A 72089-nucleotide genomic window follows, 5' to 3' on the forward strand; every position below is an offset into this window, starting at 1 on the left:
ATTGGGGAAACGAAACGACATGTCTCGAACCGTGTTCACGAACACAAGGCAAATTTGAAACACGGCAGAACCAATACCTCTGCAGTGGCTGATCATTGTTTAAAACGCAGTGGGCTCGCACAATGTTTTTTTCCGAGACCAAGGTACTCTGCAAACCTTCGGGTTACCATCAAATATTTGTCCATGAAGCCATCCAAATATATAAACAGACAATTTCTACTGAGAAGATGGGTATAAGCTGAGCAATCATTGGAAGGACGTTATTAACCAAGCAAAGTCGTAACTTGCTGTGGTGCTTCCATTCTTCCCTGCCGTTTGGCTGTTATCTCCAACTCTCTGAGTTGCATTGCCCTGTTAGGTGCCTCTGCATTAACAGGCTGGGGTCTCACTAACATGGCCACCTCTGCTCCCTTAGCCTCGATGTATCGATGGTTCTGGCTGTGTGATGGGCGTTGTGTCTCACTGACGCGACCACCATTGCGGTGGTTCTCTTGCATGGACGCACTTGCCTCAGCGCAGTTGGAAGCGCCGCAGCTTGTTACACAAAGACGTGACATTAACTTACTAATCCCCCTAATCTCTCTGCCTAATCTCTCCCACCAACATAGTGCTAAACTCCCATTAACACTGCTGTTGTGCGCATATGCGGGGATGATACTCTTATGCGGCGACGGAAGCTCATTTTATGCTAATCTCTCTCCCTAATCTCTCTCTCCCTAATCTCCACCATTAACACAACTGACGTGCTTGCGTCCGAGGATGGAATTCCTTTCCAGCTCAGACCCCGCTTGCTTGTCCATCGCCACATATTTAACCTCTTGTTGTAACAGCTCTCTCGCTGGTTCAGCAGTTCCACTGCTGGATTATTTTTTCCACCTGAGGATGACTGCTTGTGTTGCGATCGAAACGTCGTGATATATAATTTTTATTTTATTTTTCTACCTACGTGACTTTACCGAAAGACCAAAGAGTATGCAAGTTACTTGTTTCATGGAGTTAAAGTGATTTGTGATTGCGGGCTACCGAGGCAAATTTAATTTTCTCAAAGGCTGTAAAGCCTCCTCATTCTCGGGTGTGAGATGCTGCAATGGGAGTGGGCCTGTTGCTTTTTCTCAGCTAGCCAGAACATTCCTGTCTCTAAAGAGGTCTGGATTGCATACCCAATGCAGCCTTTACAGCTGCATGAGCCACAGTCCTAAACCTCACCCATTTTCCCTGGGTATCAGGAGGCAGGGGACTATGCTGACCCCAGCTCCAAGCGATGTTGAAATTTGCACTTACAACCTTCATCAGCTAGCTGAGACCAGGCTACTGCAGTGGAAGGGCAGGCACATCATCTTACAGACAATAAACAGTCATTGGACAGATCGGCTCCACGGTAGTTCCTGGAGTCAAGGACATGGGCCACATCCGTTGTCAGTATATAATCTAGCAGATGTTTGTGTTTTTTGGACCCAGCGTGCATCCATGATGTTGTGTGGATGTACAGATGCAGGAACAGTGCTGGATATGATCTGGCCATGCCTTCTAATCACTCCAAATCATGTGCCAGCATCATGACCCACTCAGGTATTAAAGTCACCCAACAAGATGACCCTATCCAGAGGGGTCCCTTTAGCTAGCACCTGTGACAGGTCATAGAATGCTTTTAATGCATCGGCCTTGTCTGTATCCCTCCACCAATGTTTATCTTCAGTGGGTGCGTAAGCCACCACTACCATTTCTCACCTCCAATGGGAAGGCGAACCCACAGAAGCTGCATACACTTCACCACCACACTCCCATGCCCCCCTTTCATTATTTTGTTCAGAAGAGCCACTACCTGTTTGGCAGTTGATTTCAGCCAGAACCAGTCCACCGGACCTCCTGAATACCAGAGATCCAAACGGTACTGGTTGAGCTCCCAACAGAGAAGTGGGAGCCTCTCCTCCACAGGGAGTATCCGGACATTGAACGTGGCCACTCACAGAGGCTTTTTGCCTATTCTGGAGGAATCCCGAGGGTGCGGGTTCAGTCTCCTGGCTCTAACAAATGGGGTTTGGCCAAGAGACGTCATAGACGCCTGTCCTGCCAAGCCTCTGGCAGAAGCTTAGTTTCCTATTTAAAACGTGGTTGTGTTAATTTAATTTAAGGTGGAGGGGTCACCAGCCTCTCACACCCATCTAGAGACCCCGTTGGCCGCTGTGGTGGCTACAAGCGCCATGAGGGGAACAACCGATTGGAATCGGCTTTCCTCCAATGGCATTGTTCACAGCCACATAGCGTTACCGACCGTTAATCACTGGGGAGGTGGAGGTGCACACAACACCACCTCAGAGGCACACCCCACAGGACCACACAAGAGGTGCACAGCACACACCGCCATTCCCACAAAGGCGCACACCACACAGATACACATAGACGCACACTCCGTCCACCCATACACTCCAACTCCAGGTATGTCATATGACATTTATTAGAATCGTAATAAAATCAGGGGGGTTACACAGGGGTCTCAGAGGGGTCACGGATGGGTCACAGCGGAAGTTCTGTCCCCCCACTCTGCCCCCCGCATTTGGAATTTATACGTCGAGCGTCAGTCCTAATGGAGGAGTTACTGCTAGGAGCAAGGGGGACTCGCAAGTCCCGTGGCTCCGTGCCAGGATAGGTGGCGCCAGGGCGTGGGGTGTGTGTTGGGTGTGCGCCGAATGTTCAGTGTGTGCTCACCAATTCCCGTGATCCCTAACGGTGCACGTGTCTATGTTAAATGCCTGTTCCCTGCGTGTATGTGCGCGCGTTAATATTAACTGTGTGCGTGTACGATGTGAGTTAACTGTTTGTGTAAACCGTGTTCACTGCACGAGCATGCGAGCGCCTTCATTCCAAGTCGTGTATTAACTGTGTGCACGTCTGTGTGTGTGGGCACGTCTGTTTGTGTGTGTGTATGTGTCAGCTCTGTCTCTGCACGCGAGAGCCGTCACTCCGAGTCGCTGGCACCGCGGTCGCTCTCCACCGCCTCCTGCACCTCCACGCTGAACCGGTACTCCTGGTCGCAGCCCATGTAGGCATCGCTCATGAAGTAGAGCGTGTAGTGGTGCGTCCCGGGGGCTGGCGCCACAAAGTCCAGCTTCACCTGCACCGGGGTCACACAAGGTCACACGGGGATCATGTGGGGTCACGTTTTATTTTATTTTAATTCGCCGACTCGGTTGAGCTAATTGTGAAATCCGGCCAGCTGAAGTCCGGCTAGCCGAGATTTACAGGAGTGTGCAAGTGTGACTGAGTGAGCAGTATCAGCTTGAGAAGAAACGGGTGGCACAGGCAGATATGGCGGTCGACTTGCTAATGACTGGCACCAGCTGTGTGTCAAGATCGGCCTAGGTGGAGGAGGCTGATGAAGGATGTTACTGGACAGTGTCAGGCTAGGTGCACTCTTCGGTTACTGGGCAGTTGGATGCAGTCACCCTCTCGAAACAATGGAGGGTGGAGGAGCAACGTTCACAACAATGAACAGATCGTCGGGCAGCTAAAAGAGAGTGAGAGTTGGCACAGTGGGGATAATAGGTGGTGCATTCTGCCAGTCATCTCAGTAAACTCATGGCATCTGGGTCTGGTTTCGTGACCTTTCAGTGAGCCTTCGACACTTCATGTCACCTTAACGTGGACCTATCCTGGCACAGGCACCATGGTGGCATAGTTTTCTTTTAATGTCGAATGGCGGCGGCGGCTGCTGTTGTTGTGGTGTTAGTACCTTGGCTTTTTGCTGCAGCGTGAGCCTCTTAATTGAGATGAGGCTGTTGGTCTTAGGGTCGCCGATGACAACCCACCAGCCCTCCTCCCTCTTCTACACGCAGACACAGAGACACACATACACCATCACACACATACACACAGACAACGATACAAAGACGCAATGACACATACATAGATATACAGACACACATGATGACACAGACACTCTGATACTCAGATACACACATATATGAACAGACAAGTTCAGACATTACATTCACAGACACAAACAGTGATACACATAAAATAGCACATAGACAGAAATAGACACGTATACATACACAACGACTCACACAGATACACACACGTAGACAGAGAAACACGTGCACAAAGAAACCTCTGTTGCTCATCTGCCAAATGTTGTGGGCTATGAGGTGGTATGAGATGTGGTGAGGTGTGACAAGGTTTCAGGAGGGGCGATGTGTCACGTGGAGCAGTGAGGAAGTGAGATGAGATAGGATGTAAAGGTGTTGTGTGTCACGTGGAGCTATGAGGAGGTGCGGAGTAGTGCTGTGAGCGGTGAGGATGAGGAGCGATGAGGGAGTGCGAGAAGGGAGTGCGAGGAGGGACGGAGAGGAGGGAGTGTGAGGAGGGAGTGTGGGGAGGGAGTGCGAGGAGGGAGTGTGGGCCCCGTGCCTGTGGGAAGAATGGCGCGATGACGGGCCCCGTCACCTCGTCCTCCCGCTCCAGCTGCACCATGACCACCACGGCCGAGCCACTGTCACAGGACACATCACATGACGTCACACCCCACATCACATGATACATCCCACGACATCACGTGACACACTGACAGTGTCAATGTGACTCCACGACACATGCTCCCCCGAGAACTCACGTCCCCGTAACTCCCCCGTGTACCCATTTCTCCATGTGCTGCCCTGTGTATCCATGCCTCTTAGTGTCCCTGTGTCTCCTGGGTGTCCCCATGTCCCCCCGTGCCTCCTACGTGTCTCCAGGGTGTCCCCATGCCTCTTTGTCTCCCTGTGTCCAACAATGATGCCGAGCTGTCCAATCTTTATAAATTCACTTACATTTAACTTTATATATCGTCTATTTACACGTTACTCCGATAGTCGCTGCCTACATCCGTTTAATGTTTCTGTAACTTAATATTGTAATTGTGCTATGATCAGTCTAAAAATAATCTTCCCTAGGCAACTTAGACTTCAGAGAATTTATTAATTAACATTTATTTGTTTGTGCAATAGTGTAAACTTCTCAAATGACATAGTTTATTACCAATTGTGGTTGGCTCCATTGCTGTATTTTATTTATTTGGCTTCTATCATTTTTGCACACAGATGACTCTTGCAAATGAGGTTCCTGGTCTCTTGAGTCCTCACCCCAGTTACACAACATAACCTTCCACTGATCCCCTTGTTTCCCTGTCCCGTGCCTGTGTCTCACGTCCCCACATATCTGTGTCCTGCGTCTAGGCGTCTCCCTGTACCCGTGTATCCCGGTCCGTGTATTTCCATTTCTCTTCCCGTCCCAGTGTCTCCATTTGTCCTCCTGTACCAGTGTCTCTCGTAGTCCATGTGTCTCTGCATATCCCCGTGTTTCTACGTCTCTGCGCCTGCGTGCCCCCTCATGCCCAACCCTGTGCCCCAACGTGCCTGTGCACGTTGTCCTTGTCGCTGAGCTCGTAGGAGAGCTCGATGTTCGGGTAGCGGTTACAGAAGCGTGCCACGTCAGCCATCTTCGAATCATCCAGCTGCAGCAGCGCGGAGCGCGCGGCGTCCTCCATCTCCAGCACGTCGAAGACGCTCTCCACTCCCTGCAAGCCACGTCCAGCATCACCCCGTCACACCACACACACCTCCGCGTTATACAGACTCCACACCCTGCAGCCCACACACTACACACCCACCCTGGGACTTGTCGAGTTCGTGAGATTCACCTGGTGGGTAAGTCTGGGCGAGCCAATTTTGAGTCTCCTGTGAGTGTGGGTGAGTGTGGGTGAGTGTGGGTGAGGCCCGTTCACCTGCTCGGTGCAGCGCTTGACATGGTCGGCTGTGAAGTGTGGCAGCTGCTTGAGGTACGAGTCCTTGGACCACATGGCCTGCGTGCACATCTGCGCCAGCTCCATCGCGGCCAGTGCCGGGCTGAGCCAGCCATTGCTCGACAGCACATCCACGCATGCCTGGATCAGGCGGATAGCCTGCAGACGCACGTGCCAACAAAGAGACGCGCAGATACAGGGAAAGAGATGCACGCAAGAATATCAATAATGTTACATGCAAGTTCACACATGCCTGGGTCAGGCGGATATCCAGAAGACGCACATGCCGAAACACGCGGAAACATATGGATTATAACACGGAGATAACAACAGCTACCACTCACCACTCAGTGGCGGTGATATCACCACAACACTTGTGCCAGACCAGGTGCACTCCGAGGCTACGTGATGTGTTAAGGCTCGCTGACAGGAAGGTCACAGAAGAGACCAAGGATATTATGAGTGAACTGACTGAGATGACTGCCAGATGCACCACCTGTGCCCCCTACTCTGCCAACTTGCTGCATTTTAGGCACCCAGCGCTCCTCTACCCTCTGTTGTTGTTAGAGGGCGACTGCCTCCAATTTACCAGGAGCATCCTTCATGATCCTCCTCCACAGAAGCCAATCATGACATCGCTGGTACCAGTCTTCGGCAAGTCTGCTCAGCTCCACATCTTCCTGTACCACATCAGACCATCTCTTCTCCAGCTCATGTCCCAAACATTTAGACCCCTCTACCTGGTCAAACAGAAGCTGCTTCGGCATGTGGTGGCTGGCCATGTGGGCTACATGACCCAGCCTTGCCTGCAAGAGCTCACGGATGGGAATATGTCCAGATAATTTGAAGATTTGTGAGCTCCTCACACAATCCTGCCTAGTAAAACCCAGGATGGATCGTAGGCAGGCCAGCCTAAATCTTTCTCGCCGGCAAAGATGTTCCATTAGGGGGGGGTCCACGTTTTGCAAGCATAGAGAAGGGAGGGCATGACAGTGGCTGAGAAGACCCGAAGCTTCATGGAGCAAAAAACCAGGCAGTTTCCACGCAGCGTTATGCATCCGATGAACAGATAATACTGCCCGACTGATTCGAAGTGAGCCCTCTGCTCTCAAACCAGAACTGGTAATAAGTATACTGCTCAGATATGGGAAACTCTCCACTCTCTAAACTGCCACATCACCAATGGGGAGTTGAAGGGGTGAAGAGTTTGATGGCACAAAATTGTTGTGGTGGGGCTGATGGTAAGGACCAAACTCTTAGTGGCACACTCCAGGTTCAGCAGCAGTGCCTCCAGCTCCTTCTCTGAGTGAGCAGCAACCACCAGATTATCAGTGTACATAACATGGTTGACCAACAGGGAGCCATCCCTCAACAGCACCCGGGCATCGATCAACCTGTCACTCTATCTGTACCAGATGGAAATACCTCTGGTACAGCTATGGAAAGCCTCTCGAACTACGTGGTCAAATATTATGGTAAATAATGTGGGAGCCAGAGGACATACATCCCTGTGGCACTCCAAGGTGAACAAGGAATTGCTCTGACTCCCAGCCACCCAGCTTAAACCGGGCTTGGCCACTAAGGTCCTTAATGATTGTGACCATAGAGTCAGGGACTCCAAAAGCACGAAGAACAACCCAGAGCCCTGACCATTTGATGGCCATGACCATGTCAATAAAGCAGATAAATAGGTCTTTTTGGAATGTCCTAAAGCTCTACTGTAGAAGATGGATAGAGAATATGGCATCTGTGCAGGAATACCCTGGTCTGAAACTACATTGGGGCTCCGCAAACCTCTCCTTAGCATGCCTGGCAAGGCCATGTTGAATAATCCTTGCCATGACCTTTCCCGGCACATGGAGGAGGGTGTTGTCTCTGGAATCTTACAATCTGTGTGGTGCCTCTTCTTAAAGAGGGGGACCACCAGGGCATTCTTGGGTGGAGATCGGATCACTCTGCTTTCCCTAAATAATGGTGATGGAATTAAAGAGTGATCTGTGATAATGGGATATTGAGGCAGATTCCATCTGCTCAGTAACCCGTGCGTATCACTCATCCTTGCAGTGCCACACAGCTCTCCGAACCTCCCAGCGAAGGCTGCGGTAAGCCTCCTCATTCTCCGACAAGGGATGTTGTAGATGACGAGAGTGGGCCTGTTGTTTTCTCTCAGCCAGCTGGAACACGGCCTCTGTCAGCTGAATGGGGTTTTAGGTAGAACCTACCACTGGAGTGGAAGAATGGCATGTGCATCTTACAGATGACAAACCGATGGTCAGAGGGCAGTTCTGCTCCACGGTAGGTCATGGTGTCAAGAACATAGGCTCGATTCTGCTGTTCCGTCACAATATAGTCCAGCAGATGTTCTCTCTTAGAACCGGCATTCATTGATGATTTTGTGTGGATGTGCTGATGTCAGAACAGTATGTTGGTAATTACAATCCCATGGGCTGCACAGAGGTCTAACAGCCTCCTACCGCTGTTATTGAGCTGATCTGGCCCATGCCTTCCAATCACTCCGCCCAGGTGATCCACGCGGTTATTAAAGCCACCCAACAGTGTGAGTCTATCCTGAGAGGCCACTTTACCTAGCACCTGGGACAGGAGGTTATAGAAGGCATCTTGACTCATTGGCCATGTCTGCATCCCTCCACTGATGTCCATTTTCGTTTGGAGCATAAGCAACCAACACCATGTTTCCTCATCTCTTGTTGATGGGGAGGCAAACCCACAGCAGGCTGGGACTCACAGCTTCCCACACCTCGCCTCCACACTCCGACACCAATGTCACTCCCTGTTTTTTGGCAATTCCCTGCCTTGAGTGGAGGACTGTCCACCCTGGAGCCAGAACCAGTTCACTGGACCTCCTGTATTTCACAGAGGTCCAGGCAGTACCAGTCCATCTCCCGACAGAGGAATGGCAGCCCCTCCTCCATAGCGAGAGTTTGAACATTCCACGTTGCCAACCGCAGTAGTCTCCTGTTCCTGGAGGGACCCTGACAGGTGGGGTTTAGTCTGGCTATGTTAAATGGGGTTTGACCAGAAGGTATCATGAATGCCTGTCCCCTGGGGCCTCAAGCAAGAGTTTAGTTGGGTGTTTCCACCCTGGTATTTGGTAGAAAAAGTGCCAGATGGAGGGGTTACCAGCCCCTCGCACACACTAACCCAGGGGTCGGCAACCTAAATAACAAGATAAGCAATTTTTTCAAAAATTCTTTTAAAAAACCCTCAATATTTCAAGACACGCAATGTATGGGAATACAAGACGGTGGTCCTTAATAAATTACGTCACGAAAAGTCCTTAAAGAGTCACATGTGGCTCCGGAGCCGCAGGTTGCCAACCCCTGCACTAACCTACATATACATACAAGTAGGCACACACGCTTACCTGCGTAAACGCATACGGGCACCTGCGTACATACAAACAAAGACAAAGATCCCTCCCATATAGCCCTGACAGACTGTAGGCCATGAGTGCGACTCGAACCCGGGCCACCGGATTTATAGCGCAGCACGCTAACTGCTACACTATCGCACGTACACACACGCGCACGTACACACACACGCGTGCGCACACCTGTGTGAGGATGTCCTCAGTGTCTGACTGTAGCTCCGCGTTGAGTTGCATGCGTGAGAGGTGCGCTTGCAGCAGGAGGTTCGCCTTGGCATGGGGGTCGTTAAACTTGGGGTTCGTCAGCTTGTTCGGCACCTTCTGCGCCAGCTGCTCTCCCACACACACGCACACACGTGCACGGGCAGGTGAGCACGCGCACACACACAGGCAGATATACACACAGACACACAGCTGCGGCTATTGTGATTATCATGGGTGTAGCAATTTTGGTTAGAAAAGTTGTTATTATGAGTGTGGTTGTCGCAGTTGTGGTTATTCTGACTGGTTACCGCTTGTATGGTTACCGCCTGTATGGTTACCGCGGGTGTGGTCACCGCGTGTGGCACACCTGACGCAGCAGGACGTCCTCGTGGTGGCGGATGGGAATGGCCGCGTACTCGGACGCGTTGGAGACGATGTCGATGAGGCCGCGGATCTTCGTCTTCGCATTTAGAGACATGCTGAACAGCTCTGAGGGCACATACACAGAGACATGCTGAACAGGTACAGAGACAAAGATTCCCGTATAGCCTTAGCAGACTGTTGGGGCAAGTGCTGTTAGTGAGCACCTATGAAGGCCGGCACGGCACACAAGGGGGTGGGAGGCCAGCACCACGCAAAGCCGCCTTTGTCTCCCAAGTGGTTCAGATAATCGTCACTGGGTGATGGCTGAGCAGCAATCGAACACAGGTCGCCAGGTTCATAGCGCAGCACGATAACCGCTACACTACCACTCCCCTATACACACACACACAGACATGCTGAACAAGTACACACACACATGCTGAACAGTTCTGAGGGCGCACACTCAGAGACATACTGAACAAGTACACACACACAGAGCATGGTGAACAGGTACACACAAACAAAGATACATGTTGGTGGTGTAGTTGATGTCGTCGTGAGCAAGAGGTACCGATGGTGTAGTTGATGGAGTAGTAAGTGGGTGCGTAGTACTGATGGGTGTAGTTGATGGAATAGTGAGTGAGCAGTACCGATGGCGGTGTAGATGATTTAGTAGTGAGCGAGCTAGCGGTACTGATGGTGGTGTAGTTGATATAGTAGTGTGAGTGAGCGGTAGCAATGGTGGTGTAGTTGATGTAGTAGTGTGAGTCAGTGGTACGGATGATGGTGTAGTTGCAGTAGTGTGAGGGAGCAAGCGGTACCGATGGTGGTGTCGTTGATGTAGTAGTGAGTGAGCAGTATTGATGGTGGTGTAGCTGTAGTTGTGAGTGAGTGAACGGTATCGATGGTGGTATAGTTGTGAGTGAGCAGTACTGATGGTGGTGTAGTTGTAGTCGTGATTGTGAGTGAGTGAGCGGTACCAATGGTGGTGTAGGTGATGTAGTAGTGAGTGAGCGAACAGTACCGATGATCATGTAGTTGATGTTGTAGTGAGCAAGCGGTACCGATAGTCGTGTCGTCGATGTAGGAGTGAGCAGTACCAATGGTGGTGCAGTTGCTGTAATAGTGAGTGAACGGTCCCGATGGTGGTGTAGTTGATGTAGTGGTGAGTGAGCGGTACCGATGGTGGTGTAGTTGATGTAGTGGTGAGTGAGCGGTACCGATGGTGGTGTAGTTGATGTAGTAGTGAGTGAACGGTCCCGATGGTGGTGTAGTTGATGTAGTGGTGAGTGAGCGGTACCGATGGTGGTGTAGTTGATGTAGTGGTGAGTGAGCGGTACCGATGGTGGTGTAGTTGATGTAGTAGTGAGTGAACGGTCCCGATGGTGGTGTAGTTGATGTAGTGGTGAGTGAGCGGTACCGATGGTGGTGTAGTTGATGTAGTAGTAGGCTGCGATCATGCCCAGGTTGAGCGGCGCTACGTCCATCTCGTCCTCCAGGCTGATGCACTTGCTGTGCTCCAGGTCACCCAGGGTGCTCTCCACCAGCTCCGACAGGTGGTCCGACAGGTGCCGGTGGGATACACCTACAAAGACCCCCCCATTTAGCGTTAACAGACTGTAGGAACAAGTGCTGTTAGTCAGCACCTATTAAGGCTGGCACGGGACACGATGGGGTGGGTGGCCAGCACCACGCCAGGCCGCCCTTGTCTCCTTAGTGGCAAAGGTTTTACACATCACACTCGGTACTCATTTGAGGCTGAGTGGACCTAGGGAAGCCCAAGACTGGTTAAGATAATCATCACTGGTGTTGGCCGGTGCGGGAATCGAACACAGGTCGCCGGGTTCGTAGCGCATTATAGCGCTAACCACTTTCCATATTGGTCTCTCCACATAATACACGAATTATATTACACATCCTATTATCCACACGGCTTTATGGGAGTAAGTACAGCAGCATTAACAGTGCCGGACGAGATGGCCGACGGTGTGGCCGGTAGGCGGCCCCTGTGTCCGTGTGGCCATGTGTCCCTGTGTCTCTGTCTGGCCCATGTGTCAACGTGTCTGTGTATGTACTGGATGTTGAACTTCTTTCCCACCGTACGTAACCATTCATGTTAATCGGAGGTATCTGTGTGTCCCTGTAGCGGAGCGTCCCTGTATCTGTCTGTGTGCCCCTGTATCTGTCTGTGTGTGTCCTTTTGTCCCCGTAGCAGTATATCCGTGTGTCCCTGTGTCCGTGTGTCTCTGTGTGTCTGTGTCCCTATGTGTCCATGCATGTCCCTGTGTCTGTGTGTCCCTGTATCTTTGTGTGTGTGTCCCTGTGGCGGCATGTCTCTGTGTCCACGTGTCTGCGTGTTCGGCCGTGAGCGCACCCTGCAGGTTGTAGTAGTTGGGGTTCTGGGTCATGCGGCGGTACAGGAATGTCCAGGTGAGGTAGTCCACAGCGTCCTGCTTGTTCTCGATGGTTTTGGTCACCACCTCGGCGTTGAAGTGGTCGTGGAGGCAGTGGTCCAGGTGCGACTCCACGGGCAGAGGCTCGTAGAGGAATTTCTTGAAAAAGTCCTACATGGCGCCACCGTCACACACACCGTTATCACCCGCCATAACCAACGGTTGCACGTCATCGCGGGTTGCCATGGCGGGGTTGCTGTGGCGCGTTGCCGTGGAGGGGTTGCCGTGGTGACTCACCTTCTTGGAGCCCTGGCACAGGATGACGCATTTGCCGTCGTCGTCGACGAGGGGGCGGTTGGCGCGGCCGACCATCTGCAGCACGTCGAATATTGGGTAGTCCACGTAGCTACCATCACATATCGCATCACAAACCGCATCACAAACCGCATCACGAACTGCATCACGCACCGCATCACGCACATCATACACCACATCACACACGCATCATGTACCATGTAACGTACCACACACAAATATCACCCATTTAACCTGAGTCGACCTAAAGGAGAGCCCGGTACCAGTTCAGATAATCGTCACTGGTGTTGGCAGCGAGTGGAAATCGAACTTGGGTCGCTAGGTTCGTAGCACTGTGCGCTAACTGCGACACTATCCCTACCCCAACACATCCACACCATGTTATACCAGACACATACACAACAGAGATGCGACACATATACCACATTACATATCACATACCGCACACCACAGGTAGTGAGGTGAGCATTTATGTACTGGGGGGTGAGCTGGCTGGAGTGAGGGGTGCCTGATGGTACTTGCTCTAGAATCTTACAATTGTAGTGAGGGTGAGTGATTGTGAGTGAGGGTGAGCAAGTGATGGTGAGGCCGAGTTCTTACACGTGGATATTGCCATTTTATAGTGAGGGTGAGTGATGGTGAGCGAGGGATGGTGAGGCTGAGTACTCATGCGTGGATCTTGCCATTGTAGTGAAGGTGAATGATTGTGAGTGAGGGTGAGCGAGGGTGAGTGATTGTGAGGGTGAGTGATGGTGAGCGTGGGATGGTGAGGGTGAGTACTCACGCGTGGATCTTGCCGTTGTAGTGCTGCGTATCCATGACGACCACGAGGTGCGCCGCCACCTTCATTCCCCAGCAGAGCGAGCGCGACGCCACCACCACCTGCACCGCCCCTGCACCACCACAATCACTGTAGCACAACCACTGTAGCACAACTATAGCCACCACCTGCACCACCACAATCACCATCACCACCACTATAGCCACCACTACTGCAGCCACCACCACTTGCACCGCTCCTGGACCACTACGTCCACTATAGCCACCACCACCATCACCTGCACTACCACAAACACGACCACCACTATAGCCACCACTACTATAGAGACCATCTGCACCGCCTCTGCACCACCACCACGATAGCCACCACCACCACAGCCAACACAACGATAGCCACCACCTCCTGCTCCACCCACTGTAGCCACCACCACCACTGCAGTCACTACTATAGTCACATCCACCTGCACTGCCCCTGCACCACCACCACCACTATCGAGCCACCACGACCACCACCTCTGCTTTACCACAACCACCACTGTAGCCATCACCACCACCACTAATATAGCCACCACCTGCACCACCCCTGCAACGCCACAACCACCACTAGAGCCACCACCACCTGCACAACGATAACGACAACTGTAACCACAACTACTACAACCACAACCACTATAACTTGCACTGATACGATGTTGCATGTGCTGCGAAAATCCCATGCATGTGCTGCATGTATGTGCTGCACAGGTGTGTGCAAGTGCTGCATGTGTGTGCATGTGCTGCATGTATGTGCTGCACAGGTATGCTGCATGTATGTGCTGCACAGGTGTGTGCAAGTGCTGCATGTGTGTGCTGGCAAGTGTGTGCATGTATGTGCTGCGCAGGTGTGTGCAAGTGCTGCATGTGTGTGTGCTGCACAAGTGTGTGCATGTGCTGCATGTGTGTGCTGCGCGGGTGTGTGCATGTGCTGCCTGTGTGCGGCGTGTGTGTGTGTGTGCTGCGTGTATGTATCATGAAGTACGATCCCTATATGATGGGGGGAGGTGGCACCACGGCGGGGAACTGCGGGAATGGGACTCCCGACTTGTGGTGCTGAGTGCGAGCGCTGTCAGCGCCACCGAGTGGATGGAACCCCGCTTCTGCAGCTTGTGGGTGCAAGGTGGAGTGTGGCGGGCAGTTAACGGACAGCCACGAGGCTGTCAGTTGGGGCAATTTAGGGAATAGGACAGTAGCTATAAAAAAGGGGTCAGATAGCAATTGGGGGCAGTTAAGTCTGGAGATGAAAGGGAGTGACGAGATTGTGAGAGCTCCATAGGAAGTTATAGGATAAATAAGTATAGGAGTGTAAACAACAAGTTGCCAATTATTACAATGTGAAGTAATATATTTTACTTATTGCGATACCCATTCTGGGTACAAAATATACACAATTGTTAGCGTCTTCTCTTATTGTTTATATATAGCAATATTTAGGAGGCGTTACATGTGTCCTGCATGTGTGGGTCCTGCGTGTGCGCTGTGCATGTGCGTGTGTGCTGCGCATGTGCTGTGCTGCATACGTGCTGCGTGTGCTGAGTGCGCTGCGTACTTTGTGTATGTATGTGCTGCGTGTGTGCTGCGTGTGTATGCGCTAAATGTGTGTGCTGTGTGTACGTGCAGTATATGTGCTGCGTGCGTGGCATATGCGCTGCGTGTGTGCTGCGTGTACCCGAGTGGAAGAGCTGCTCCACGGTGCGCCGCTCTGTCTCCGTGAGCCCCTCGTGCAGGTAGCCTACGCCGTTGGCAAGCGTCTCGCGCAGCGTGCTATCCGACAGTTGCTCCAGGAATGGGGCCAGGTCCTCCTCGGCACAGTGCAGGAAGCTGGGGATGGGTGCGCAGGGTCACATGGGGTCATGCGAGCGGGGTCACGCGAGCGGGGTCACGCGAGCGGGGTTACGTGCGCGAGGTCGGACGCGCGGGGACGCCCGTGGGGAAACGCGGCGGGCCGCGGGTCGCGTTTCGGCGTACACCGTACCGGTGCGGCTGGATCTCGGCGGCGCAGTAGGTGAGGATGTCGATGGCGGTGAGGCGCGTCTGCTTGCGCGAGGGCACGAATACGAGCGCGGGTTTATGCGGGGAGTGCTTGAGGATGGCATGGTACGCGGGCCGCCCCATCGCCATCAGCCGCGTCTGCGTGTGGCTGATATTGAACCCCTGCACACGGGGAGACAACGGGAGGAGCAGAGAGACACGGGGAGGAGCAGAGAGACACGGGGAGGAGCGGGGAGACACGGGGTGGAGCGAGGAGACACGGGGAGGAGCGGGGAGACACGGGGAGGAGCGGGGAGACACGGGGTGGAGTGGGGAGACACGGGGAGGAGCAGAAAGACAACGGGAGGAGCGGGGAGACACGGGGAGGAGCGGGGAGACACGGGGAGTGGGGAAACACGGGGTGGCGAGTGTAAATGTTTATTTATGAGCCAATGAAACGGATTCCCGTGCTGCCGACACGAGCGCCGTGTCGTCCGCAGCAGAAGCACTTGATGACAACTCTCTCCGTGCAACCCCTCCCCACCTGGATGTGTAGCTCGAGGGGCACGGGGCGGACATTTGGGTGGAAGTTGAAGGTGCCGGTGGCCGAGCAGCCGAGCCACTGGGCCACGTCCTTGGCGTTGGAAAGCGACGCACTGAGCGCCACCACGCGGATCGGACGCTCGATCTGGGACGAGATGTAGCGCATCCGCGAGCAGATCACCTCCAGCACGGGCTGCATGCGGACACACGGGGAGACAAGGGGACAACACAACATGAGAACACAGGGGAGGCACGGGGACACACGGGAAGATACACGGGGAGACACAAGGACTGCATGCGCGGAGACACCGCCACACACCATCGCACACACGTCATCGCACACATGCGCGAGCGCACACTGTGGCCCCACGCACCCCGTTGTGAGCGCCGATGAGGTGCGTCTCGTCGACGATGAAGAGGTTGATCCCCTGCACTCCCTTGCGCTGCTTCCAGCGCCGGGAGAGCACGTCCCAGTGCTCAGGCGTGCTTACGATCACCTGGCCCCGCGCCAGCAGCTTTAGGTCCGCAGCCGTCTCGCCTAACGCAAACACAGCCACACAGAGTCATGCACTCACGCACAGTCACGCACACAGTCACGCACACACAAAGACCCCTGTATACCCTGAGCAGACTGTTGGGGAAAGTGCTGTTAGCGAGCACCTATAAAGGCCAGGACGGAGCACTAGGGGGTGGGTGGCCAGCACCACGCCCGGCCGCCTTTGTCTCCCTAGTGGCGCTGTTTACACACTGCACCAGGTGCTCTTTTCAGGCTGAGTCGACCTAGGTGAGGCCCAGGACCGGTTAAGATAATTGTCACTCGTGTTGGCCGTGAGCGAAAATCGAACTCGGGTCGCCAGGTTCGCAGAGCAGCACGCCAACCGCTCCACAATCAAATACACAATTATATGTACACTCCTACATAAACCATATATAAACACACATACACACATTTGGGCAGTATTAGAGATGTGGAGGAGGTGGTGCATGTTGTGCTGGATGTTGTGGGGGAGGTTGTGGTGGTGGATGGTGTGGTGGAGGTGGGTGTGGTGGAGGTGCGTGTGGTGGAGGTGGTGGAACTTATGGTGGAGGTTGTGGTGGAGGGTGTGGTGGAGGTTGTGGTGGTGGAGATGCAACTGTGGTGGTAGAGGAGGGTGTGGTTGAGGTGGTGATTATTGTGGTGGTGGTGCAGGTGATTGTGGAGGTGGTAGTGGAGGTGGTGGTGCAGCTGTGGTGGTGGTGGTTGACACCTGTGAGCAGAACGACGCGGCGCCCCAATGCTCCTTGGAAACGGTCGACCCACTCGCTGTACACCTACACACAAAGACAAAGACCCTCCGCTTAGCCTTAACAGACTGTTGAAGTGCTGTTGGCGAGTAGCACCTATGAAGGCCGGCACGGCGCATGAAAGGGTGGGTGGCCAGCATCACTCCCGGCCGCCTTTGTGAGCGGGAATCGAACCCAAGTCGCCGGGTTCGTCACGCAGTGCGTTAACCACTGCACCACCGCTCCCAACACCGAGCATAAACACAAATAATCCCTGTATAGCCTTTAACAAACCGTTTGGGCAAGTGCTGTTAGCGAGCACCTATGAAGGCTAGAACAGCACAAGAGGGGGATGGGTAGCCAGCACGCGTGATTGTCTCTCGAGTGGCAATGTTTACACATCACACGTGTGCACATACACACATACGCACTGTGACCCAGAATGTGTGTGCGTGTGAGTCCGTGTTACCTGCTGCGCCAGGGCCTCCAGTGGGGTGACGTACACGCAGCGCCCCTCCGGGTTGTGCATGAACAGCCGTAGGATGGCGAATTCCGCACAGATAGTTTTGCCGCTGCCGGCCGGCGCACCGATGAAGACATTGTCGTCGCTGTTGTACACGGCGTTGAACACTGCACACACATACAGGCAAAGGTCCCTCGTGTAGCCTCAACTAACTTGCAGGCCAAGTACCGTTGGCGAGTAACACCTACGAAGGCTGCGTGTGCGCGCGGTGCGGCCGGAACCGCAAGCACGCACACATGCACGTACGTTACATCGCTGTGCAGCTTTGTAGGTGCATGCGTCAGTCTGCAGGGGTTTGTGTGTTAGAGTCTATAGGGGTTTGTAGGAGTCTATAGGAGTCTAATGGAATACAGGAGTCTAGAGGAGTGTATACTGGACTAGAGGGGTGTATACTGGACTACAGGAGCGTATAGCGGTCTACAGGAGTGTATAGCGGACTACGGGAGCATATAGCGGGTTATACGGGAGCGTATAGCGGTCTGTGGGAGCGTATTGCGGGTTCTACGGGAGCGTACAGCGGGGTCTACGGGAGCGTATAGCGGGGTCTACGGGAGTGTATAGCGGGGTCTACGGGAGTGTATAGCGGTCTACGGGAGCGTATGGCGGACTACGGGAGCGTACAGCGGTATGTGGGAACGTATAGCGGTCTACGGGAGCGTATAGCGGTCTACGGGAGCGTACAGCGGTCTACGGGAGCGTATAGCGGTCTACGGGAGCGTATAGCGGTCTGTGGGAGCGTATTGCGGGTTCTACGGGAGCGTATAGCGGACTACAGGAGCGTATAGCGGTCTACGGGAGCGTATAGCGGACTACAGGAGCGTATAGCGGTCTACGGGAGCGTATAGCGGACTACAGGAGCGTATAGCGGACTACAGGAGCGTATAGCGGGGTCTACGGGAGCGTATAGCGGTCTGTGGGAGCGTACAGCGGACTACAGGAGCATATAGTATTCTAGAGGAGTGTATAGCGGACTACAGGAGTCCTGTGGGGGTGCACACCCTGTGTCTGGATGGGGTTGAAGAAGGGGAACGCGCTCTGGTAGAGGCGCTCATACTGGGGGCTGCGCAGCGCTGACACGGGCAACGGCTGCAGATCCAGCAGCTCGGTGGGGGGAGGGTACTTCTCCGGGAGCAGCAGGTGCCGGAACGAGACGGCCAGCTGCGTCTCTGACACTATGCAGGGAGACGCAGGGGGAGACATGCAGGGAGAAACAAAAATGAGGAAACAAAGCCATAGACAGATGTGTTATTGTAAACACGTGTGTGTGTACACGTGCGTTTATGGGTACTAACAGCACTTGCCCCAATGGTCTGTTAAGGCTATACAGGGGATCTTTGTCTTTGTACATAAGTGACAGAGTGAGTATCCGTGAGTGTGAGCGAGTAAGTGTAAATGACTGAGTGAGTGTGAGCGAGTGTGAGTGAGTGAATGTCAGCGAGTGTGAGCATGAGTAAGCAAGTAAGCGGACACACCACTAACTGAACTAGTGGTCAGATAGCAGTATGTGTCAGTGTGCATGTACACGTGTGAGTGAGCGATTGTGAGTGAGCGTGAGTAATTGAGTGTGAGTGAGCGAGCGGAGGCACCGCTCACGAATCCAGTGGTTAGACAGCAGAGTATGAGCGAGCGTGAATATGAGTGGGTGTGAGTGTGAGCGAGCGAGTGGAGGAGCCGCTCACTGATCCATCGGTCGGACAGCACGCGGATGAAGTACTGTGGTGGCAGCGGCTCAAAAACGGGCACAAAGAAGGAGACGAGGTGCTCGTCTTCGCAGAACTTGGCCTTAAGCAGGAAGTACTCGTGGTGCAACACCACCTCCGAGTCCACGTCCTCCACTAGGATCCAAAACGCCTCGCTCTGCCCGTGCACCTGGCTCACCGTCACAGTCACCATCAACATCGTCACCATCAACTTCGTCACCATCAACGTCGTTATCATGAACATCACCATCAACGTCGTCACCATCAACATCGTCCCAAGGATCCAGAATGCGTCGTTCTGCCCGTGCACCTGGGTGAGCTCGTGGGTGAGAGAATGAGCGGATGAGCGAGTAAGGCAATGATGAGAGGCGGTGAGCTCATGGGCGCGTGGGCGGGCGAGTGAGTGGATTGGTGAATGAGTGACCGAACGAGGCCATGGGGGAGCTCATAGGTGCGGTAGCAAGTGAATAGGTGAGCTCATTAGTGAGCGAGCCGGCAAATAGGCAGTGAGGGAAGAAAAGTGTTTGATCCCCTGCTGATTTTGTACGTTTGCCCACTGACAAATAAAAAAAAATGATCAGTCTATAATTTTAATAGTAGGTTTATATGAACAGTGAGAGACAGAATAACAACAAAATCCAGAAAAATGCATGTCAAAAATGTTATTAATTGATTTGCATTTTAATGAGGGAAATAAGTATTTGACCCCCCTGCAAAACATAACTTAGTACTTGGTGGTAAAACCCTTGTTGGCAATCACAGAGGTCAGACGTTTCTTGTAGTTGGCCACCAGGTTTGCACACATCTCACGAGGCATTTTGTCCCACTCCTCTTTGCAGATCTTCTCCAAGTTCATTAAGGTTTCGAGGCTGACGTTTGACAACTCGAACCTTCAGCTCCCTCCACAGATTTTCTATGGGATTAAGGTCTGGAGACTGGCTAGGCCACTCCAGGACCTAAATGTGCTTCTTCTTGAGGCACTCCTTTGTTACCTTGGCCGTGTGTTGGGTCATTGTCATGCTGGAATACCCATCCACGACCCATTTTCAATGCCCTGGCTGAGGGAAGGAGGTTCTCACCCAAGATTTGACAGTACATGGCCCCGTCCATCGTCCCTTTGATGCGGTGAAGTTGTCCTGTCCCCTTAGCAGAAAAACACCCCCAAAGCATAATGTTTCCACCTCCATGTTTGGACGGTGGGGATGGTGTTCTTGGGGTCATAGGCAGCATTCCTCCTCCTCCAAACACGGCGAGTTGAGTTGATGCCAAAGAGCTCCATTTTGGTCTCATCTGACCACAACACTTTCACCCAGTTGTCCTCTGAATCATTCAGATATTCATTGGCAAACTTCAGACGGGCATGTATATGTGCTTTCTTGAGCAGGGAGACCTTGCGGGCGCTGCAGGATTTCAGTCCCTCACGGCGTAGTGTGTTACCAATTGTTTTCTTGGTGACTATGGTCCCAGCTGCCTTGAGATTATTGACAAGATCCTCCCGTGTAGTTCTGGGCTGATTCCTCACCGTTCTCATGATCATTGCAACTCCACGAGGTGAGATCTTGCATGGAGCCCCAGGCCGAGGGAGATTGACAGTTCTTTTGTGTTTCGTCCATTTGCGAATAATCGCACCAACTGTTGTCACCTTCTCACCAAGCTGCTTGGAAATGGTCTTGTAGCCCATTCCAGCCTTGTGTAGGTCTACAATCTTGTCCCTAACATCCTTGGAGAGCTCTTTGGTCTTGGCCATGGTGGAGAGTTTGGAATCTGATTGATTGATTGCTTCTGTGGACAGGTGTCTTTTATACAGATAACAAGCTGAGATTAGGAGTACTCCCTTTAAGAGTGTGCTCCTAAAATCAGCTCGTTACCTGTATAAAAGACACCTGGGAGCCAGAAATCTTTCTGACTGAGAGGGGGTCAAATACGTATTTCCCTCATTAAAATGCAAATCAATTTATAACATTTTTGACATGCGTTTTTCTGGATTTTTGTTGTTGTTATTCTGTCTCTCACTGTTCAAATAAACCTACCATTAAAATTATAGACTGATCATTTTTTTGTCAGTGGGCAAACGTACAAAATCAGCAGGGGATCAAATACTTTTTACCCTCACTGTAATCCTGTGGGTGAGTAAGCATGTGAACAGGTGACCTTGTGGGTGAGCAAGCTGGAAAATAGGTGAGCGAGTGGGTGAGTAAGCAAGCAAATAGGTGAACGAGCTAGCTAACAGGTGAGCTCATGGGTGAGCTCATAGGTGAGTCAACACGAGAATAGGTGAGCTCGTGAATGAGCCGGTGAACTCGTGGGGGAGCTCGTGGGTGAGCTCGCGGGTGTCGTGGCGGGTGAGGTGGCAGGCACCGCACCTTGTCGTCCCACTGGAAGTCCGGCGTGATGGTGAGCTCCACACGCAGCGTCGAGCGGGTGATGGGCTGGATGTGGGTGGACAACTCGAGCCGCGGGAACTGGTGGACATACTTGTGGATCGTCTTCCCCATCTTGGGCATGCGGATCAACTCACCTGCTCGCAGAGGTCACGGGGAGGTAGGGTGGGGTCCGTGAATGGTAAGGGCAGGGTTGGGTTGGGAAGAGGTTGCAGTGAGGTTGTGTGGGTGTAAGTAGTGCTGTGGTGTACGTGGTGGTTGTGTGCAGTGGTCACAGATGGTCTTGTGGTTGTGAATGTGGTTGTGGTGTTACCTGATTCCATTGTGGTGGTTCTGTTTGTGGTGGTGGTTGAAGTGGTGGTGGATGTGGTGGATGTGGTGGTGTTCACTAATCTCATTGTGCTGGTTGTTTGTGGTGGTAGTTGTGGTGGTGGTAACTTGGAGCGCCACACATATCACCATATAATGAGGGGAAAGAAAGGTGATCCGATCTCTGACCCCTAGAAACAGGTTTGCAGAGAGGAAATCTCTCAGCCTGGAAAACATGGGTCAAAGTGTCTTCTAGGCTGCCGTGCCTCAAATATTGGAAGAAGTAGTCACCCCCTGTGAGCGGCTGGCTAAAGTGCCATCTGTTGAGGAAGTAAAGGCGGCGATGCAGAGTCTGAGACCAGGAAAAACACCGGGCAGAGATGATCTCCCAAGCAAAATGCTGAGGGAGGGAAGGTGGCGTTTGTGCGAAACACTGCCCTATATGACATCATAATAAGTGTGGACCACAGGACGGGTTCCCCAGGATTGGAATGAGGCCCTGGTGGTCCCCCTCTTTAAGAAGGGGGACTCCTCTTTAAGAAGGGGGATCCCCGCACAGACTGTAACAACCACAGGGGCATCTGCTTCCTCAGTGTGTCGGGAAAGGTCCTGGCAACGATTATTCAACATCGCCTTACCAGGCACGCTGAGGAAAACCTTGCGGAGCCCCAATGTGGTTTCAAGAAAGGGCGGTCCTGCACAGATGTCATATTTTCTGTCTGCTACAGCAGACAGGACCTACATCTCTGCTTCATCACTCGTCCTGGGCTCTGGGTAGCTATTTGTGCTTTCAGAGTCCCAAAAGCAAGATGATGGGCAGGCCCGGGTAAAACTACGTGGCCGGGAGTTGGAGCCATTCCCTGTTCCTTGGGCTGCGACAGGGTTGTCCACTGGCTCCCACATTATTTCACATCTATTTCGACCACGTAGTTCGTGAAGCCTTCGATGGCTCTACCGGAGGAATTTACATCTGGTACAGATTCAATGGGAGACTGATCGATGCCCGGGTGCGGTCAAGGGATGGTTCCCTATTGGTCAACCATGTTATGTATGCTGATGATCTGGTGATTGCTGCTCACTCAGAGGAGTTGGAGGCGCTGCTGCTGAACTTCGGGCATGCCACTAAGAGGTGGGTGGTCTTACCAATCAGCCCCACCAAAACTAAGCACCTGCCTGGGTATTTTGTGCTATCAAGCACTCCACTCCCACTACTCCCAATTGGTGATGGGGCAGTTGTGGAGAGTGGAACGTTTTCCATACCTGGGCAGTGTACCCATGACCGGCTCCGTTTTTACAGCAGAAGTCTCACTCCGAATCAGTCGAGCAGCATTATCTTTGGCTGCTTGTGAAACGTGGACCCCCCCCCCAACATCTTCGCCGGTTAGAAACATTTAGGCTGGCCTGCCTACGATTCATCCTGGGTTTAACCTGGCTGGATTGTGAGGAGCTCACAAATCCTTGAAAGATCTGAACAAAATCTCATCGGTGAGCTCCTCTGGCAGGCAAGGCTAGCTAGGTCATGTGGCCCGCATGCCCAGCCACAGCATGCCTAAACAGCTTTTGTTCGGCCAGACAGAGGGGGCTAAACGGGAGCAGCACGGGCGAGAGAAGAGACGAGAGTGATGTTGTACAAGAGGGCGTGGAGCTAAGTGGACTCTCTGAGGACTGGTACCAGCGGTATCAAGATAGGCCTCTGTGGAGGAGGGTCATGAAGGACGCTACTGGGCAGTTGGAGGCAGTCGCCCTCCAACAACAACGGAGGGCGGAGGAGCGACGCTCACAACAACGAGCGGCGCACCAGGCGTCTAAAACATAGCAAGTTGGCACAGTCGGGTGTGCACAGGTGGTGCATCGGCCAGTCATCTCAAGTCATTCGACCCATGGCACCTGGGTCTGTCCTGTGACCTCCTGCCAGTGGGCGTTCGACACTTCACATGGTCTTAACGTGCATATAGCCTGGAAAAAGCACCGTGATCACGTCACCGCCACTTAGTGGGGAATAGCGGTTGTTTTTGTTGTTGGTGGCAGTAGTGGTGGTTGCAGTGGTGTTGGTAGTGGTAATAGTGGTGGTGTTCACCGATCTCGTTGTGATTGAGGTCGTAGAAGCGCTCCCAGGGGAAGTTCTTCTTTTCGATCTTCTTGACGACTTCCTCTGGGATTTTCCTGAACTGGCGCAGGGGGCTCATCGACTGCCACCTGCACCACGGACACCAACACAACCACCAAGTCTACACCACAATCACGGACACCACCACAACCACCAGGATGGCTACAACCATGATCACAACCACGGTCACAACCACAGCTACTACTACTACTGTCACAACTATACCCACCACCACGTTCACAACCACCACCACCGTCACAATCACAACCACCAGCACGGCAACGACAATGGCCACAACTATAACCACGTCTACAACAACCACAACCACCAGCATGGCAATAACCACGGTCACAACCACCAACATAGCATCAACCACGGTCAAAACCACCACCACAGCTACTATCACTGTCACAACTACAACCACGGCCACAAACATGGCCACAACAACCACAACCACGGTCACAAACACCACCACAGCAACAACCACGGCCAACACCACAAGCACATTGACAACTACGACCACGGTTACAACCAAAGATAAAAACAAAGATCCCCTGTATAGCCTTAACAGACTGGGGCAAGTGCTGTTAGTGAGCACCTATGAAGGCTGGAACAGCACACAAAGGAGTAGGTGGCCAACACCACGCCCGGCCGCTTTTGTCTCCCTAGTGCGAATGTTTATAGACTGCACCAGGTACTCATTTGAGGCTGAGTCGACCTAGGGGAGGCCCAGGACGGATTCAGATCATCGTCACTGGCGTTCGCCATGAGCGAGAATCAAACGCAGGTCGCTAGGTTCATAGCACAGCACGTTAACTGTTGCGCTACCCGATAACAACCACAACCATGATCACAACAACCCCACCCATGGCCACATCCACGGTCACAACCACGGCCACTACCACGACTTCATTGTGAATCCACGGTGAAACTGATAAGCACAGTGAAACTGCGGTGAATACATGGTAAAAGTGCTGTAAGAACTATGGGTAATCCACAGTACCTACAATAAAAACTGCGGTAAACCAATGGTGACACCGCATTGACGACCAGTGAATCCACGATGAAACCACATGTGTTTCAAGGCATGTGTGTGTACACAGCGTGTGTGAGTATACACCTGTAAATATGCGTATGCAGGGGTGTGTATGTTATTATTTATTAGTTTTATTTTACCAGGTAAGGTCCACTGAGCTGTACAATTATTTTTCATAAGCGACCTGGCCACGAACGATAACTCAAAGTGGTTCATCATGTGGAAATTTACAGCAGCCAAATAGTCTAAACGCATGTTGATTCTAAATGTGGCAGGAAAAACCGGAGGACTTAGAGAAAAATCCACGCAACATGCAAACTCTAAATATACAGGTGTCAGGGACGGAATCGGACCCATGAGCTGCTGTATACCAAGTGAGGTAGTTCACATCTCGCTACCGTGGCACCTTATAGGTGTATACACAAATGAATATGTGTGTGTGCATGTCTGTGCGTGTACACGACACGTGTGCGCACGTGCATGCATCTCGTGCATCTGTTCATGGTGTGTGCACAGGCACGTGTGTACGCGTGTGCGTACATGCGTTTGTCGATCATCTTGCAGAGGCTGAGCACTTTGTCCGTGAGCTGGGCCCAGCCGCGGTGCAGAACCATCTCAAACAGGCAGCGCATCAGTCTTCCTGCAGACTGTACGCGCACACACATGCACACACTCATATAAAGATCCGCCGTATATCCTTAACAGACTGTTGGGGCAAATGCAGGAAGCGAGCACCTATGAAGGTCGACATGGCGCACGAGGGGGTGGGTGGCTAGCACCACGCCCCACCGATCTTTGCCTCCCTAGTGGCGATGTTTACACACCACACCAGGCACTTATTTGAGGCAGAGTCGACCTAGGCTAGGCCCAGGACTGGTTCAAATAATCGCCACTGGTGTTGGCCATGAGCGGGAGTCGAACTCAGGTTGCCGGGTTCATAGCGCGGCACGCTACCCACTATACGACCGCTCACACACACACACTGGAACAAATATCCCCTGTGTCGCCTCACATGGGCTGTAGGGGAAAGTGCTATTAACGAGCAGCACTTTTGAAGGCGGGCATGGCACACGCGCAGCTGCCTTTGTCTCCACAATGCTGATGTTGACACATCACACCAGGTACTCGTGGAAAGGCTGAGTCGATCGAGAGGATAGCTCAGATACCGGTTCGGATATTCATCACTGGTGTTGGCCGTGAGCGGGAACCGAACTCCGATTGACAAGCCTTTCGTGTGATGCGCTAACCACTACACCACCACTCCCCCCCCACACACACTGACCCCCTCCTCTCCGCCCACGCGTGTGGCCCCGTCCGTGCGTATGTGCGCTCGTACCTGTGTGACGTACACCATGTCTGCCATCAGGGCAAATCCCTCCAGCTTCAGCTGCGAGATGTACGCCTGCAGCAGCACATTGATCTGCAGCACACACACAGCACAAATGCACGTTAAGCACACGCACGCAGCACACACACGCACTGGGGCAGCACACACATGGACCCTCGCAGAATGCAGCACACACATGCACCCTCGCAGAATGCAGCACACATGTGCAACTGTGTGTGTGTTCGTCAGTCTATGTGCGTGCGAAGGGTATGTGTGTATGCTCACGCACCGTGGCACTGGTCTCCTCAATACGCGAGTGTGTGAGTGAATTTGTGCCATTGTGTGTGTGAATCGATGAGTGTGAGTGTGTGAGTGAATGTGTTATTGAATGTGTGCGAGTGAATGAGTAGATGTCAGTGAATGTGTGAGTGAATAAATGTGAGTGTGAGTGAATGAGTGGATGTGTGTGAGTGAATGAGTGGATGTGAGTGAATGAATGTGTGAATGCGAGTGCATGAGTGAACGAGTTATTGTGGTCATTCACCTTGGCGCTGGGCTCCTCGATGCTCTCTTTCACTGGGATGGGAACTCTCTCCAGGAGCTTCTGCAACTCCAGCTTCTCCTCCTGTGCACACGCACAAATATACACACACATATAGACACACACAGACACACATATATATCGACACACACATATACATATGAACAAAGACAAATACAGAGATCCCCCGAACAGACTGTTGGGGCAAGTGCTGTTAGCGAGCACCTATGAAGGCCGGCACGGCACAGGAGGAGGTGGGTAGCCAGTACCAAGCCCGGCCGCCTGTCTCCCTCGTGACGATGTTTACACACCGCACCAGGTACTCAGCCTCAAATAAGTCGACTTAGGGGAGGCCCAGGACCAGTTCAGATAATCATGACCGGTGTTGGCTGCTCGCGGAAATTGAACTCGGAATGCCGGGTTCGTAGCACAGCACGCTAACCCCTACACTACCGCTCCCCACACGCGCAGACACACAGGAGACAAACACACACACGCGCAGACACACAACAACCGCCATTCATCACTAAGTAGCGGTAATGTCACCACGGCGCTTGTGCCAGGCTATGTGCAGGTTAAAGCCTCATATAAAGACACATATGCACACACACACATATATAGACTGTAGGGGAAAGTAGACTGTAGGGAAAGTGCACGGCACACGAGGGGGTGGGTGGCCAGCACCACATCCGACCGCCTTTGTCTCCTCAGTGGTGATGTTTGCACATCGCACCAGGTACTCGCTTGTGGCTGAGTCGAGCTAGGGGAGGCCCAGCACCGGTTCAGATAATTGTCACTGGTGTTGGCCATGAGCGGGAATCGAACCCGGATCGCCAGGTTTGTAGCGCAGCGCGCTAACCGCTAGACTACCGTTCCCCCTTACACACACATATCGACTAACACACACACGGACTTACACACACATCGAATGACACACATCGACTTAAACACACACCGCATACACACACATGGACGTACACAAACAAACACAGCGACTGTCACACACATTGACGCACACACACGGACTCGCACAGACACAACGCACATGCATATATGGACTCACACATGGATGTACACACGCACACTCTAACTTTTATAGTCTAAACAAGTTTGTAAATAATAGTTTTCTATCTCCGCAACTTTAGCGAAAGAAGGGAGAGGGGAAATGCACGCATGTATAATAAGTAATTAGAAGCGACTGCGAGGGTGTTCCGCCATTTTGGTGCAAATATTTGCCGCGAGCAAGAGCGGCAAATTAGTGAAAGTCAACGAATACAAAATTAACCTAACCTACCTGTATCTATGAGCAGATGTGCACCAATAAAACGTAATTGACATAACGTCACTGCTCAACCCCCCTACTGCGGGGGCAAGTGTAAATAGTATATGTATTGGTCTGCCCCTGTGCAGTAAGTGATATTGCGTGGCTTCTTATGCCTCAAGAGTACAGAAAAAGGCTATTCTTCATCAACATTGGTTTATCCCTGTCATTATTAAATCTAACCTATAAAAGTCAATTTGTAATGCGTAAACAGTCATGGCAATACATGTTAGAAGGGAGCTGTTAATCTGCGTGTGTTACCTTGCGCAGTGTCCACATGAAAGATAATTCCCCCCTCACCCCCACTGAACGCGTGTGACTTGGTAGGGGCCCTCCCCCCCCACCAAACGCGTGAGTTCGGTGAGCTCATCCGGCAAGCGAGGCTGCATTGGCTGGGTCATGTAGCCGGCATGCCGAGTCACTGCATGCCCAAGCAGCTTCTGTTTGGTCGGATAAATGGGACTAAACGGGAGCGGCACGGGCTAGACAAGAGATGGACTGATGTGGTACAGGAGGATGTGGAACTCAGTGGACTTGCCAAAAAGTGGTACCAGCAGTGTCAACATCAGCCTCTATGGAAGAGGTTCGTGAAGGATGCTACTGGGTAGTTGGAGGCAGTCGCCCTCCATCAACAGTGGAGGGCAGAGGAGCAACGCTCACAGCAATGAGCAAGGCCCAAGGCGGATAAAACACAGCAAGTTGGCACAGTGGGGAGCATCTGCCCATGGGTTGACATGATTGGCACCTGTCAACGAACCCTAGACACTTCATGTTGCTTCAAAAAGTGCACATGGCCTGGCACAAGTGCCGTGGTGACATCACCGACACGTAGTGGCGAATGGTGGCTGTTGTTGTGTGTGTAGACCTATGTGTGTGCAACCTCGCGCGTGTGTGCATGCACCCACCTCGCGCACGTTGATGTGCCGGAACTCGGAGGAGAGGGAAAAGACACGGAAGAGCTCGATCTCGCTCAGCGTGGGCTTCAGCAACTGGTTGTAGGTGGCCATGCTCTCGTGCGTGCAGTAGTAGTGTGAGGCGATGCGGCCCAGATCCGTGGCCTGCGCACACGCGTATGCACACATCCCCCCCCAATACTCGTTGCCTTCACACAGACACTCAACTTATAACTCTGCAGAGCTCGCTCTCACTGAGACACTCGGCGACTCGGAGGCGCGAGCGGGGAAGGATTCAGCAGCTGCTACGCGGTGGAGAGCCAGTGCCAAGTTTCCCCTTCCCCCTAGCTCTGTGGTCCTCTATATGTTTAAATGTTACCGGACAATTAATGAGTGTTTTAACACGTGTGGGGAAACCGGAGCACCCAGAGATAACCTCTATCCCATAAAGATAAGACAGGTGGGGAGTCCTGATTTTGCTGTACCGCCATTTCTTGGCAAAGCCAGGGTATGGCTCCTTCTTGAAACCCAGGGTAAGGTCGTTTTGTAATATTTGTGCAGTGATGGAACAACCCTCACTGCTGCCTCCAGTGCTGGACTACAGGCCACGCCATGTGCAGCGAAGCCACCAGCACCGCCCGGCTAATGCAGTGGAGTTTGCTGCTAAGCGAGGTCCATGCCCGACCACCTGTGTCCCCCATGCTGATGTTTCTACAGCACCAGGTACTCCTTTAAGGCCGAATCGAACGAGGCGAGGCACAAGAACCGGTTGAGATAATCATCACCCATGTTGGCCATGAGCGGGAATCGAACTCGGGCCGCCGGGTACGTAGCGCGGTGTAGCGCTAATCGCTGAAAAGCTAACCGCTCTCCAGACAGCGACACATGCATATCGTCACCATCAGCATCGTCATCGGCCATGATCGATCAACTGCTGGATGAAGGCCTCCCCACAAGCGTTAGCAATCCTTTACGGCGCCGCCAAACACCACCCCACCTGGCACCCATTTCACCGCTCCATCTCCGTGTGTGTTCGGGCAGTGCGTGCGTGTCGCCGTGCGCGTGTACCCATATACGCGTGTACCCGTGTATGCTTGTACCCGTGCGTGTGTGTGCACGCGTGTATCCGTGCGCGTGTACCCGCGTGTTCCAGCGTATACCAGCATGTACCAGCGTGTGCGCGCGTGTACGCGTGTACCTATGCTTGTGTACCCATGCGCATGTACCGGTGCGCGTACCTGCAGGTGGCCCGTCTTCTTGTCGTACTTCACCAGGTTGGTTTTGTCTAGCACGAGCGCTGCTGTGTGCACGAGGTCGAGACGCCGCGCCTCGAGCGCGGGGTCCGAGCGCAGCGCATCGGCACTCACGCCGTACAGCGCAGGCGAGCGCAGCATGCGCACGTATAGATATGTGTAGCTCAGCCAGTTCACCGCATCCTGCAAGGAGACACGCGGGGAGACATGGTGAGACACCGAGAGACACGCAGAAATGTGGGAAAATCGCGTGTGTGTGATCTCCCCGTGTGTGTGTGACATCGTGTGTGCGATTGTGTGTACGTGGGAACGGTATTGTAGCGGTTAGCGCGCTGCGCTACGAACCCGGCGACCCGAGTTCGATTTTCGCTCATGGACAACGCCAGTGACGATTATCTGAATTAGTCCTGCGCTTCCCCTAGGTGGACTTGGACTCAAATGAGCACCTGGGGCAATGTGTAAACTTCCCCATTAGGGAGACATAGATGGCTGGGCCGCGGTGCTGGCCAACCACCCCCCTCACGAAGGCGAGTATGGCACACAGGTGCTCGCTAACAACACTTCCCCCAACGGTCTGTTGAAGCTATAGACGGAAATCGTCGTCTCTGCTTGGGTGAAATTGTGAGCGTGCGATCGCCAATGGCTGCAGACAGACCTTGGTGTTCTGCACGTTGCCCAGCACCACCTCGGCGTTGAGCATGTCAGGCAGCTTGGACACGAGCTGGCTCTCGATGGGCAGCTGCTGGTTGAGCAGCGACAGGTAGTACTGCAGCTCCGAGTGCGATGTGATGAGGATCCCCTCTCCCTTGGTGTCGTACTGAGGCCGCCCCGCACGGCCCAGCATCTACATTGCGCACATGTGGATTTACAAACACACACACACACACAGACTTACACACAAATTTACATAGACTTACACACATATACTTACAGACGCAGACTTACACACACACGGACAAAAAGACCCCCCATATAGCCTGCACAGACTGTTAGGGCAAGTGCGGTTAGCGAGCATCTATCAAGGCCGGCACGGCACACAAGGGGGTGAGTGGCCAACATCAGGCCCGGCCGTCTTTGTCTCCCCAGTGGCAATGTTCACACACCTCACCAGGTACTCATTTGAGGCTGAGTCGACCATGACTGATTCAGATAATCGTCACTGGTGTTGGTCGTGAGCGGGTTTGTAGCACAGCGCGCTAACCGCTACACTACCGCTCCCCACCCACACACAGACTTACACACACACACAAAGATCCCCCATATAGCCTACAACAGACTGTTAGGGCAAGTGCTGTACGCGAGCACTCACTGACAGATTTACATACACACAGATGTATGCAGGCATGCACACAACAACAGCCGCCACTCGCCAATAAGTAGTAGTGATGTCACCCCGGTTCATGTGCCAGGCCAGGTGCACTATAAGGCCAAGTAAAGTGTCGAAGGCTTGCTGACAAGTCACAGGACAGACCCAGTTGCCATGGTTTAACTGAGATGAATGGCAGATGCAGCAACTGTGCTCCTCAAACAAAGATCCCCAGTATAGCCTTAACAGATTGTTGGGGAAAGTGCTATTAGCGAGCACCTATGAAGGCTGGGACAGCACACGAGGAGGTGGGTGGGCAGCACCACGCCCGACCACCTTTGTCTCCCCAGTGGCAATGTTTACACACTGCACAAGATACTCATTTGAGGCTGAGTCGACCTAGGGCAGAGGCTCAGGACCATTTCAGATATTTGTTATTGGTGTTGGTCGTGAGTGGGAATCGAACTCGGCTCGCTGGGTCCATAGCGCAGCTCGGCAACTTCTGCGCCACCACTCCGCACGCTGTGCTCCCCCACACGCGCACACACACACGGGGGTACGCACACACACACACTGATAGGGCCCAGACTCGTCACCTGTAGCACGTCGAGGGCCCCCAGCTCGGTCCAGCGGCCCTTCTCAGGGCTGTACACCTGGGTGCCCTTGATGACCACAGTGTGCGCCGGCAGGTTTACGCCCCAAGCCAGTGTCGCCGTCGACACCAGCACCTGCACGGCAACCGCATGGCCAGAACCAGCGGCATGACAACCGCGACAGGTGAGGTCCGCGACGGCAACAATGGTGCACGCACGCGCACACACGTACACACACACTCTTTGGTTCTTTCGGTAAACACACGTAGGTATAAAAAATAATAGTGCACGACGTTTCGATCGCAACAACAAGCGACCGTCTTCAGGTGAGAGAGACACGTACACACGCACACACACAAAGACAAAGGTCCCCAGTATAGCCTTAACAAACTGTAGGAACATGTACACGCACACACCCATGTACACACGCGCTCAAGTGAACCCACATGTACACACACGCGCTCACATGAACCCACATGTACACACACACGCTCACATGAGCCCACATGTACATGCACACGTGCTCACGTGAACCCACTTGTACACGCAAACAGACGCTCACATGAACCCGCACACAGGTACTCGCGTGAACCCACATGTACACACACTCGCTCGCGTGAACCCACATGTACACACACGCACTCACGCAAACCCACATGTACACACACGCACTCACGCAAACCCACATGTACACACACGCACTCACACAAACCCACATGTACACACACGCACACTCGCTTACTCAAACCCACATGTACACACACGCACTCACGCAAACCTAGATGTACACACATGCACACTCGCTTACTCGAACCCACATACTCACGTAAACCCACATGTACACATATGCACCCGCTTACACGAACCCACATGTACACACACGCACGCGCACCTGGATGTGCTTGTCAGCGAAGAGGTCCTCCACGAGGGTGCGGTCGACGCGGGACATGCCGGCGTGGTGGATCGCAAACCCGTAGGGCAGAAGGTCCTTCAGCTCCAGATTCTACCCCACAAAAAAGACAAAGATCCCCCGGAAAGCCTTAACAGACTGTAGGAGCTGTTAGCGAGCACCTATGAAGGCTGGAACGGTACACGAGGGGGTGGGTGGCCAGCACCACGCCCGAACGCCTTTGTCTCTCCAGTGGCGATGTTTACACACCGCACCAGGTACTCATTTGAGGCTGAGTCGACCTAGGGGAGGCCCAGGACCGGGTCAGATAATCGTCACTGGGTGTTGGCCGTGAGTGGGAATCGAACCCGAGTCGCCGGGTTCATAGCGCAGCGTAGCGCTAACCGCTACACTACCGCTTCCCACGCAAACCCTTAGGGCAGCAGGGCCCTTCAGCTCCAGATTCTACCCCACACACACACAGATGTGCACATACAAGGATCATATTGTGATGACAAGCGGGGCTGCAATGGTTGGGGTCAAGCGGTCAGAGCTAACGGTCAGGGGGTCACCAGGTCGTGAGGTTACCAGGTCGCGGGGTCACAGTTGCTGGGTCGTACCTTGCACTGCTCGGCCTCTGTGCGCAGGACCTCCGTGGAGGCCGATCCCTCGCGCAGGAAGTTGCCCAGCGTGTCCTTCTCCAGGCACATATCCCGGATGGCGCGCGCCGTCTTCCCTGTCTCCTTGCGCGAGTGGACAAACACCAGCACCTGCGGGGAGACGCGCGCACAGGGAGATGACACATGGGGGGGCACCGCAGGGTGACACGGGGACACATGCGAGGAAACACGTACGGGGACGAGCGGGACACAGTGGCACACTCATGGGAAGACACGGGGAAGTGCGGCGTCACACAGGCACTCGCTCAAGAAACATAGTCGTGTCGCGTGGTGTGCGCGTGGTGTATTGTGGTATGGTCCCAGTATTCTGGTGCCAATATGGTTTGCGAGTAGCGGCCTGAGAGTGGGCGATGCGTCACCTGGTCCTTGCCCACTGGCTCCAGCACCTGAGTGAGTGTGTGTGAGCAAGCCAGCAAGCGAGCGTGCGAGTAGGAGATGCGTCACCTGGTTCTTGCCCGCGTGCTCCAGCACCTTCTCGTACACGATCTCGTTCATGATTTGGAACCGTTTCATCGCCTTCTTCTCTGTCACCCCCACGTACTGCTGCTCCAGAGGCACGGGCCGGAAACTACAAAGACAGAGATCCCCGGTATACCCTTCAAGACTGTTGGGGCACGTGCCGTTGGCGAGCAGCACCTACGGAGGTCGGCACATGCCTAAATAATCCTGCGCTGTGTATTCGCGCAATGCATTAGCCATGTGGGGAGAATTAGTTTGTCATCCTTACCCCACACCTCCAATAAGCATGTTTGTTTGGCTGAGTACTGTGCGAAAGGTTAACATACATACATCAGGCTATGTCAGAGAAGACCTGCGGTTCCTGTAACAATAGCCCTTTAAGGTCCCATCAGCAGACATAATATCAGCCATCAGGAGCCATCAGGAACTGTCAGATTCCATCGGTCCAATCAGGAGCTGTTAAGATGCTGCCAGGGTCTATCAGATCCCTTCATGAGCCGTCAGGACCTATCAGCCTCCATCAAGCACCATCAGGTCCCATTGGATTCCATTAGGTCCCACCAGGTCCCGTCTGGTCCCACCTGGTCCCACCAGGTCTCACCTGGTATGCAGTCGGTCGTGGGTTTAATCCTGACCCTAATTCTTGCTGTATATTTGAAGTTTGCGCGTTCTCTCCGTGGTCATGTGGATTTTTCTGCGGGTCCTCCGGTTTTTCCCTCCACATTAGAATCAACATGCGTTGAGAATATTTGGCTGCGATAAACGCCCACACGATAAGCCACTTCGTTGAGCTATGATTTGTGATAACCAGGTGACTTCTCAAAAATAGCTACGTAGCTCACCAGGCTTTACCACCTGGTAAAATAAAAAAAGAGTTTATTTTATAGTTTAGGTCCCACCAGGGCCCACAAGGGCCCACGGGGGAGCCGCGGGGACTCCGTGTTGGCAGGCCGCACCTGTTGTCGAAGAAGAAGAGGCCCTTGGCGGGGTCGACGCGCAGGAAGGCCGCCACGTCCTCATAGTTGGGCAGTGTGGCACTGAGGCCAACGAGGCGTGCGTCCTCCTGCGTCATCTCCACGCTGCGAATCGTGCGCGCCACCAGCGCCTCCAGCACAGGGCCACGCTCGTCGTGCAATAGGTGGATCTCATCCTGCAGAGTGGGGGCGAGCGAAAATATTATCGCGGCTACGGCGGCGGTGCACAGTGGCCGTGTACGAGATGGTGGTGATGGTGAAGATGATGATGGTGCACAGAGTGCAGGTGTATTAGATGGTGGTAGTGATGGTGTTTGTGATGATGGTGGTAGTGATGGTGGTGGTGATGATGCTTGTGGCGGTGATGCTTGTGGTGGTGATGTTGGTAGTGGTGATGATAGTGGTGGTGGTAATGGTAGTGATGCCGGTGGTATAGATAATCGAGATCACATAATTATGATGGCAGTGATGGTGTAGATAGCGTAGTGGCGCGAGTGGTTGAAATTACGAATATGGTGAGGTGGACGTGGTGTAGGGGGTTATGCAGCACAGTGTGTGGTGGTCTTAGGATGGGAGCTCCTGCAGTAGCGGCGATGGTGACCGATCACACGAGCTGGATGCAGGGCCTCCCCAGGCCTCGTGGGTGACATGGGGCCGTGAGCGATGGACACACTCACGATGATGACGAGGCGCACGAGCTGCGTGTAGGGCCGCTCGCCGCCCTTGCGGGTGATGATGTCCCACTTCTCGGGAGTGCACACAATGATCTGCGTGGCGTTGATCTCCTCCTTGCACAGCTGATGATCTCCGGTCAACTCCGCCACCTTCAGTCCATAGCTTGACAGGCGCTGGGGGAGGGTGCATGGGGGGGGGGGGAAGAGTGAGAGGAAGGCAACTGCCTCCAACTGCCCAGTAGCGTCCTTCACAAGCCTCCTACACAAGAGGCCGATCTCGACACCCGCTGTTCCTGGTCATCGGCAAGTCCACTCAGTTTCACATCCTCCTGTACCGCCGCATTAGCCCATCTCGTCTCCAGCCCGTGCCATGCCCATTTAGCCCCCTCTATCCAGCCTAACGGCAGCTGTCTGGGCACGCACACATGCATGCACGCACTCACCTTGGAGAAGCTGCCGACGATTTCCTGCACGAGCGAGCGCATAGGCGCGATGTAGATGATCTTGAAGTCGTCCGTGTTAATGGTACCGTCCATGTTGATGTGCTTGCCGATCTCGCGCAGCATGCACAGCAGCGCCACGTTCGTTTTGCCGGCGCCCTGCACGGACACAAGCAGCACAATGCGAGACACACAGGTCAACCCACCACACAGGCTTCCACAGGCTGTTCGGGCAAGCGCTGCTATCTCTGTGTCCCCGTGTCACTGTATCTCCATGTGTCCCCCATGTCTCTGTATCCCCATGTCTGTGTCTTCTGTGTCCCCGTGCCCCCCGAGTCCGCCCCCCGCGCCACCCTCACCGTGGGCGCGCACAGCAGTAGGTTCTGGTCTGACTCCAGGGCGGCGCGGTGAAGTTTGCTCTGGATGCGGTTCAGGGTCTTGATGCCCTCGAACGCCGCCTGCGCATACTTGGGCAGCTTCTCCACAGGCAGCAGTTGCTGCAGCACGACACGGATAACATCACACAGAGGTCCCCCGTGTAGCCCACGCAACCCGCTGGGGAAAGGGCCATCAGCGAGTACCTATCAAGGCTGGACAGAGCACATATGAGAGGCTGGTTGGACCCGTACCATGCCCGGCCACGTGCGTCTCCCCCCTGCTGATGTTTACACACCGTGTCAGGTACTAATTTAAGGATGTAGTCGGCCTAACGGAGGACCAGAAACGGTTTAGATATTTAATGGTTTTGACACCGAGTGAGACTCGAACTCAGGTTGCTGGAGTTGTCGCGTGACGTGCTAACCTATTCACTACAACTCCCCCTACACACACACTCTCTCCCACACTCGTGTCTGTGTGAGTGAGGAGGTGGCAGAGGTGCCACCCAGCTAGACAATCACAGAAGACAAAGATCCCCCGTGTAGCCTTAATATACTTTTGGGGCAAGTGCTGTTAGCAAGCACCTATGAAAGCTGACACGGCGCAGGAGGGGGGGTGGCCAACATCATGCGCAGCCAACCTTGTCTCCCTACCGGCGATTTTTACACACCGCACCAGGTACTCATTTGAGGCCATGTCGACCGAGGGGAGGTTTAGATAACCATCACTGGTGTTGGCTGTGGGCAGGAATCCAACTCGGTCCACCGCACTCTAACACGCTGCGCTTACTCGTCAATCACACACTCCCCCACACACAAACTGCCCCCCACAATCACTCCCACACTCTCGTGTCTGTGAGAGGGTGCGTGCGAGTGAGGAGGTGGAGAGTGGTGCTGCCCACCTCGTCGGGTCCGAACGGCTTGGGCTTGAGTGCTGGCACATGCACCTCCTCACAGCCACGCCGCTGCTTGCGGAAGGAGCCGTCGGGCAGCTGACAGCGCTTGTTGGCCATGAAGTGGCTGCCCTGGGCGAAGGTAAGCGACTCCAGGTCGAGCGACTGGCGCGGCGTCTGGGTCTGCACACGCGGCACAGAGCACGATCACCACTGCGACGCTCACCATCAACGCCACCGCAACACTCACCACCACAACACTCTCCACCACCGCGCTCAACACCACCACTGCACCCACCACCACCACCGCTCACCGATGTCTCCAGCCCTATGTTGAGGCGCGACTGCCTCCATCTCTCTCGGCGTGTCTTCGCGCATAAAAAACTATTTTTAGTTTACCAGGTAAGGCACGATGAGCTGTAAAGCTCTTTTTCAGAAGCGACTTGGGCACAAACGATAGCTCAACGAAGTGGCTTATCGTGTGGACATTGAAATCAGTCAAATACTCTAAATGCATGTTTCTAAATGTGGAGAGAAAAACCACTGTACTTGGAGAAAATACACGTGACCACGGGGAGAACATGCAAACTCCAACCGACCTCCTACAGTGAGGGAAAAAAGTATTTGATCCCCTGCTGATTTTGTACGTTTGCGCACTGACAAAGAAATGATCAGTCTATAATTTTAATGGTAGGTTTATTTGAACAGTGAGAGACAGAATAACAACAAAAAAATCCAGAAAAACACATGTCGAAAATGTTATAAATTGATTTGCATTTTAATGAGGGAAATAAGTATTTGACCCCCTCTCAATCAGAAAGATTTCTGGCTCCCAGGTGCCTATTATACAGGTAATGAGCTGAGATTAGGAGCACACTCTTAAAGGGAGTGCTCCTAATCTCAGCTTGTTACCTGTATAAAAGACACCTGTCCACAGAAGCAATCAATCAGATTCCAAACTCTCCACCATGGCCAAGACTAAAGAGCTCTCCAAGGATGTCAGGGACAAGATTGTAGACCTGGAATGGGCTACAAGACCATTGCCAAGCAGCTTGGTGAGAAGGTGACAACAGTTGGTGCGATTATTCGCAAATGGAAGAAACACAAAAGAACTGTTAATCTCCCTCGGCCTGGGGCTCCATGCAAGATCTCACCTCGTGGAGTTGCAATGATCATGAGAACGGTGAGGAATCAGCCCAAAACTACACGGGAGGATCTTGTCAATGATCTCAAGGCAGCTGGGACCATAGTCACCAAGAAAACAATTGGTAACACACAACGCCGTGAAAGACTGAAATCCTGCAGCGCCCGCAAGGTCCCCCTGCTCAAGAAAGCACATATACATGCCCGTCTGAAGTTTGCCAATGAACATCTGAATGATTCAGAGGACAACTGGGTGAAAGTGTTGTGGTCAGATGAGACCAAAATGGAGCTCTTTGGCATCAACTCAACTCGCCGTGTTTGAAGGAGGAGGAATGCTGCCTATAACCCCAAGAACACCATCCCCACCGTCAAACATGGAGGTGGAAACATTATGCTTTGAGGGTGTTTTTCTAAGGGGACAGGACAACTTCACCGCATCAAAGGGACGATGGACGGGGCCATGTACCGTCAAATCTTTGGTGAGAACTTCCTTCCCTCAGCCAGGGCATTGAAAATGGGTCGTGGATGGGTATTCCAGCATGACAATGACCCAAAACACACGGCCAAGGCAACAAAGGAGTGGCTCAAAAAGAGCACATTAAGGTCCTGGAGTGGCCTAGCCAGTCTCCAGACCTTAATCCCATAGAAAATCTGTGGAGGGAGCTGAAGGCTCGAGTTGCCAAACGTCAGCCTCGAAACCTTAATGACTTGGAGAAGATCTGCAAAGAGGAGTGGGACAAAATCCCTCCTGAGATGTGTGCAAACCTGGTGGCCAACTACAAGAAACGTCTGACCTCTGTGATTGCCAACAAGGGTTTTGCTACCAAGTACTAAGTCATGTTTTGCAGAGGGGTCAAATACTTATATCCCTCATTAAAATGCAAATCAATTTATAACATTTTTGACATGCGTTTTTCTGGATTTTGTTGTTGTTATTCTGTCTCTCACTGTTCAAATAAATCTACCATTAAAATTATACTGATCATTTCTTTGTCAGTGGGCAAACATACAAAATCAGCAGGGGATCAAATACTTTTTGCCTCACTGTATATACCAGGCAAGGTAGTTAACATCTCGCCACCGTGCCCCCATGTCTCCGCGTATCTCTCTCCTCAAGAGTCACGCTCCATCTTCGTTGGGCTAAGCCCCATGTCCCCGCATGTCCCCGCGTGCCCTCGCGTATCTCTCACCTCCGAGTCGTGCTCCATCTCCGTCGTGCCCAGCCCTGTGTCCAGACGTGACTGCCTCTGTCTCTCCCGGCGCGTCCGCTCCTCGCGCACGAGGTCGGCCTTGTCAGTCTCATGCAGCGCGGCCAGGATAGCACTCAGCTCCGAGTCAGACTCCATCTTCCCGATGATCTCCTCCTTCTGCTGCTCGCTCTGAGCGCTCGCCAGCAGCGTGCAGTACAGCACTGCAGAGACGGCGCCATCACGACCATTGTCATCACCATCATCACGACCATCATTATCATCGTAATCGCTAACGTTGCTCTCAGAACTCACGAGTAACATGTAGTACAGCACACTAGTGAAACATTATCAACAACTAAAATACCAATATCACCAAACAACCACACACGGTTAACCACCATGGAGCAGGGCACTGTGGTTACGCACCCATCATGCGGTGCTGCCTCAGCGTGCGGATGAAGTCGAAGGTGTTGAACCCGAGCAGTAGAACCAGCTGATTCTCACACTCGCGGTCGTCACTCGCCGTCTACGCGGGACACACACGGAACAAGCACGCATGCGCACGGGACACACAGGACACGCACGCACACACACAAACACACGGGACACGCACACATGCAAGCACGCACACAGGACACCCGCGCACGTGCAAACAACATGCACAGGTGAACACAAGATATGCACGAGATCGATACGCGACCAATTTTTAGACTGACACGTGACACACACGGGGATCAACAAGAGAGGGTGTAGGTGGTAAAGTGGCGAGCGAGCGAGTGCGCGAGTGAGCGAGCCGTTCGCACCTTGAGGATGTGGAGGACCTCATCGGCCTTGCGCTGCGAGGTTATGGCGTCGTCGTAGAAGGCCGACAGCTGCCGCTGCAGCCAAAAGGCGTCCACCTGGCGCGGGTGCAGCTCCTTCTTCTTGGCCGAGAGCATGTCTTCCGCTCCGCCGAGCTACAACCACAACAACAACCATAACCACCACACAATTAAACAGACGTGTCCTCCGCTCCACCCAGCGACAACCACCACACAACCACCACCACAGAAACTATCCAACAAGCACCATCAAACGAATGATCTGGTGATGGCGGTGGTGTTGGTGGTGGTGCACAAATGACAACACAACTCAGCGCTCTGCGTGCATGCACGTTGTTTAACTGTGTGCGCGTGGTCATAAAAACAAGGTACGTGATGGGCGATGGTTCGGGCAATGGCCCTTCATCATAGCACAACAACCACTATGGTGTGCGTGTCTGGTGTGGTACGACGCGGTATTTGGTATATAAAGCAGGTAGTGTATGGTGTGGCGTGGTATAACGTGGTGTGACAAGGTGCAGTGTGACGAGGTGCAGTGTGACCAGGTGCCGTGTGACGAGGTGTGGTGTGACGAGGTACGGTGCGAAAAGGTACGGGGTGACGAGGTACGGTGTGACGAGGTGCGGTGTGACGAGGTATGGTTGTGACATACATTGGCCGACAGCGTCGCCTCCTCAGCCGCCTCCACTCCCTCGCTGTCCTCATCAGAGGCCTCCTCACGCACTTCCCCATATACGTCCTCATCGCCACCCTACCCACAACCGCGACACAACCATGTCACAACTGTATCACAACCGCGTCACAACACCCAACCCACACCAGTGATGTGGAATAATGGTGTTGATGGTGGCAAAGCACACAGGACACGCCCACACGGGACACGTGGCGATATTAATGGTGATAACGACTGTTGGTGATGATGGTCATGATGATCATGGAAATTATGGTGGTAATGGTTTTAATGGTGCGAATTGTAGTGATGATGGTAATAGTGTTGATGGTGATAGTGGTGGTGATGGTGTTAATGGTGATCATGGTGGCGGTGATGACGGTAATGGTGTTATTGGTCAAAGTGGTGATGTTGGTGATGGTATTGACAAATGTCAGTGGTGGTGATCATGGTGCTAATGATGGTGGTGATAGTGGTGATGATGGTGATGGTGTTGATAGTGGTATTAGTGACAACAGTGATGTCGTCGACGATTATGTTGATGACGACGGTGATGATGGTGAGGATGGTGATAATAGCGAGGATGGTGATAATAGCGAGGATGGTAATAGTGGTCACTGCCGGCTCAGCTCCTACCTCCTCATCCGATTCAAACTGCACGTTGACTCCGTACGTCTCGTCAATGTTGTCGTCTGCACACGCAGACACAAAGGCAAAGGGTCCCCCCCCGAGGAGCCTTCACAGACTGTTGGGGCAAGTACTGTTAGCGTGAAGCACCTCTGAAGAGCGGGAACTGCCCACGAGAGAGGTGGGTGGCCAGCACCTCGCCTGGCCGCCTTTGCTGTTACACACCACACCACGTACAGGTATGCCTCAATTTACGAACGCTCGGTTTACAAAATTTCCGTGTGAATAAAATTTCACTACAGCCACACGCCACGAGCTCATCAAACGTGAAGCCACCCGGGAGGCTGTGGCATCCATCCACACTAGCGTTATGGTGCCCCTGCAGTGGCATCGAGTGAAAAGGTTTTAAATCAATTATTATTCAATCGTTTTCATATTTGTTCTTTATTATTGTTTTTGCATTGTGAAAAGTGATATAGGTGTACATTTTTAGGTTAGGAGTAGAGTTATAATGGGAAAAGCCATTCCGAATGACTAAATTTCGTTTTACGTATTTTTTTGAAGAACGCATCCCTGTCGTAAATCGAGGGATACCTCTACTCATTTAAGGCCGGGTCGATCTAGCAAGGGCCCAGAACCGGTTCAGATATTTGTCACTTTCATGTTAGCCGTGGGTGGGAATTGAACTCGGGTCACTGGGTTCACAGTACAGTGTGCTCACCACTACGCCACCACTCCATACATAGAAACTCACATGCAACACACATAAACACGCTCAGGCATCAACACATGGAGACACACAGAAACAGGAACATACACAGACACACAGACACACAGAGACACGTGAACAATGACAATGGCGGGCGTGACCAGGGTCGTGGCTGTGACCAGGGTCGTGGTCGTGGCCGTGGCTGTGACCAGGGTCGTGGCTGTGACCAGGGTCGTGGCCGTGACCAGGGTCGTGGCCGTGACCAGGGTCGTGGCCGTGACCAGGGTCGTGGCCGTGACCGTGGCTGTGACCAGGGTCGTGGTTGTGGCGGGTGCCGTGACGGTGCGGGTGAGCAGGTTACCCATGTTCTGTGTGTGTGTCTCCCCGCCGTAGTCAGAGATCTTTTTGCCCAGATTGACGAGGACGTGGTAGCGCGAGTCCTCCAAGGTCCCCAGCAGGCCCTCAATGTCGCGCCGCCGCTCCTTGTCGCGCAGCTTCTCGCTCTTCAGCACGGCGAGCACCTCGTCAGCAGCGCCGCACAGGATGTCGCGCGGCTACCGCATGTGCACAGCACCGTCACGGCACACACACAGCAAAGTCACGGCACAGGCACACACACAGCACCGTCACGGCACAGGCACACACACAGCTCCGTCAAGGCACAGACACGCACAGCACCGTCACGGCACACACACACACAGCACCGTCACGGCACAGACACAGCACCGTCACGGCACACACACAGCACCGTCACGGCACACACACACACAGCACCGTCACGGCACACACACACAGCACCGTCACGGCACACACACAGCAACGTCACGGCACACACACAGCACCGTCACGGCACACACACAGCACCGTCACGGCACACACACAGCACCGTCACGGCACACACACAGCACCGTCACGGCGCACACACAGCACCGTCACGGCGCACACACAGCACCGTCACGGCACACACACAGCACCGTCACGGCACACACACAGCACCGTCACGGCACACACACAGCACCGTCACGGCACACACACAGCACCGTCACGGCACACACACAGCACCGTCACGGCGCACACACAGCACCGTCACGGCGCACACACAGCACCGTCACGGCACACACACAGCACCGTCACGGCACACACACAGCACCGTCACGGCACACACACACACACAGCACCGTCACGGCACACACACAGCACAGTCACGGCACACACACAGCACCGTCACGGCACACACACAGCACCGTCACGGCACACACACACAGCACCGTCACGGCACACACACACAGCACCGTCACGGCACACACACAGCACCGTCACGGCACACACACAGCACCGTCACGGCACACACACAGCACCGTCACGGCACACACACAGCACCGTCACGGCGCACACACAGCACCGTCACGGCACACACACAGCACCGTCACGGCACACACACAGCACCGTCACGGCACACACACAGCACCGTCACGGCACACACACAGCACCGTCACGGCACACACACAGCACCGTCACGGCACACACACAGCACCGTCACGGCACACACACAGCACCGTCACGGCGCACACACAGCACCGTCACGGCACACACACAGCACCGTCACGGCACACACACAGCACCGTCACGGCACACACACACACACAGCACCGTCACGGCACACACACAGCACCGTCACGGCACACACACAGCACCGTCACGGCACACACACACACAGCACCGTCACGGCACACACACAGCACAGTCACGGCACACACACAGCACCGTCACGGCACACACACAGCACAGTCACGGCACACATACAGCACCGTCACGGCACACACACACAGCACCGTCACGGCACACACACAGCACCGTCACGGCACAGGCACAGCACCGTCACGGCAAACACACAGCACCGTCACGGCACACACACAGCACCGTCACGGCACACACACAGCACAGTCACGGCACACATACAGCACCGTCACGGCACACACACACAGCACCGTCACGGCACACACACAGCACCGTCACGGCACAGGCACAGCACCGTCACGGCAAACACACAGCACCGTCACGGCACACACATAGCACCGTCACGGCACACACACAGCACCGTCACGGCACACACACAGCACCGTCATGGCACACACACAGCACCGTCATGGCACACACACAGCACCGTCACGGCACACACACAGCACCGTCACGGCACAGGCACACACACAGCACCATCACAGTACACACACAGCAACGTCACAGCACCGTCACGGCACACACACAGCACCGTCACGGCACACACACAGCACCATCACGCGTAAACAAACACGCTGACAGCACCGTCACGGCACAAACACACACACCCACCCACAGAAGCGTCACAGCACTGTCATGGCACACACACACACAGCACCGTCACGGCACAGGCACACACGCACAGCACCGTGTTGTGCGCACACATGGACGCGCACACGCATATGGATGTACCTGGTCCCCGAGCGCCGCCTGGATGAAGCTGAGCAGCACCTCGTAGGTGTCGCGCGTCTCCTTGGTGCGCGGTTTATACACGATGCCCACCATCTCGTCGATGCCATCTGACAGCAGCGTGTAGCCTCGCATCTTCTTCATGTCATGCCGGTCCTCGTCACGCTTACGTCGCCTACACGGCGGAGGAGAGGTGGCGAGGGCACGGGCGTCAAGAGGAGGAGGTCGTGAGAAGTGCGCAGCGGTGAGAGTAAAGATAATACGAGCAGGGAGATGGGATAAGAAGAGAAGAAAAGGAGTACACTTACCGAACGCACACCTCCCTGCTCAATACATCGATACCCCCCTCACTACGACCATAACCTCCACCTCTCACCACTACCTCACCCTTCCCACCACTTCACCCCCACCTCACGCCCTCTCATGACCACCTCACCACCAATACCTCACCCCCCTCCGCTCTTACCCCCCCCTCCGCCCCATCCACACCTCACCCACCCTTCCCCACCACCTAACCCCCCACGCTTCCCTCATCACCACCTCACCCCCCTTTCTTCCCACTACCTCACCCTCTCTCATTACCACCTCACCACCAACACCTCAAGACCCTCTCACCACCACCACCTCCCCCTGCCCCCCCTCACCCCCACCACCTCCCACACGTACTTGGCTCTGCGCTCCTCGAGCAGCACGGGCTTGGAGCGCATGGCACGGTCGCCCATGCGGGAGCCGGTGAGCTTGCCCACGAGGGAGAGCACCTCCCCGGTGGCCTCGTCGCGCCGTGTGCGGTCGATCAGCGAGCGGTCGGCTTGCAGCACCAGGTTCGAGTTCTGAGATCGTCGTCAGCACCGTCAGCACAGGGTGTGCACGCACAACACACTCGGCGTGTTGGCTCATCAACTTAACGCGGTTGCACTCTCACTTCACGCCTGACAACGCATTATTTGGTGGTGATGCTGCCGCTGCTGCTGCTACGTTGGGGGTGGTGCACAAGCACAATTAACAACGACACCTCAACACGTTCCGGGTCAGAATAACACCCTAGCCTTAAGAGGTACAAATATAAACAATAGGTCTGTGGTAATGTCCCAGGGGGTATACGAGGTGATTTATAAAAATGCGTGAAATTTTCATACATGGGGGGTCATTGGTGAATAATCAAATATGAATCTGCCAATATGAAATAACTACGATAAATTTGAATCCATATGGTAACCTAGAATGATATAAAAGACCTTTCTAAACTCATTGATCGTAAGCAATGTGGTTTCCAAGAGTAACCAGCGAGCGTGAACACATGATGTCACGCGTGCAGTTACTCGCTAGTAAGGATACCTCACAAAATAAGACTATTGGTTAAAATATTGACGTTCATTAGTCACACTTTTATTTATCGGAATCACGGTGGGTCAGCCAAGGGGGGTAATAGTAGTAGCCAAACAAGTTTGAGAACCACTGCAATAGGTGACGATCTGTGCAACGGGCCTTGTTCAGAGGCCAACTCCCCTGACTCGCTTCTGTGTGTGCTACGAAAAAGGAGCACAAAACGTCGCCTATGATATTCATGTTTTTTTGTCCCCCACTTTGCCGGCCACGCTGATCTTGACGGACTGTGGCAAGTGTTTTGTTAACACACTCGGCACGGCCCTTTGTGTATGGTGCTTTTTCAGGAATATTTTAGCTGTGTTTTTCCTGTATTTTCTGTGAGCACGGTCACATAGTCACTTTAAGATGTTTTCTTGTTCATGTTTTTGTTTGTTGCGGTTGCACCCGATTCAAGAGCCGAATGGCTCACAGGGCTATACCAAATAAATGAAACTGAGACTATTCGGCTGCTGTACATCTCAACACGATGGTGAGCCACTTCGTTGTGCTATCATTTGTGGCCAGGTCGCTTCTCAAAAAAGAACGAAGCGCTCAGTGGGCCTTACCTGGTAAAATAAAAGGCGTAGTTTGTTTATTTTTAGCGATTTGCTTACATTTCCTATACTTTTACACCCCCTCTCGTTTTTTATTGTTTGTTGATGTAACTTTCTTACACGCACCTACTGGACATTTGTGAAATCGTATTTCTCCAGGATAAATATTCTGATTCGCACTCCGTTTATCACACAGTATTCGCTCGCTTTTATCCACACGGAACATCCCAATGCCGTGTCAATGAACGCCTGCGAATGACTAAATTCGGATTTCACACAGCAGCGTGTGCAGCAACATCGCCAACCTACTGAAAAAGTTCTGCCAGGACCCTCGTGAAAGAGTCTTGCGTGAGACTGCTCTAAATAAATGCACGGTTACACAACACTGAGGTGTGCAGCACGATGCACGCGGCATGACGCTCGAACACGTGTGAGCACTGCATAGTTAACACAACGCTTAGCACGGCACTAAACACAATATCACACACCAACACAACAAATGGCAACATACGCATCCTCGAGAACGCGAATAAAACAAACCAATTCCCGGATTACAGGTGCAGAATCAACAAAGACAATTCGCCTTCCGTCTTCACAACTCTCTCATCCCTCCAGCCACGCGGTCTTGTGTGTGGTCTACTTATTTAGTGACATGTCCCTCCACAGCGACGGGTCCCCGAGGTTGTGTCCCTGCGTATCACTTACCGCTTTGTACTCATACTGGAGACTGCGGGCAGTAACGTCCGCCATGCCTCAGCTGGGACGGGAGACGAAGAGGAGAAACGGAGACTCTGGGAGACACGGGGGAGAGGCACTCGGGGGACTCGGTGAGACCCGCGGGGAGGCGGGGGGCTCAGTGGGGGACACTCCGGGGGAGTCACGCTCAGGGAAAGAGACTCCGAGAGGCTGAGGGGAGTCACGCTCAGTGGGAGAGACTCCGAGAGGCTGAGGGGAGTCACGCTCAGTGGGGGAGACTCCGGGGGACAAGCTGAAAGGAGTCACGCTCAGTGGGGGAGACTCAGGGGAGTCACGCTCAGTGGGGGAGACTCCGAGGGAGAGGCTGAGGGGAGTCACGCTCAGTGGGGGAGACTCCGAGAGGCTGAGGGCAGTCACGCTGGCTCCGGTCCGCGCTCATTCACGCGGGAGAGCTGCGACGACGCCAACACGATTTCAAGATGGCCGCCTCACGTGGTCCGCGCGCTCGCCTCCCATTGGCTGCGATTGCAAGTGGGCCTGCGCCTCGCGTCTTTCCGTGAGACTCTCACGAGTCGGCCACCACTGCGCAGCCACAATTACCATATTCCCCATCCAACATGGCGGCCAAAGGGTTCCAACACTCATCCAACATGGCGGCCCAAGGATCACCGACGCTCACCCAACATGGCTGCCCAAGGCTCACCGACACTCACCCAACATGGCGGCCCAAGGGTCACCGACACTCACCCAACATGGCGGCCCAATGGTCACCGACACTCACCCAACATGGCGGCCCAATGGTCACCGACAACTCACCCAATATGGCGGCCTACTCTGGTGATATTTTAGAACATGAATGTTGATATCGGGTGGCCGTGTCGGGTCGCCATGGCGACTTTACGTCAGTCTACCACTTGTCATGGAATGGTGCACACAGTATTGACTCGTCCTTATTGATTATACGCTGCTGTTACATTAGCAGTGGTGCACAGACAAATACAACTCAATACGGGCCCCATGGCGTGAACAAGTGAAGTCTCTGACCCGTATCCACTCTACCTCTCTGGCCTTTATGCGCGCCATAAAGGGGCATTGCACGGATAAGTCGCGTCCACAAAAACAGACTCCCCGTGTAGCCTTAACAGACTGTTGTGCCAAGTGCCGTCCACGAGCACCGATGAAGGACGGCACGGCACACCAGGGGGTGAGTGGCCAGCACCACGCCCGGCGATGTTTACACACCGCACCAGGTACTCATTTGAGGCTGAGTCGACCTAGGGGAGGCCCAGGTCCGGGCTTCAGCCCCCCCCACCGCCGCCGCCTCCCGTGCCGCGTTCCGCCTCCAGGCACCGCCAAGTCCCTCGCGGTGCCAAGCACCCCGGACACGCAGAGGGCGTAGTGAATTATCATTATTATTAAAGCCACAACAGGGTAAAAAAAATAAATCCTGTATTTTTTTCCCCATCCTTTTTTATACTAGCAAAAAGGTATCCCGTACATGTAACTGATCCACCCCGAGCTATAAGTGTTGTGATACTTGCATTGTCTTTGTAATGTTGGTGTTCTCTGGCCTAATACTGGCGGAAAATCGGTGTCAAAGACAATGCATACATTATTCGAGCATGTTTGCATGTTTTGCCACAAGTTACGTGTGGTTAATGCAGACTTGATACCTTGCAAAAGGTATCTTCCTTGGTGTTGCACACAGCGTTGTAATACGGTGTTTTTTTATTTCTGGAAGATTTGCTGGTTTGTCCAGGATGTTTCTCTGTTCATATTTTTATTTGTTGCGGTTGCACCCGACTCAAGAGCCGCATGGCTCACAGGGCTATACCTAATACATGAAACTTGAAACTTAACACCTGTTTTATTGCTAGAAAGGCTAAAAAAACGATTTCTTAAATAACTTTTGATCCTTGCAAATAGTTCGCGTAGATACTCCACGATCAGCTTCAAGGGGTGGTGCGGCAATTGGTCATTCGATTTGTCTCGCACGGTCACATCCGAGAGGCTATGATCCGCCCTCCCTACACCACATCCCGATTCACCACAGCACTTTTAGTTACCCTAATTGTACCACTCATAACCTTGTAAAGCGCCTTGGATGAAAGCGCTATACAAATACAAAATAATCGCAGCCCATTCTTGCCTAATCACATCGTTAAGTATTTTCCATAAAAGTATACTTAAATAAGTGTTGGTGTTTTTACACACGAGGGACACAAAGGGGGTGGGGCAGGCCACCCACCCCCACGTGTGTTGTGCTGACCTTCATAAGTGCTCGCTAACAGCACTTGCCCCAATAGCCTAAGGCTATATGGGGGATCTTGCAAGTTCTTCACGTGAGGTTACATTATGTTTTATTACTTTATTTTTTTAAATGTGCATTTTTCACGTTAGAAAAGTTGTTCAAGAGTTGAACATTTGGGGGCTGAAAAACGTAGCTCAGCTTTCAACATGGGAGTGAGTCTGTGAAAACGACGACCTGTCTCGAGTTTTCGCTTCACCGACAGATTTTCGCGGAACGCTTCCTCGCTTTTGAAGCGAGACGACGCGCCCGGATTGCTCCTCCTGCGCAACGCCCCTCAATCACGGTCAGCACTCTCCTCCACACGCCGACGTCAATCCCTGCACCTCGATGACCCGGGGGTGACCCCGCGGTTGTTGTTGTTATTTGACTTGCATCCCACTGGGATTTTTGCACACAGCGTTGGTGTACGGTGCTATTTCTGGAATATTTTGATATTTTTTCCTGTATTTTCTGTTTGCACAGTCACATAATCACTTTAAGATGTTTTCTTGTTCATGTTTTTTGTTTGTTGCGATTGCACCCGATTCAAGAGCCGAATGGCTCACAGGGCTATACCAAATAAATGAACTATAAACTATGAACTATGAGGAGGCGTGCTCCGAGAGATTTGACAGTGATTGGCGGCTGGAGGTGAGGCGTGTTCCGAGAGATTTGACAGTGATTGGCGGCTGGAAACGAGGCGTGGTCTGAGAGATTTGACAGTGATTGGCGGCTGGAGGTGAGGAGGCGTGGTCCGAGAGATTTGACAGTGATTGGCGGCTGGAGGTGAGGAGGCGTGATCCGAGAGATTTGAGTGATTGGTGGCTGGAGATGAGGAGGCGTGGTCCGATAGATCTGACAGTGATTGGTGGCTGGAGACGAGGAGGCGTGGTCTGAGAGATTTGACGGTGATTGGCGGCTGGAGGTGAGACGGGGATGAGGGTTGAACGGGAGAGAGGAACGTGAGGATATGCGGAGAGAGAGCGGTGGATGTAGGATGGAGCGCTGCGTGTGATGGAGCTGGAATAAACGGACTGGAACTCTGACCTGTCTCGGCGTATTGGTGGGGAGTTTCCGCTACACCTGTAATGTTTTAATTTTGTATTTCACTGGGAGACCTAGGGTGCGTTCAATCGGCACAGCACTCCAGAGCACTTTTCTAATGAATGACCCGTTATCATCTCAGAGCGCATCGTAACAGGAGCCACGCGGTCCGAGTCGCCTCCTCACTGAGGCGCCTGTCAGAATGTCACAGAAATGTAGCGGGTGTCTGTGTTCATTCATTTAGCACGCGTCAATCTTGGTTGGGTCCATCTTATAAGATATGCAACGGGTGTTGCTCGAGGTTCGTTTCTGCGGAATTAACATTCGTGGTTCTTCAAAACGGGTGTTGCACGTCTTCTCCGATGATACGGGAAGGTGCCTGGTTACGTGCGTATGTTGAACTTCTTTTGCACCGTACATAGCCAACCGTGGTGTTACGCTATTTATTTGGTATCTATCTGGTGTTTGAACATCTTAACACCCGTTTTATTGCCAGAAAGGGTAAAACCTTTTTGTCCATACTTTGATACTGGCCAAAAAAGTCCCATGATCTAGCTGCCAAACTCCAGCTATAAATGCTCCGATACATGCATCACCTTTATAATAATCGCCTTTTGGCGTTCTCTGGTCTATTACTGGTGGTGAGACAAGGCCACAGAGGTTGTGTATGGTGTAAGCTAATCCGTTTTAAAGCCAATCCGTTTTAAGGACAATACAGATATTATCGGAGCACGTCGTTTGCCACAAGTACGCGAAGATAATGCAAGCAAAAGGTGTCGATTTGGTGTTTGAATATTTGAACATTTTGCCAGAAAAGGTAAAACCTATTATTTTTGCACATGACGCTGTTGTGACTGATGCCGGTGTTCTGAATGGAGCTGTGCACTCGCAGATCAATTGAGGTTTGTTTCTGCGGAATGCACATCCGTGGCTCTTTACAAACGGCAGATGTCGTTGCTTATGAAGATTTTTTCACGGCTGATGGGTGGTAGGTCAGAACAAACGGCACCCCCGCCCCGCATCAAGTTGACTGGTCACACCGTTACTTCATGGCCACCGACAGAGGCGCGTCGACAGGCCCGGATTCCATGTGCACGCAGCTCCTTCCCCACGCTGCAGCAAATGACAGCCGGCACACCGCTCTCCGCTCAGGGGCTTCTGCAGCGCCTGGATGAGAACCGTATCGGCCGGCGACTGCCGTGCCGTCCGGTACCCCGGCTGCGACGCAGCAGTGCCCACTCTCGTCCCGTGTGGCAACCGCAGCAGCTAAAAAGACTGATTGATTCACCAGTACCAACCGCCGGGGAGTCCATAGGTGCCCCGGTAAACGGTCATTCCCGCAGTGCCTTGCACGAGCAGCGCCGGGCTGCTGCTCAACTCTCCGAGACGATGCGCGTTGAGGGCCGCCGTCGGCGCCTTCTTTGGCGGCGGTCAATGCCGGGTAAAACAAAAATGTTTGTTCATATTCTTAGTTCTTTCGGTAAAGTCACGTTGAAGGGAAAGAACTAAGAATATGAATTACTGCAGTCACGAAAGCTTTAAATCAAAAAATGTTTGTTGCCGTCTTGCCATGGCGGCGGTGTCACGAGCGGCTGCCACACACGCAGCGGACGTTTAGTCGCTCAAAGTAATCTCACTTCTTGCTGCACCAGCAGCGCCAAAATGAACAATTGGGCACTATGCAGAGGTATTGATTTAAATTATTACGAATTGTGTATACTTTATTGTGCACTATAATACAGTTTTTGAGTAAAAATCCATAAAGAATAAAACATCCGGTTTTCACTGCTTCCTACCTCTAGCTGTACTATAAAAAAATTGCAAATCTAACTTTTTTTTTGCCTGCTACCCAGGTCTGTGGGTAGCAGGCTAGGGAAGTGACGTGTTAGTTCCCAATCCCTCTGCACCACGTTCCGTGACCCTTGGGCAATTGCTGAAGTTAAGAATAACTTACCTCCAGCAGACGGTGACATTTACGACACGGGGGGGAGGTGGGGGATAAATAAATACACCACGCACCGCTCGCTGAACACCATCCACCACTCAATGCTCACCATACACCACTGAACCATTCACCACTCAGCACACACCCCTCATCATTCACCACGCACTACAACAACCGTAACCATGGCGCTTGTGCCAGACTCGTTGTTGTGAGCATCGACTGCCTCCAACTACCCAAACCTCCTCCACAGAGGACGATCTTGACACTGCTGGTACCAGTCATCGGCAAGTCCACTGAGCTCCACATCCTCTTGTACCAAATCACACCGTGCTGTGCCCGTTTAGCCCCCTCCGTCCAGCCGATGGGCATGGGGGCTACATGACCCAGCCACCGATGGGACATTGTCCAGATGTTTCAAGGATTTGTTAGCCCCTTACAAAATCCAGCCTGGTGAAACCCAGGATGGATCATAAGCAAGCCAGCCTTAATGTTTCCAACCGCCAAAGATGCTCGCAAGCATAAAGAGGGGAGGGCATGACCATGGCCGAGAAGACCCAAGCTTCGTGTGGAGCAACAGCCCAGGTAACTTCCACACAGCGTTACGCAGCCGATGAAAAGACAATGCCGATAAACTGATTCGGAGACCTCTGCTGTCAAAACGGAGTTGATCATAAGCACACTGCCCAGGTATGGACAACTCTCCACTCTCTCCACAACTGCCCCATCACCAATTTGGAGTTGTAGGGGTGGAGTGTCTGATGGTACAAAATACCCAGGTAGGTGCTTAGTTTTGGTGGGGCTGATGGTAAGGCCCCACATCTTAGTGGCACACTCCAGGTTCAGCAGCAGCGCCTCCAACTCCTCCGCTGAGTGAGCAGCAATCACCATATCATTAGCATATATAACATGGTTGGCCAATAGGGAGCCATCCCTTGACCGCACCCGGGCATCAATCAGCCGCCCATTGTATCTGTACTAAATGGAGATTTTTTTTTCGGTACAGCCATCGAAGGCTTAATGAACTACGTAGTCGAAAAAGATGTTAAATAATGTGGGAGCCAGAGGACATTCCTATCATATGCCCAAGTGAACAGGGAATGGCTCCAACTCCCAGCCATGTAGTTTTACCCGGGCCTTCCCCACCATCATGAAGGTCCTTAATGATTGTGAGCAGAGTCAGGGACTCCGAAAGCACGACGAACAACCCAGAGCCCAGGCCTATTGATGGTATATTAGGCCTTGACCAGGTCAATAAAGCAGAGATGTAGGTCCCTACACCTCTGCTGTAGCAGACAGATAAAAAACATGGCATCTGTGCAGGACCGCCCAGGCCTGAAAACACACTGAGGCTCTACAAACCTTTCCTCAACGTGCCTGTCAAGGCGATGTAAAATAATCCTTGCAAGGACCTTTCCCGGCACAGCAGTCTGCGCACCAACGCCACCCTCCCTCAGCAATTCGCTTGGGAGATCATCTCTGCCCAGCCTTCCAATCACTCCAGCCCAGGTGCCAGTATCATGACCCACTCGGGCATTAAAGTCACCCAACAGGATGAGGGGCCACTTAAGCAAGCACCTGTGACAGGTCATAGAAGGCATCCGACTCATCGGCCTTGCCTATATCCCTCCACTGATGTTCATCTTCGGTGGGGGCATAAGTAACCACCACCACTTCTCACCTCTGGTTGATGGAAAGGTGAGCCCACAGTAGCCTGGGGCATATAGCTTCCCGCACCCCACCGCCACACTCCACTCACCACACACCAGTCGCCACACTCCACTCACCATTCATGGCTCACCACTCACCATTCACCCCTCACCACACACCACTCAATATTCATCGCTCGCCACACACCACTGACCGATGACCATTCACCACTCACCGCTTGACCATATACCACTCTCCACACTCCACAGAGGGCTCACACACCACATTGTAGCTTGACCTCTCTCATCTGTGCTTCTTAATACAATTAGAAACGTACGGCACAGCGCGGTTATTACAGTGCAGCCCGGAGTTCATAAATAGAAAACAACTGAATCGCGGCACCGACGTGACTTGCACACAGTGACCCGGGCTGAGTTCCGTTTCACGGCAAGACAGGTGAGGAAATCAACCGGCGGGTCTTCTCCGCGCGGCCATGGATGCCACGCATCCACCTTGTCCACCGCATCCACTGTGTGCACCGTGTCCACCGGCGTGTCCACCGGCGAGTCTCTTGTCACCGAGCGGTGCCAGCTTACCGCCCCCTGCGGAGGACAGCACGGCCAGAGTGGGCCGCCAACATCTCCTCCTCGGCCTTCCTCTTGCGCGTGAGCCTGCGCGGCGATATCTCACACTCCCCAAAGGGTTCCTCCCAGCCACGCTGCCTTCCACCACCGTGCTTTGTGGCTTTCTCAGCATCCCGTGCGGTTTTGGCGGCATCCCCCTGCTGCGTTTTGGTGCCGCCGCCGCCGCTGCCCCCCCCGCTCACCCCTCGGTCTACGCCCGACTTCCCGCAGCGTCGCACCAACCCCGCCCCTGGCGCCCCGTGCCGGACCGTCTCCGCCTCCTCGATGGCGCCATGGGCCCTCGTGCGAGCCATCCTCTCACCGCCTGGCGAAGCATTCCTCCCGGCGTGTCTCGTGGCCATCGCGGGCCCTGCCAACTTCACAGTTTGACGATCATCGTCGCAGCAAATGCCGCCACCAATGCCGCCCCTCGCTGCCGCAGGCACGGCCATCTCCGTGGCCTTTGCTGGCATCTCTCGGCGCTTAGGCGCCGCTGTCTCAGCGCCACGCAGTCCTTCCCGGGTGCCGGTGATGACGACGACCCCGGCATTCGCCGGTGCCCGACGCGTTCTTCTCGTCTCGGTGGGCCCCACGGCGGCGACGTCGCCTCCACGGTTAGCGGCGACATCGCCGCCGCTGTCGCTGCCGGTTCCTCCTCGCGCCGCCGGCGCAGCCTGCGACACACGGAGCATAAGGTCAGGAAACTTGCATTAGGCTCAATGACAATATAATCACGCACTATTCGTGCTATAACGCCCCTTTAAAATCGTCACGGCACTGAGCGACTTCAATAATTGCCGTATTATTGCAAAGCTGATTGCATAGGACACAACAATTGTTTGGCTTTGTACGTGTCGGGTGATGGAAGATTATACACGGCAAAAGTTTAGCCAGATCATTAAGTGGCTTAACCCAAAATTCTATTACGAATGAATTTGGCTGTGTAAGACCTACTACGTGTCAAGTAAAGGCCTAGTAACATTGCAACACTTCAAACCCTGCCAGAAACATCACTTTTTAAATAACAATAGCGCGCTCACGACTGATGGAAACCGCGCCGAGCAACGCTAACCCCTCCCTGGGGCCGCACCTCCTCCTCCTCGTGATCGACTTTCCCCATCGTCGTTGTCGTCCGCAGTCGCCTCCTTGTTGAGTCCGCCCCCTCCTCCTGCTCCTCGTTCCCGTGGCGATGGCCTCCCCTCCTGGGGAGGCCCTTGCCCCTCATGTGCTGGTACTTGCGGAGGATTCGCGAACTCTCCTCCTCGCCCCTCCTCCTCCTCCTCCTCCTCGCTGCCGCCGCTGCCACCACCTCCACCGCCCTCCTCGTCGCTACCTCTGCCGTGGGGGGCGGTGCCACCTGACCCCCCCCTCTAGCCCGCACAGCTCCCCCCCCTGTCCCCACCACCGCCCCGGCCCGGCGCGTGGGCTCGTTGTCGGCGAACTTCTTGAGGTGTTTCCCGACGCGGTCGTCGGCGCTGTCACGGGTGCCAGCCGGGCGACGCCGGGGACTCCCCTGCCCCTCATCCCGTCGAGGCCTGCGCAGGGCCCGTGCCGATCCCTGTCGGCCCTGGTGGTAGCGCGCCGAGCCCCCTTTCACTCCCCGGTCCAGCCGGGTGGTCGCGTTCTCGGAGCTGGTCCTGCTCAGCCTCACGTAGCTGCCGGTGCTGCCAGAACTGCTGCTGCTGCTGCCGCCGTCGCCACCAGCGGCGGTCGTTGTCGTGGTCGGCTCCAGGAACCAGCGGCGGACATCCGACACGCGAAGCGGCCGGCTGAAGAGGAGACGCACGGCGCCAGGGCCACGAGTTGACCAAACCACGCCGTCTACGCCGCACGAGCTACCGGCGCTGCTCACCGCGCTCATGCCCCCCGAGTCGCTCGCGCCGCACGCGGGGTCGTCGTCGTCATCATCGTCGCACGCGCCGTCGATGATCGCGCCGCACTCGCTCCCCACGCTCGCCTCGGCACCGTTCGCTTCGCATGCGCCGTTCACGCATGGCAGGCCGCTCGCCACTCCGTCCACCGCACCGCTCGCCGCTGCCCCCGTGTCACCATCGCCACACGCGCACACGCACGCGCCGGCGGCGTGGCTCGGTGGGGTGGCGGTGCCCGGCTCGTGCTCGGCCTCTGCGCCGGCGCCGTGGGCTCGACTGGCGGACGGCGGATGGGCCGGCGCCGTCCCCACAGCGACCCACCCAGCCGCCATGTTGTGGTAGCGCTCCGTGAGCGCCCGCAGGCGCCGTGCGCAATCGGCGGGAATCCAGCGGGCGAGCAGCGCCTCCACATCCTCCTCCTCATCGTCCTCATCGTAGTCGCCCAACTCGTCATAATCATCCTCAAACTCCCCCTCCTCCTCGTCAGAGCTAAAGTCACCGCGGGCGCCTGCGTCTTCGTCCGAGTCGTCGTTTGGCACTGGCGATGCCGGGGGAGAGGGGGGTCCTCCCACACCCCTCTTCACCGCCACGGTTTCCCCAACCCCCCCACCGGTTTCCGCGGAGTCGTGCCGTCGCCCCCGCGCCGCCCTGACGATGTCTGCATCCGGACGTGGCGCCGGCACGGCTGCCACTGTCTCCACCGAGTCGAGGAAATCGCGCCACACACGCCCGTTGCGCGTGTCGGCCATGGACAGCAGCTGAAGTTCGTTGCGCCGGCATTTCTTCCTCTTGTCGTGTGGCGACGCCGATTCCCGGCGCCGCTTGTGACTCCGCGTGCCGAGCACCGCCGCTTCGGTGCCGTCGCCCCTGCCGGATGCCCTGGTGAAGGCGATAGTGCCGGCCACCGCATTTACTTCATCCTCCTCCAACCACGACGACGGCGGTGATGGCGGCTGCGTCAGCTTCGGCACCATCACAGAGGGCCGCTGGGTAGCCTCTCCGCGCCACCGCGTCTCCGGCGCGGTCCGAGCGGTGTGCGGGGCCGTCGCGGGGGGGAGCGGAGGAGGAGGTGGGGGGGGGGACAGGGGGGCGGGCGCCACCAGTGCGCGCTCGCGCAGGCGGCAGTGACGCGCGGCCGCCCACGATGGCGCCTCCTGCGCCGCCTCCGCCGTCTCCGGCCCCCGCCCTTCGACCCCCTCCTCCCCCCCCCGCGCCGTCACCATTCCAGGGGGGGTCACCCCCCCCTCACCCCCGCCCTCCTCCCCCTCCCCCCCCGCCGCCTCCCCCGCGTCCCCGGAAGTCTCCGAGTGTTGCCCGCTCACCGGGCACGGCGTGGCAGGAGCTGGCACCGTCATCGCCGGCGCCGTCACCGCTTGCGTCTCGCGGGCGGAGTGCACTCCCTCCTCCTCCCCCGCCCCCACAGGGGATCCCCCGCACCCCCCTCCACCGCCAGCCTCCCCGCAGGCCCCTCCCTCTCCTGCGCCGACCCCCGGGGAAGAAGATGGCGCCACCTCCGGCGTGGGCGGTAGCGCCGCGTCTCCTCCCCTCCTCTCCTCCTCCTCCCTCTTCATTTCTGTCCCAGCTCTCACCAGCGGTGCCGACTCCTCGGTCTCCTCCTCCGCCACCAGCGCCGGAGATGCCGGTGGTATGGGGGAGCGGTTGGCGCCAGCGAGCAAGTCTGTGCTGGGCAAATGGGAAGGCTCGCCGGTCTCGGCCGTTGGCGTCAGGGATGCTGCTGCTGGTGGTGGTGGTGTCGGTGGAGCCACGCGGTCGAGGAGCGACAGGGAGACGCCATCACCGTCGGTCGCCGTGGGCTCGGCGGCTGGCATCGATGGACCGGCAACAACAGGGGCAGTGGCTAACCGTTCCGGCGGCGCCATCTGGCACGAGGAGGTGGGTGGAGCTAGAGCCGAGGGGGACGCCGCGATCTCGGCGCTGGCGCCAACAAGACCAGAGCCTCTTGCCGTCTTCCTGGCATTGGTGGCGGCGCCAGCGCCGGTACGAAGGCCACGCCAGCTTCTCATCCTCGCTCGGACCCCTCGCTCCACACGCGGTCGGGGTTGAGCGATGCGGGCACCATCCTCCACTCTCACCACGTTGTCCTCCGAGGGTCCCACTGGCACCGGCGGCACCACCGTCTTCAAGATCTCGCCACCACCGCCACCCCCCAGCTCGTTCTCCGATAGCGCTGAATGGCGCTCGCCAGTAGCAGGGAAGAGAGCGCTGGCGTCACAGCACGACGCTGAGAGCGTGCGCCGGTGGTGGTGACTGCTTGTACCCGTTCCGGCACCGGTGTTATTGGGGAGCGAGCGACTGTTATTGTCAGAGAGTGCGCGCCGGCGCCCGATATCAGGAACGCCGATGAGCGCCGCCCGCGCCACGCGCACTGTGTGCACCTCCCACGTGCCGCCAGCACCGCTCACGTGGCCCCGCGTGCTCTTGCGAGCCGAGCGCTTGCCATAGCACCGCACCGGCGACAGCGGCGGTGCCGGTACCGGCTTGGGCACTGGTGTAGCCACGGAGACGCCGGCGTCCGTAGGAGCTGCCGCGGTGGCGCCGTCATTGCCATCGCCGCCATCGTTCCCGGAGCCCGCTGCGTTCTCGACAGATTCGCCAGCACCGTCGCCATGGGGGTCGACGGGGCGGCTCACGTACACCACGTCACACTGCGCCGCCTCGCTCAGGCTCGGCCGCTCGTAGCCGCAGCGCCGGTGATGGTGGTGGTGGCGGCGCCGGTGCCGCTGCTGCTGCTGCTGGAGGAGGTGCGGCATCAAGGTAGTGGCGCGGGCGCAACCGGGGACCAACGATTTGCGGGCAGTGCCCGCGCTGCGGCCCAGCCCACCCGCCCGTGCCTCCGCCCCCGCCCCGGCCACCGTCACCGCCGCCTTCCTCCGCTTGCTCTTCTTCTTACGCTTCTTCGGCGAGTGCTTGCCAGGCGCTGTCGATCCCACCGCGCCATCCTCCGTCGTCGCCGGCCCCTCGACAACACTGGCCGCCGCCACCCCCTCCCTCTCTTCCGCCTCGTCGACGCCCGGGAAAGAGGAAGGCACCGGCAGTGGATCGACGGGCCGAGCCCCGGCCTCGCTGGCACCCCCCGCGTCCGACTGCTGCACTCGCAGAGGCTGCACCGCCTGCACCGGCAGCCACAGCGGCTGCCCCGGTGTTTGGAAGTGGATGGGCACAGCACCGCCTCCGTTCACGCTGAACAGCGCCGTGGCCCGGGCACCGGTATCCTCCTCGCAGAGCTGCACGGTGGCACTGCCATCACACGTGGGGCCGGCGAGGCCGGTGAGGCCAGAGGGGCCCCAGCTGAGCGCCGGGGCCATTACAAGGCCGGCAGTCGGCTCCCTCGAACTGCCGGCTACCGGTCCCGGCTCCTCGGCGGTGCCGATCGTTTGTCGAACGACGGCGGGACCACTACCAGCAGCGGCGATGGCGGTGCGGGAGTTGGTGGCGTAGCGGAGGAGGCCCAGCAGCAGCCGCTGGTGCTGGCAGCACAAGCGCGACAGGAAACCCTCGAGGGGGCCGCCCCCCACAACCGGCACCGGCAAAGAGCCAGGGTCCGGAACCGAGAGCGACATGGGTTTGGAGCCGAGATCCGGAGCCGCCGGCATGGTCCACACACTAGGGGCCCTGGGAGCGCAAGCGGGGAGGGGAGGGATGAGGGACGGTGAGAGTGTGTGGTGTGCGGTGCAGACGGTGTGTGCATGGTATGTGTAGTGTGTGTTTCTGTGTGTTTGTGTGTGGTGTGGTGTATTTACGTGTGGTGTGTATTTACGTGTGATGTGTGTTTACGTGTGGTGCGTGTTTACGTGTGGTGCGTGTTCATGTGTGGTGCGTGTTTACATGTGGTGTATTTACATGTGGTGTGTGTTTACGTGTGGTGTGTGTTTCCTTCACCTATGTGTTGATGATCTGCACGTCCGTCTGGAAAGATCCAGGGCCTCATCTGTTGGGTTGAAGTCAGAATTAGAGAACGTACGCACACACACAAAGACAGATCTCCCCGGTAGCCGCTTCAGGCTGTTGAGGACGAGTGCTTTTTGCGAGTACCAAGACCGCCATGGCACAAGAGAGGGTGGGTGGCCAGCACCAAGCCCAGCCACCTTTGTCTCGCATACGCTGTTTACTACACACTGCACCAGATACTCATTTTAGGCTGAATGGAACTAGGGGGGGGCTCAGGACCGGTTCAGATATTCCTTACTGATGTTGGCTTGATTGGTAATCGAACTTGGGTTGCCGGGATTGTAGCGCAGTCCGCTAACCACTGCAACACCACTCCACAGACACAACACACCTGGGTTTAACCAGGCACCTTCAATTTAGCATGGTCGCTCATCCGATTAGCATGGTTGGCTACATACGGTGCGAAAGTAATTCAACATACATACGGTTCAACAGCCGCCATTCACCACTAAGTGGCAGTGACAATGCTTGTGCCAGTCTAGGTGCATGTTGAGGCTACGTAGTAGTAGTAGTATGAAAGACTTGCTGGCAGGAGCTCACAGGACAGACCTAGGTGCCATGAATTGACTCACTGGGATGACTGGCAGATACACAAACTGTGCTCCCCACTGTGCCACCCCGCTGCGTTTAGCTGTTCGGTGCTCTGCTCGTTGGAGGGCGACTGCCTCCAACTGCCCAGTAGCGTCCTTCACAAGCCTCCTCCCCCACAAAGACTGATCTTGACACAGCTGGTATCAGTCATCCACAAGTCCAATCAGCTCCACATCCTCCTATATTACATCAGTCCATCTCTTCCCAAGCCCGTGCCGCACCCATTTAGCCCCCTCTATCCGGCCAAACAGAAGCTGCTTGGGCATGCCAACGCAGCCTTGCCTGCCGGAGGAGCTCTGTGAGCTCCTCACACAGTCTGGTTAAACCCAGGATGGATCATAGGCAGGCCAGCCTGAATGTTTGGAACTGGTGCATATGTTATTTCAAAGGGATCCACATTTTGCAAACATAGAGAAGGGAGGGCATAACTGTGGCCGAGAAGACATGGAGTTTCGTAATTATAGATTCGGCCGCTTCCACACAGCATTACGCAACTCAACTGATTCAGAAACCTCCGCTGCCAAACCAGAGCTGGTCTTAAGCACACTGCCCAGGTAAGGAAACTTCTCCACTCTATCTACAATAGCCATCCCTTTACCACAATCAAGCATCGATCAGCCTCGCATTGTATCTGTACCAGATAGAAATTCCTCCAGTACAGCGATGGAAAGTGTCTCGAACTATGTTATCAAAAAATATGTTAAATTCGTGTCGAGGCCAGAAGACATCCCTGTCGCACCCCAAGGTGAACAGCGAATGGTTCCGACTGCTGGCCAAGCAGCTTTACCTGGGCTTGTCCATCATCGTGAAGCTCCTTAAAGATCGCCAGAAGAGGTTCAGAGAACTCAAAAGCAAGAAGATTAACCCATAGCCCTGGCTATTGATGGTAGCATAGGCCTTGACAATGTATATAAAGCAGAGTTGTAGTTCCTGCTGAAATTCCCTACACCTAGCAGACAGACAGAGAATATATGTCATTTGGGCAGGCCCACCCTGGTCTGAAACCACATTGGGGCTCTGCAAGCCTTTCCTCTGCATTCCTAGCAAGGCGATGTTGAATAATGCTGGTCAGGATTTTTCCCGACACACTGAGGAGGGATATGCCTCGATATCTTTTTACAATTAGGGCATTCTTCCAATGCTGCAAAACCGAACTTGGAGTCCAGTTGATTGTAATTATGGAATGTAGAACAGCATTTACACAAACACCACCCTCTCTCATCAGTTCGCTTGGGAGGGTCATCTCTGCCGAGTAATTTACCTACTCTTGGGCTCTGGATTGGTCTTCACACTTCCTCAGCAGGTGGCACGTCAGGCAGCCACTACCAAGGAGAAACTACTTCCTATATTTGAGGCACTGCTGCCCCACCCGGGTCATCCCCACCTTGAGGGGTTTTCCCTCCCCAAGGCCTCACAGAAATGCTCAGCAAACCTTCAGGCCTGTTTTTGCTGACCGAGACCAGGCTATTGAATGGGGTCCTAGATGGACACCCACCCTGCAGTGGAAGTATGGCAGGCTGACATTACAGATGACAAGCCGATGGTCAGTGGGCAGATCAGCTCCACGGTAGGTCCTGGTGTCATGAACATGTTGAATTTTTTTTTATTTAAAGCTTTCGTGACTGCAGGGATTCATATTCTTGGTTATTTCGGTAAAGTCACGTAGAAGGGAAACAATAAAATAATAAAAATATAAAACAATAAAATTATCACGTTTCGACTGCAACACAAGCAATCATCATCAGGCGTGAAAACCACAGCAAGAAAATTTTTAAAAAGTGGCGTTTTTTTTAAACGTTGGCACCACGGAGAGCGATTTGGCAGTTATTAAGATGGACGAGTCCATCTATGTTCGGAAAAGAGGAGGGGGGAGACGAAAATAATGGATGCGGTCTGAAAGCCACCGTAAGCGTGAACAATCAATTAAGACCCGAAATGGTTTATCAAATCCTTCCAATGATTGCTAAGCCAGAATCCATCTTCTCGGTTGAAATTGTCTCTGTGTTTGTATATGTGGATAGCCACTACGTGACTTTGCCGAAAGAACCAAGAATATGTATGTTGAACTTCTTTCGCACTGTACATAACCAACCGTGCTAATCGGAGGTGTTGCTTCATTACTTTATTCTAGAGATGCTCTTGCTTGGACATAACGTACACCCATAATTTTGAGTGAATGCGCCAATGCCGATCGAACATTCCACGTGACCCAACCGCAGTGATTTCCTGCTGTTTCTGGGGAACCCTGAGGTGAGGGGGTACAGTCTTCTGACTGCAAAATGGGGTTTGTCCAGAAGACATCATAGACATCTGTCTCTCTCTTCTCTGGCACAAGCTTATTTTTTTCCATGATTTAACCTAAGGTGAAGGGATTAACAGCCCCTTGTGCACAAAGACAAATATCTCCCTATAGCCTGAAGAGTCTGTTGGGCCAAGTGCTGTTAAAGAACACCTATGAAGGCTGGCACAGCACACGAAGGGGTGGGTGACCAACACCACTCCCGGCCGCCTTTGTCTCCCCAGTGAAAATTTTTACACAGGTACTCGTGGCCGAGTCGACTTAGAGAAGGCTCATGACCGGTTAAGATATTTGTCACTGGTGGTGGCCATGAGTGGGAATCGAACTCGGGTCGCCGGGCTCCTAGCGCAGCATGCTAACCATTGCGCCACTGCTCCCCACACACACACATACTCAGAGACACTCACACCCACACACTCACCTGTCACCCTGTCCTGGGAGCTCATTGAAAGATCCAATGGAGCCTCCTGCTCCTCCATGTGCAGGGGTGGAGCCGGAGGAGGTGCCAGGAATGTGACATCACATGGGGGCGGGGCCATGTGTGTGATATTACACGAAGTCAGGTACAGGGGCGGACCTTGTGGAGGGATGTCACACCCGGCCAGACCAATCATGTCGGCCGGGTCTGGGTAAGGGGGCGGGGCAAGGTAAGGGGGTGGTGCCGGTGATTCGGCCTCCAGGTCCTGAAGGGGCACCCCCTGCTGTGAGGAGAGGGGCACCTCCCGCTGTGAAGTCATCGAAGTGATGAGCTCTGGCTCCATTGGCCTGCAGAGAACAGAGTCCACCATTACTCGCCAACACTCGCCAAAAGATTCTAACACTCACCATTACTTTAAAAATCAGTTGCCTTCTGCTGTTTGGATTTCCTGCAGCGCAACGTCAATCTTTCCTTGATGTCAACATTTGGCGGGCACGTCGCACTATGCATGCGAGAGGCCTTCCACGTTGAGTTGATACACTCGGACTGGAGGTCCTACTCGGATGGGATTTACACTCTTCTTTGAAATCGTATATATGAACGTTTTTCAAAAAGGCTGAAGCGATGATATTAGTCGTGCAATGAGACACTTAAGTGGTGGGCCGCATGAAGGCTACCATTCCTCCCCCCTAACACTTGTAAAAACTCACCAATGCTTATCATTACTCACTAAAGATCACTATTACTCACCACTTTACCATCAATCAGCATGATTCATTAACACTCCCAGAAACACACACACAAAACTCCTCACCAACGTTTAACACTATTATCAATAATAATCTTTGTTCATCCTGGAGAAACCTATTAAGTTATTCATCTCTTTTTCACAGATGTCCAAAAGGTGGGTCAGAAAGTTACACTCGCCATCTCTGATAACTCATCACTGCTCGTCACGTATCCCGGGCACCCATCTCACTCACCAATGTTTCCCTGCAACTCCGATTAGCATGGTTAGCTACGTACGGTAAGAAAGAAGTTCAACATACAAACATAAAATGCATGCCACTACAACAGGACTTCGATAATCTTCACCTTAATTTTCTAAAGCTGGTCCTCAACGGTAAAAAACTCCAACGTTGTTATTCTCCAGGTGCCCCAAACTTGTCTCATCACCTATGTACATTGTGGCTCTGGACTCGAACCTTGTTGAGCAGGCCGACAACTTAAAATCTGTAGGCATTATCCTGGACTTAAAACTGTCTTCAAGACCCATATCGACCACATGGCCAACAAAAAAAAGTTGAATTCCTATACAGAAACAAACGCTGTATTCCACCTCGTCTCCGTTTCAATATAGTTAAAGCCCATATTTGACGACTGTGACACCATCTCCCGCCTATCTTACAAATGTACATTAAAAGGTCTCATACCATTAAACCACTCCACTCTCCGTTTTTCCATTGACGCCCCCTCCCCCCCCATAAAACTCGTCAGTGCAACCTGTACATTAACTCAAATCTGTCCCCCCCCCTGAACATCCGCAGAGCTGTCTTCATCCTAAAGGACCACTTCGTTCCTCTAACTCCCTCCCATAGCCTCAGATGTGCCTCCTTATTACTACTAAACATTCCATTCACTAAAACTTTGTTTGGTAAAAAGAAAAAGTTGTGTATTGATGCTACACGCTTCGGGAATACTCTTGCCGCTAATCTAAAGCCTGGTTGCCTCTCTTCACTTACCCTCTTTATTTTTTATATTAAACCAAAACACAACATAATTGCAAATATACCTAACTTATTTCTGGCGCCTCTTGCTCCTAAGTTTGCATCATCTCTTTCAATTGGCGTTTGCTTATATTTCGGTTAAGACTCAAATATAGACGTTACTCTCGCAAGTGTACCTAACTTTCTCTGACGCCTCATTACATTTACAGGTTTTTTTATTCAGGTGTTAATATACGACCGTTAAATATTCATTTGTAAGTTGTGCAATAATCTTTAAGGACACTGTACTCATTCTCTGCACAATTGGTGTATTACTCTTTATTGTGTGTGCTAATGCACCACGGATCTCCCTTGTAAAATATCTAGAAAAATGGATAAGCAGGATCATCCATGTAACAAATAAAATAAACTCAACTCAAACAAAATCCTGAATCCAAGACCCTTAACCCAGGAAGCTGAACCCAGGACCCTAAACCCATAGCCCTAAACATAGAGCCCTAAACCTAGAACCGTATACCCAGAGCCTTAAACCCAAGACCTAAAACCCAGGACCATAACACCAGGACCCTAAACCCAAGATCCTAACCCAAGACCATAAACCCAGCTCCTAAAACCTACGACTAGAAGTCCAGCACCGTAAAATCAGGACCATGAACCATAAACTCAGGACCTTAAACTCTAAAGCCCTCAACCCAAGAGCCTAAATTCAGAATTCTAAATCCTTTGACCACAAGTCCAGGACCCTATACCCTCATCACTAAACTCAAGATCCTAAAACAAGGACCATAAACACCAACCACTGGAACAATCATACATCACACAAAGCACATAAACACGACGATACACAACCTCTTCAACCACAACCGTAAACAAATGTTCAATGACAAGCACGACATGTGCACAAAGCAGAATCATAAACCACTAAAACCACAACCAGACATCATAAAAAGTGTACCAACACCTTCTACACACACAAATACAACCGCTCAAACACAACTACACACACCCACATCACCAACCACAACGACAAACACGGATACCGTAGTTTTCCTTCCACGCAGCAGCCGTGTCAGAGTGATGGCGGGCGGACTTATAGTTGCTCAGTATAATTTGTCATGATTGCGGAAATTGACTCAACACCATAAACGGGACCCTAAGCCCAGAATCCTAAACCCAGGAACCTAAACCGAAACCCCTGAACCGAGGACCCTAAACACAGAACCCTAAACCCAGAAAGCGAAACACGGATCCCTAAATCTAGGCCCCTATACTCAGGTTGCTAAACCCAGGCCCATAAACCCAGGACCATGAACTCATGTTTCTCAACACGAACGTAAACCCTGAATACTTAACCCCGGGTTCCTAAGCCCCAGAACCCTAACAAAATCAGGTGTATTTTTAAGTGAAGCCCACTGAGCTAAGAAGCTATTTTTGAAGGCAGGCTCGACCAGCAGACATCAAAGCATTCCACAATTACAGATACAAAAAAACACACTTAATAATAGCAATTATGTTGTAAAACTGCATTCACACTGAAACCCAGGCTCTAATCCAGAACCCTAAACTCACGACCAGAAACCCAGGCCTCTAATCCCGTTAACTTGGGTCTCTAACCTCAGGTTGTCAAGTGCAGGACTAAATTTGAAGTTTTCGTGACTGCAGGGATCCATACTCTTTGGTTCTTTCGGTAAAGTCACGTGCTTTTATTTATTGTATACCTACGTGACTTTACCGAAATAATCAAAGAGTATAAATGCAGGACTCTCATAAATCCAGGTCCATGAACACGGGTTCAGGAATATAAACGCACTTCCCAAGTCTCTACACCCAAGTTCATAACCGCGCCGACTCGGATCCCTAAACCCCGGTCCAAGGTTCCTAAACCCGAGACCTCGGCCGCTAAACCCGAGACCTCGGCCACTAAACCAGGGACATGGGCCCCGAAACCCGGGACCGAGAGCCCTGGGCCCTTAAACCCAGAGACATGGGACCCTAAACCCCGAGACCTGGGACCCTGAAACCTGGGCCCCTAAACCCGGGCCTCGAGAGCTGCGCCCCTAAACCCGGGATTCTGAGACCATGGCCCCTAAACCTGGGACCCCGAGACCTGGACCTCTAAACCCGGGACCCCGAGACCTGGACCTCTAAACCTGGGACCCCGAGACCTGGACCTCTAAACCCGGGACCCCGAGACCTGGACCTCTAAACCTGGGACTCCGAGACCTGGACCTCTAAACCTGGGACCCCGAGACCTGGAACTCTAAACCTGGGACCCCGAGACCTGGACCTCTAAACCCGGGACCCCGAGACCTGGACCTCTAAACCTGGGACCCCGAGACCTGGACCTCTAAACCTGGGACCCCGAGACCTGGACCTCTAAACCCAGGACCCCGAGACCTGGAACTCTAAACCTGGGACCCCGAGACCTGGACCTCTAAACCCGGGACCCCGAGACCTGGAACTCTAAACCTGGGACCCCGAGACCTGGAACTCTAAACCTGGGACCCCGAGACCTGGAACTCTAAACCTGGGACCCCGAGACCTGGACCTCTAAACCTGGGACCCCGAGACCTGGAACTCTAAACCTGGGACCCCGAGACCTGGACCTCTAAACCTGGGACCCCGAGACCTGGAACTCTAAACCTGGGACCCCGAGACCTGGACCTCTAAACCTGGGACCCCGAGACCTGGAACTCTAAACCTGAGACCCCGAGACCTGGACCTCTAAACCTGGGACCCCGAGACCTGGACCTCTAAACCTGGGACCCCGAGTCCTGGAACTCTAAACCTGGGACCCCGAGACCTGGACCTCTAAACCCGGGACCCCGAGACCTGGACCTCTAAATTCAGGACCCCGAGCCCGGGACCTCTAAACCTGGGACCCCGAGACCTGGACCTCTAAACCCGGGACCCCGAGACCTCGACCTCTAAATTCAGGACCCCGAGCCCGGGACCTCTAAACCTGGGACCCCGAGACCTGGAACTCTAAACCTGGGACCCCGAGACCTGGACCTCTAAACCCGGGACCCCGAGGCCTGGACCTCTAAATTCAGGACCCCGAGCCCGGGACCTCTAAACCTGGGACCCCGAGACCTGGAACTCTAAACCTGGGACCCCGAGACCTGGACCTCTAAACCTGGGACCCCGAGACCTGGACCTCTAAACCTGGGACCCCGAGACCTGGACCTCTAAACCCGGGACCACGAGACCTCGACCTCTAAATTCAGGACCCCGAGCCCGGGACCTCTAAACCTGGGACCCCGAGACCTGGAACTCTAAATTCAGGACCCCGAGCCCGGGACCCCGAGACCTGGGCCCCTAAACCCGGGCCCCCTAACCCTGGGTCTATCCCCGCGCTATAATTCGCAGTCCACTTCAGCTGCTCCCAGCGCGTGCCACCGCCAGCTTGCCTCCCATTGGCTGCTGGGCGACCGCCGAGAGCGCCTCGTCCAATGGGAGTCGCCGCCGCGCGCATCCGCGCTACGGGATCCAAAGCAGCGGCCGTGGGGCCCAGGACGCGCGGGGCTCGCGGGACCGAGTGCCGCGGGCCCTGGGAGCCCGACCCCCTCGCCGCGACCCTCTCGCAGCGTCCCCCTCTCCGGCCCGGGTCCCACTCGCTCACTCTCCCCGCGACGCGCGCCTCCGCTCCGCCCGCCATCAGCCTCACCAGCGTCACGGTCTCCTCCGCCTGCAGCTCGGGGCAGGCCGCCCGAGTGACGTCACGACGCAGTACGCGGTGATGTCATGCCACGTTGGATTTACGTGGTGGCGTCACGCCACGGGCGTGCCAATGTGATAACGTTACTCACGTCCGATGTTGCGCGGTGACGTAACTTCACGCGCGGACCTAACAAGTGACATCATTTTACGCCTGTGTGGTGACGTCACTCACAGACTGGACTTACGTGCGGTTTATAGGTCGGGACTGGTTTCGACATTCAGTGTCTCATCAGTAGCAGAGCCAAGCTCGCTCGACCCAATGCAGGTGAATTGGCAGATGTTGACAGGCAGCGACTTGTTTCAACATTCAGTATCTCATCATGAGCAGAGTCAGGCTCACCTGAACCAATGCAGGTGAGCTGCCCAGACGTTTATAGGCAGGGACTGGTCTCAGCAGCAGCACGTCGGGCTTTGCTTGAACCAATGCTTATGAACTGCCCATTATTGAACAAAGGCCCCTCTATTGTCGTTTGCCAGTTCGCCTTTGAACGTCGCTGAAACTCTAAGCGACCACTTAAGGCGGCAGCTTCGCGCGCCGTAACCACGTCAATCTGAACAATTTAAAACGTGTTTTTAATTGAAACCAAGTGAGGCCCCATTCACCTGCTATATTCGCTCTTTTTCAGAAGCGACTTGACCACAAATGACAGCTCAACGAAGTGGCTCACCACGTGGACATTTGTGGCAGCCAAATACACTCTGAACGCGTGATGTTGATTCTAAATGTGGAAAGGAAAACCGGGGGACCCGGAGGGAAAAAAACGAGCACGGGGAAAGCGAGACACTTAAACTCCAAATATACAGCAGCAGGCGTCAGGGTCGAGATCAAACCCGCGCACTTCTGCATACCAGGCGAGGCAGTTAACATTTCGCCACCGTGACGCCAGGATCAGTCGGCTTTTATTGTCCAAAAGAGGGTTTTTTTGGGTTAGATCGCGAAAATATGAATGTCGTTAAACCCACCACCACCACCCGAAACAGCCAACTAGTAAAGTTTTTCACGGAAACAAAACGTGGAAATTAGTCACGAGTTCAGCACACCGGTTATGTGTTGGAGAGTAAATTCACTACAACATTTACAGAGTACAGTACCCTGACGTTTCGCTGGTAATTACAAACAGCATCATCAGGAGATAGCCAGAGTTGTGGAGAAATCCTCCTGTTTTGGTCTTAGAGAATTGGGGGTAACTGTGACGTCGTCACTGAGAGCCAAACAGGTGCGAAGACCGAAGTGGGGGCAAGGGGGGTTAATGTAGTTGTGGGGGCCGACGTCCACCCCACTGCCTTCGCCGGGCAGGAGGGGTGCGACGTCCGCCCCTTCCACTCCCTCCTCCACCACGTCAGTCAGCTCCCGCCGGGCCCCCGCCGACCTCGTGAGCGCCCTCTCTGAGGGACATACTCATGCTGCTGGCTTACAGCCGCACGGAGTTACTCCACACACGCCCGCGTACACCATCAGTAATGCTAACGCGGCGGCAAAAACACGCGCGCACCTGCAGGCGATTATACCCTAACACGCGCACACACCACAGCACGCGTTCCTCCATGCAGTTGCTCCACACACACACAAATCACAGACATTACACCGATGCTCTGTGCTAATTTTTATTCACGGCGCAAACCCTGCACTGCTATCCAACTCCCGAAATACTCACAAGCTCTATTACTTACCTCGCGGCTGTACTCACGGCGTCGCACGGACGCTGTGAGAGTCGAAGGGACGAAGATGGAAGAGAACTGTATCTATCGCTGTCTCGTAGCGGCACTCGCTAGCGTCGCACGGATGCTGCGAGCGGCTCAAGGAGGCAGGATGGCAGGGAGTCGGTCTTGGCGGCCAAGAGGTTGGAGATGAACTCTGGTCTGAATGGTTTTTGGCTTCCCATTTTATGCCCCTTGACTTCAAAAATCCAGGGTTATGTTATCGCGCGCGGTCGATTGTGCGCCTACCTGTGATTTTCAATCGTTTTCCTTCCCTTACATGGAGCATTGCGATGGT

General features: G+C 54.0%; 2 protein-coding genes across 2 annotated transcripts; both read right to left on the bottom strand.

The window, feature by feature from the left end:
* Window positions 1–2437: 2437 nt before the first annotated feature.
* Window positions 2438–48460, bottom strand: SNRNP200 (small nuclear ribonucleoprotein U5 subunit 200). Its single transcript, XM_032958472.2, has 45 exons — window positions 47959–48460; window positions 46001–46164; window positions 45338–45509; window positions 43230–43422; window positions 42169–42224; window positions 41515–41613; window positions 40845–40997; window positions 40468–40567; window positions 40042–40262; window positions 37718–37891; window positions 36798–36935; window positions 36442–36597; window positions 36002–36172; window positions 35307–35500; window positions 34336–34459; window positions 33832–33981; window positions 33215–33325; window positions 32326–32457; window positions 31079–31267; window positions 30409–30606; window positions 29183–29335; window positions 26960–27040; window positions 26425–26508; window positions 25629–25735; window positions 24023–24141; window positions 21619–21773; window positions 19235–19424; window positions 18554–18727; window positions 17502–17662; window positions 17017–17080; window positions 16144–16307; window positions 15771–15962; window positions 15231–15409; window positions 14925–15076; window positions 13224–13332; window positions 12422–12530; window positions 12106–12295; window positions 11152–11316; window positions 9736–9857; window positions 9351–9494; window positions 5759–5935; window positions 5391–5551; window positions 4408–4489; window positions 3731–3823; window positions 2438–3112 (listed from the first exon to the last, which is right to left on the bottom strand). Exons 1-45 carry the CDS (start codon window positions 48001–48003, stop codon window positions 2957–2959), a joined length of 6423 nt encoding a protein of 2140 aa, XP_032814363.1. The 5' UTR covers window positions 48004–48460; the 3' UTR covers window positions 2438–2956.
* A 4513-nt stretch (window positions 48461–52973) lies between these two features.
* On the bottom strand, window positions 52974–70155 carry LOC116944362 (uncharacterized). Its single transcript, XM_076068395.1, has 5 exons — window positions 70041–70155; window positions 64650–64993; window positions 61270–61318; window positions 58692–61002; window positions 52974–56172 (listed from the first exon to the last, which is right to left on the bottom strand). Exons 2-5 carry the CDS (start codon window positions 64987–64989, stop codon window positions 55468–55470), a joined length of 3405 nt encoding a protein of 1134 aa, XP_075924510.1. The 5' UTR covers window positions 64990–64993; window positions 70041–70155; the 3' UTR covers window positions 52974–55467.
* Between the last annotated feature and the right edge of the window lie 1934 nt (window positions 70156–72089).

Source organism: Petromyzon marinus, chromosome 21 (assembly GCF_048934315.1).
Source record: "Petromyzon marinus isolate PM22_M1 ecotype Great Lakes invasive population chromosome 21, UKy_Petmar_22M1.pri1.0, whole genome shotgun sequence".
NCBI classification, from domain to species: Eukaryota; Metazoa; Chordata; class Hyperoartia; order Petromyzontiformes; family Petromyzontidae; genus Petromyzon; species Petromyzon marinus.

What these genes read in the sequence shown, in the direction of transcription:
- LOC116944362 (XM_076068395.1), bottom strand. Translation starts at nt 64,989, where the DNA reads ATGGAGCCAGAGCTCATCACTTCGATGACTTCACAGCGGGAGGTGCCC. An exon ending in CTCCCAGGACAGGGTGACAG is followed by an intron (nt 61,319 to 64,649) that starts GTGAGTGTGTGG and finishes TCAACCCAACAG; the next exon opens with ATGAGGCCCTGGATCTTTCC. An exon ending in CTCCTGCCACGCCGTGCCCG is followed by an intron (nt 56,173 to 58,691) that starts GTGAGCGGGCAA and finishes CGTGTGTCGCAG; the next exon opens with GCTGCGCCGGCGGCGCGAGG.
- SNRNP200 (XM_032958472.2), bottom strand. Translation starts at nt 48,003, where the DNA reads ATGGCGGACGTTACTGCCCGCAGTCTCCAGTATGAGTACAAAGCG. An exon ending in AGGCGACGCTGTCGGCCAAT is followed by an intron (nt 40,998 to 41,514) that starts GTATGTCACAAC and finishes TTGTGGTTGTAG; the next exon opens with CTCGGCGGAGCGGAAGACAT. An exon ending in TGGAGGCCCTGGCGCAGCAG is followed by an intron (nt 17,081 to 17,501) that starts GTAACACGGACT and finishes CTTTGTGTGTAG; the next exon opens with GTGTACAGCGAGTGGGTCGA.